The sequence below is a fragment of the Juglans microcarpa x Juglans regia genome, chromosome 2S, assembly GCF_004785595.1.
Source record: "Juglans microcarpa x Juglans regia isolate MS1-56 chromosome 2S, Jm3101_v1.0, whole genome shotgun sequence".
NCBI lineage: Eukaryota > Viridiplantae > Streptophyta > Magnoliopsida > Fagales > Juglandaceae > Juglans > Juglans microcarpa x Juglans regia.
Window position 1 is genome coordinate 28,005,223 of NC_054597.1, and position 72,089 is coordinate 28,077,311.

The following is a 72,089-nucleotide window of genomic DNA, read 5'->3' on the forward strand; positions in this document are numbered from 1 at the left end:
AAATGATGAATGCATGAATGAAAACCTATGTTGTTATATTTTAACCGTATGAAGTAATGCTTACAAGTCTTCGACTCATTTTAGTTTTTATGCATATCCCTTCCCCCTCACAGGGACGAAATGAAAAGTACGCATCAGGACAGACATGGCCATGGGGAAGAGCACGGAAGTCTAGGCATGAGTTTTAATCGTACGAGGGACCCTTTATTGTAAGATTAATGTTTTCCGCTGTAAACCTCTTTTATTATAAAAGCACTTTTTATTTTATAAACGTAGAGTCTTGCACCCTGGGAAGAAAGTAAAAAGTTTTAAATCAAATGGTAATTCCCGTCGTCCTTTATGAAAATATTTTGTAAAAAGTCCCACCACAAGGACTGACGTTACATTCAATCTCAGATGTACAATGCATAATATTCCTTGTTAATATGAGTTGATAATACTGCTGTATAATATGATGGTCTCTAACCCCTACAGATGGGTCAGTATCACCTGAGGAAGCTGTCGACCATGTCGGCCTCGAATGTGAGGAGCTACCATCTGCGGATGAAGGTTGACAACTATTGCTGTAGTGATTATATAGGTCATCAATATCACTTTTTAGCACTCTAATAAACTCTACAGCTTTCACTGTCCTGAGGATGAAATTTACCCAAAATTCTATAACGGCCAACTTATATCAGGGGTCAAGGATCACAGCCACAAATAGCAATTTATTTATCTTCTCAATATTCTCCAAATATTTATCATATTTGGTCTTCATCCTCATAGCCATAGCAGATAACATGTTATCCACTAGAGTCAATACAATTATTTTCCAAGTGGAAGTGAAGCTTTGAGAGCTCGCTGAAAAATGAGTTCGCAGTCGTATATTTGGATCTAGGTTACCGCATGGTTATGTCATAAAAAAATTCTTAAAAATTCAACAAAGTAGCTCACACTAGTCCAATCATGTGCGTCTAGCACACCGATCCCCTGTCCTGCTGGCTCCAACAAAGCATACCTCAAGCCCCCATCCTCGACCTCCATTAGAACGAATGCTTTTTTGTACTTTTGTGCCATATCCAACATCATGTATGTAGAGTTCCATCGAGTCGGAACGTCCAAGTACAACATACTAGAACATTCAATCTTAAGATCTTTTGCTATGGCCTTAAATTTGGCAAGCCTTTGAGGGGAACCCCTCACATATCGTACAATGCTGCAGACTCGGGTAATGGAATCATCAACCTCTTTTAATCCCTCAACAACTATGATGTTGATGATATGAGCACAACATCGAATGTGAATAAACTCGTGGGCCCAAATGACATCATCTCTCACCGTCGTGTTTCACTTAAACCAATCAATTGCTATTTCATTGGAAATGACATTGTCAATTGTAATACACAACACTTTTTGAATTCTCCAGTCCTTTAAATAATCATCCATCTTCACCCCAATGGATACACCTTTATGATCCACAATATCTTTAAAAAACCAATAATTTTTTTATGCAAAATCCACTCACTGTCAATGTAGTGTGCTGTGATACACAAGTAGCAGACATTCTATAAGGACGTCCATGTGTCAGTCGTAAGCGACACACTTTGGCCAATGGTAAAAACATCTTCCTCATCTCCGCCTTGTCTTTCGCATGCCTCTTCATACAATCTCGCATCACCATATATCGTGATGAAATGGGAAATCATGGCTCAACAAAGTTTAGAAACTTTAGAAAGCCTCTTTTCTCGATTGTGGTAAAGGGCATCTCATCAGTAATTATCATTTCTGCAAGCATGTCCGTCAACATCTTTTCACTATATTGAGGGATGACCAATTTCTTAGGCTGTGTACCATTAGTGGATATAGAAGTTTGGTAACTGAGGTTGGTCTGATCAGTGGCCGCCAATCCCTTTGCTATCTTATATCGTTGGCAACCATTTAGATGTGCTATTAACGTAGTGGCGCCTTGCTTCTTCGAATGGCATCCACAAAGTTGCCCACTGTAATGGCATCTTGCCACCAGGTTCGCAATATCACCAGGAATTTTGGTTCAATGCTCCCATGTCCACGACTTCTTTTTAGAAGGCCGTGGTGGTTGATCTTGCTCAATGGGCATCTACTCTTCTTTGTTGAACATATCCTCATCCTTTATATCTACTAGGAGTGAGAGTCGACTACTCGCACAAGATGTAGCTGCTCTAGATGTAGTAGCTCTAGATGTGGCTCTAGGGGTGGAAGTATTGAGGGATGTAGGAGTTGTAGCATTGGCATCCGCCACATCCCCTTTTGGACGATCATCTCGACTAGGTCTAGGATCCATATCACAATCAAAGAAACTGAAAAAATAAATTTGAAACAAAAAATTAGTTTAAAAAATAACTAGGCTATATTAAATATTTAAATTAACGCAAAGATATATGTAGTCTTCCAATGTAGACTCCACTGGAAAATTTATAGAAGAGTAATGCATAGCCCTAGTGCAATAAAAAGAATGTGTTGCATGCTCTCTAAAGTCATAACAGATGTGTTGCATTCACCCAAGAAAGCCATGACTGAAGATAAGGGTTAGAGATGATAACAGGACACTATTGCAGACAGGAATCTCTAGTAAAGACAATATAGATTCTCTGGGTTTTGAATTGGAGCCCAGTATCGTGCAAACTCCTCCACCCTTGTGCTCTAGTGAATTTCATCCTCTTTTGTCATGTGACTCGTCTCAACTTTTAACCAGGTTATTCTTATTTTCTTTTGCAAAACCTTTTGTCAGAGTTGGCATTTGCAAGGCTTGGTCATTTGTTATTATTTTAAAGCATCAATGGTTATTTATTTTTTCTCTAACATTACTTAAATTTTAACCCTTTATTCATCTATGATTCTATAATTTCATGCAAAAAATAATGAAGGGCTTGCTCGTAATGAAGCCACCCCTCATAAGACTCATTTAAGTAGGACCGACAGTGGTAGTGCTCCTTAAGGGCGCCACTAACTGTTGTAATTTTAAGTGCATTGAGATTCTTGGTTTAAGTTCAACTCATCAAATTGTGAATTGTTGGTTTTTTTTTTTTGGTATAATGCATTTTAAGTTCAACTTCATCAAATTCCTCCCATATTGATACAACTGACAAAACTATACTGAGTTCTCAAGCTCTAGTTGCCCTTCCAGCAAAGAGCATGGAGGCACTAACTTTAATTCCCCAGGAATTCCAAATAAGCACTAGCTCGAGTGACCAACACTTTCCAACAAATGAAACTCAACCACCACAAGAACAAATAAACATTATTTTAATCAGGAAGTCTCTTATAGGTAAACAAAAAAAAAATCCTAACCTTTAAAACAAGCAAAAATATAAAACACAGAAAAAAGAAGCAAAAATATATAACACAAAACAAAGAGAAACCAAATTCTTTTGATTGCACAAGTCTCTTATGTGATCCTTAAATGTAGAGCTCATTTCTTGATTCAAATAGCCCATTTACAAATTTACACATTGATTTTTGAATGAGTAACATCACTTACACATTTTATCAAACACATTGCATGCATACAAACACAACTTACAAACACATCATACATTTCATCAAACATATTTCCTTACTACAAATTTTCAAAATCAATACACAAGAATCACAACAAAATACTCATATGTGCATGCTATGAGTAACAGAAGAGACGTGTACATAAAATTAAATTGCTTGATTTAATTTTAGGGCTCGAAACCCCTCACTCTCACCGTAGGTTGAAGCTGAACGGAGACTGAAGCTCGGATTGAAGTCGCGCATTACAGAGGAGCAAAGAGGAACGACGTCAACAAAGAGGGAACGACGCGGCGAGGTTGAGCTTCACTGGTTCAGACTTGAGACGAGAGAGAGAAGGGAGAAGGAAGAAGGAAGAAGGAAGAAGGGAAGGGGGGTCCTGCGTTTTGGACCCTCCGTGTGATGAAACGACGCCGTTTCACATTAAGTGGAACGACATCATTTATTTTTTATTTTTTGAAAAAAATTTGGAGTCGGAGTTAGTAGCTTCTTGGAGCTCTGAACTCTGACTCCGACTCCCAAATCAGAGCTACTTCTAACTCCGACTCCGAATTCTGACAACTCCTACTCTGTTGGAGGTGAAATCTGAGCGGATGTCTGGCGAAATCAGAAATTTCAGAATTTTGCACAGCCTTAGTACCCGAGTACAGGGGGCTGTCCTTGACACCCTACTCCTAAGTTGTTGGTGTTTCCGTCTGTGCTGCTTCAGCGCCTGGGTGTTAGTGTCCTTCCTGACATATTGATTTGACCTTGACGCCTTGATCAAGGGTGGTCAGGGGCGATCCATACCTTCGACTGGTCCCCACACAAGGCGCGTCTTCTACCCCTTCCCACTATCGGCCCTCTAGGTCGGCCTGGCTCGTGCTACCCAAGCAACCTGGGCCAGTTTGTTCAGCCTAGCCCACGTCTAGGAGATTACTGCCCTTACACAAGCATTCCACTGTTTACTAAGAAATACTAGTTTTAAGTTCCTTCAATTGTTCTAGTTAAGTGGTCCACCTGGCACCCAATAAATACTACTTTCAAGTTCGTAAGTCTGCCAATAGGATCTTTGAGCTTGTGGTCGACCTTGCAAGCCAGTTTAAGAAGAGTGATAATCCCTTGCGTGAAGAATTTCTGGTTTTGGCCATGCTTTTGTGGTGACATATTGGGGTGACGGGGGAATTATTTAGGATATCAATTTTTGTATTTGTCATTTTAATTAAACGTAACATTGTTTACCCTTTGTGTAGTGTAAGGGCTTTAAAGGATTTAACAAATTACTCATTAAAAATAGAGTAAAGTAGAAAGTAAAAAAGGCTTGAAGGACAAAAATGTTTTCAAAAATTGGGGAATGAAAGGACAAAGTACAGTGAAACGGGTGATAATTTAGTACGACAGTGCAAACACAATGGTGAACTTATTACTAAAAAAAATATTTTGGAATTGAATTCTAGTAAAGCACAAGGGCTGAATTCCATGATATTCTTTTTAGTAATAACTTCATCATTCAATTCTTTTTAGTAACCATAGAGGATTTGGTCTTTTATTTCTCTTGAACAATGCCAAGCATCCTAATTTGGCTTTGAATTCTTAGGAAGGGAGAAGTGTAACGACCCAGTCCCAAAGGGGGAGAGAGTTACTTTCTGTCACTTAAACTCACATCTCATAGTACATATATAGACTTCCATTTCTCAATTACACATAGATCTAACTGTTTCCGATCAACTAATCCAATATAAATAATCTAAAAATACCACAAAACTTCAAAAATAAACATTAACCTTCCGATAATCATAGCAACTTTCTAAGCTTAATCCACCATGCTTAAATCATCTCACCCATACTCCCAGGTCTTGATCCTCAACTGAAATATTCAAATTATTTGAAAAATATGGTAGAGATAAGGGGTCAATTATCAATAACTTAATAAGCATAGAACATATACTAGCATGTAAACATGAGCCTTTTCATAGAGTTCAAAATGCAAAAACACAACATACTCCCAGGTCTTGATCCTCTACTGAAATATTCAAATTATTTGAAAAATATAGTAGAGATAAGGGGTCAATTATCAATAACTTAGTAAGCAGAGAACATATACTAGTATGTAAACATGAGCCTTTTCATAGAGTTCAAAATGCAGAAACACAACATTTCAGGTTCAATATGGAGATCGCAAAAACGTGTTATAAAAAAATCAGAGCGACGTTTCAAATTGTTCATATTCAAAGAACCTCTAGCATAACATGACTGAACATCTTCATCTTATCTTATCATTTCATATCATATACCATGTTTAGCCCCCGTGGTAGGGTTGTGTTATCCCCGGTGGCCAAATCAGGTAGTATTAGAATGTGAATCTTTCCTTTATTCATTCTCGAAGCCCCGAGTATGCACACAGAAAAGAAAAAGCGGGAAAACTACTTTGTTTCCAAAATAGATGCACTCATATCAGAGATGTTGGTACCAACCATATAACAGGATTAGAGTCAACTTATCAGAACCAAAAACAAGATCATAATAGAATCAGAAAGTCATGCCAAAGGTTTTTCAAATGTCATATAATATCAAATAGAAAACTGAACATTTTCTTATGATTTTCACATAAACAAAATGGATTTAGAGCATCTTCATATAACATGTATGAAATTCACAAATTCCATATTCGCTCTTTTACACATTTCAAAAACAACATGTCAAAATATTTCTCATGTCTACACTAATCATGTCAGAAAACACTCTTTATTTTATATAGATTTCATGAGTAATGCAGAACACATAACTGAAGTTATTTTCACATTTCTTTTCAAAACATATCGTGCACATTTTTCATAAAATCAACATCAGTTCATTTTTTTAATGTAAAGTCTAGTACAGGAACCCCACTTATCTGGACTTTTTAACTTTTCTGAATTTTCTCACAACTGTGCTAAATGAATATCAATCGTTACCTATAAAATAGTCGCGTAACTTGTGTGAATTTCCAATTGTACATATAATTCATAATTAAAGCTGGAGAATGAAAGAATCTATTTTCCTTTAACATAAAAAATCCTCTAAAACTGAAATACCATTTCCTCCAAATACTTTGATTTTCACATAATTTTCTCGAAACAATTACACGATTAAATCCTAAGATCATATTACTCGTAAATTGGTCTTAGAATATTATCTTGCAAACACATGATCTTGATACCAAACTGTACTTATTAAATTCATAATATCCACCCTTGACCTCTTCATCCAATGCATCACCTATAGGTTTTCCATCTTGAATGTGTCTCAATGCCCATCTATCTAGAGATGTATTCATCACCATTATTGACTTTGGTTGTTCGAGCATACTCTGCCTTTCAATTCAACAACACAAAGCTAAGCCAAACTTCTGATGATGGAAAAAAAGGAAAACATCATCAATAAAATGGAAACTTGAAAATTTATATAGTTACACACCTGTAGCTATGTAGCCAAAAGAGCCAGCCACTCCTAATATTGTAGCTAGTTCTCCCTCCTTGATCAACATCTTTGCTAGACAAAAATCAGCTATTCGTGCATTGAAATTGAGATCTAAAAGGATGTTGCTTGACTTCACATCTCGATTAACAATGGGTAGTGAGCAATCATGGTACATATAGGAAAGCCCCTGGGCAGCTCCAACTTCACATCTCTTGAACAATGTTGAGCATCCTCATTTGGCTTTGAATTCCATAGGAAGGGAAAAGCATCACGGTTTCCTCATTCTTCTCTCCATTTTTGACTGGCTGGCTGCACTAGAGCAAAACCTCTTTCTTGGCTTGCATGGTAGAAGGCAGTGTGCCAATACAAGAGAGTCCAAGTCTGAAAACATGACACATTTCTTTCAAGTGACAGGGCTCCTTAACCGCCCCATACAAGGAATCACCTATAGGTTTTCCATCTTGACTGTGTCGCAATGCCTATTCGGCTAGGGATGTGTGTTTATCACCATCATTGGCTTTATATTAATTCTTGTCGTGCAAGCATACTCTACATTTCAATTAAACAACACAAGCTAAGCCAAACTTCTGGTGATGGAAAAAGAGGAAGCATCATCAATAAAGGAAAACTCGGAAATCAACTGACATTGTACCCAGTTCTCCCTCCTTGATCAACATCTTTGCCAGACCAAAATTAGCTATTTGTGCATTGAAATTGAGATCTAAAAGGATGTTGCTTGACTTCACATCTCGATGAACAATGGGAAGTGATCTGTCACGGTGCATATAGGTGAGCCCCTGAAAAATTATTGATTCAACCAAACATTGGGCAATGAGAGGGGTGAGGAATTTTTTGCACTTCTCAAGAGAGATATGGAATATTTGTATGAACAATATGTTACATTTGGTGGTGGGTGTGTAATTGGGTCTAAGTCAACTCCTCGAAGTGAAGGTAGTGCATCAATGGGGAGTAGTAATACCTTTACAATTGATCCATTGGCCTTTTTGAAAAACTTCCATAAAGGGCAGAAATCAGCATTCTCAATGGATTGTAAGTTGGAGATAGAACGGTATTTGTTGCAGATGTTGAGGTTCCTACAAAAAGTTTTGACATTTTAATTTAGTGGAAGGTCAACTCCACCAAATATCTAGCTCTTGCTCTAATGGCGAGAGATATCATGGCCATTCTGTTTACCACTATAATATCTGAGTCTACATTTAGCACAGGAGGTCGTGTCCTGGATCTGTTTAGGAGTTCTTTGGCGCGTAGAACTGTAAAGGCTCTTGTGTGCGCGCAAAACTGGTTGAAGTCCATTCCTATATGCTTGAGTCAAAATTATTCGGTTGATGATGTAGAGAGCTTTAAGTTAGACTCAAGTAATGTATTTAGATATTGTTTTAGTTGTTATATATGTTGATTTTGAAATTTTGTGATACTAACCTTTTATACTTTAACATCTTAATGTAGAATTAACCACTATGGCAAGGTTACTTCATGAAGATGATTGAGGTTTGAGTTAGTTACTTGGCAATAGCACTATGATCGAGGTTGTGATGTTCTTAACCTGTTATTTGTTATATATTTATCATGTTGGATATGTTGTTGCTAGTTGTGTTGCACTATTATTATTGGCTTTAGACCAAAGGGCTAAAGGTCCAAAGGACACATGATACCACAAACGAGTTATATAGGTTTAGTGTTTTGAAAACGAAAATTGCAAGAAGCTTCCAGCCAACTAGTATACATCATCTTATGATTTTCCTATATTGATATATTATGAAGGTTCAAAAATATTTTTCTAAATAAAATCTTTTCATATTTTCTTTTCAGACACAACTTGGAAGTTGGAATGACAATGTGGCACTTGGAACATTTAAAGTATTTTGGTTCATTTGTTGCCTTGTTGGGAAATTATATTTGTTGTTTGAAACATTTAATTAGGTTGGCACTTAGAAAATGTTGAGTTTCTTTTTTTGTCAAAATTGAAACTTATAAAATGGCAGTTGTAGTCGTTGTAAGAAAATATTATTATGATTGCTGTGGATGAAGGATGTTGTCTTGGGAATGATTTTGGATGTGGTTGATAGATGATGGGTGCGGATGTTTATTGTAGTGATTAGTTGGATGTGGATGATGGATGATGAGATTGGATGTTTATTGTAGTTATTAGTCATTTTTAATTTTTTTTGAATTTTTTGAAGCATGTTAGTATGTTAGTTGTTTTTATTTTTTTATATTTTTAGTAAAATTGAAGCAAAAGTGAATTATTTAGTTTATATTGTAATTTTTGAAAAAATTTAAACTTAAATGCTAACACAAAAAATTCCTTTTAAAAAAGTGTGCCAAATATGAAGTTGAAAACAGAAAAAAAAAATCCCAAAATCTGACTCCGCTTCGACAAGTTAAAGTCGGAGTCGGAGTGGAGGATGAACATCTCAGAGTCAGAGGATGGGCATATAGACTCCAACTTGGTTAATGCTGAGCCTTAAACCATAGAGGATCTAGTCTTTTATTTGTCTTAAACAATGCTCAACATCCTCATTTGGCTTTGAATTCCTTAGGAAGGGAAAAACATCTAAGTTGCTGCATTCATCTCTCCATTTCTGACTTGCTAGCTGCATTGGAGCAAAGCCTTGAGAACCTTTTTGATGGATGCTTTGGTAGAAGGTTGTGTGTCAGTACAAAAGAGTCCAAGTCTGAAAACATGACACATTTCATTCAAGTGACAAGGTTCCTTGACCTCCTCATCCAAGGCATCAACTATTGGTTTTCCATCTTGAATGTGTCGCAATGCCCATTGGGCTAGGGATGTATGTTCATCGCCATCATTGGCTTTCCTTCCGGTTGTCAGCTCCAGAAGGATAACTCCAAAGCTATAAACATCGATCTTTTCATTAATTCTTGTCGTGCGAGCATACTCTGCATTTCAATTCAACAACACAAACTAAGCCACACCTCTGGTGATGGAAAAACAGGAAAACATAATCAATAAAAGAAACTTGGAAATCTATATTGTCACACACCTGGAGCTATGTAGCCAAAAGAGCCAGCTGCGGCTGACATTGTAGCCGATTCTCCCTCCTTGACCAACATCTTTGCTAAACCAAAATAAGCTATTTCTGCATTGAAATTGAAATCTAAAAGGATGTTGTTTGACCTCACATCTCGATGAACAATGGTTAGTGAACAGTCATGGTGCATATCTATAAACACTGGATTTCGTTCAAGTATGAGAGGCTCCAAAATTTTTGCTTTCAGTGTGGCATTTTATCACATAAAGGTAAAAGTTGCTTTAAACAAAGAAGTTCCATTCTTGAGGATGATCTGAGACACATGCAGTTTGGGCCTTGGATGCGTGCTCAACATATGAATTCTGCCTTTTTTGACTCTAGAAGATATGGTGGCAGTTTAGATTCCAAACACCAACAAGGGTGGCAGCAGACAGTGGCTAAGGGTGGAGGTGGTGCAGTAGCTAAAAATGGAAGCAGGTTAGCGTGGATGATTCTCAGCCTTCAATTGAGGAGAATGTTAGAAGATATGATTCTAATATGGAAAGAACTGATACAGTTGTGCCAAAACCAGTAGAGAATACAGAATTGCCAAAATCTGTCTCTATTGATTCCTTTAATGTAGGCACTTTCCAAGATGGGGTGAGCTCGAGAGTGGAGGTTGAGAAGGTAAAGTCTGAGGTCCTAATCAAGCCTGAGGTTCCTTAAATAATCTCAAGAGGAATGATGGTGGGGATTCTTGCCTTATGGAAATGGAATCTTTTTTGGGACATGTGGACTGTTTTCCAAAAGAAGATGTTTCTATTTTTGGAAGCAATAGGCCAGAAAAGGAAAGGCAAGTTGACTCAATAATTCTTGGACAACAGGGTGTGATTGCTAAAAAGAAGGGAACCATGTGGAAGAGAAGGGCTAGGGAAGTTAATAGCTAGGGGATTGAGGAGGGTAATGTCATTAAGAGGGATAGGGGCAAAAGAGGGATGATTTCTAAGGTAGATGTTTCTAAGTCAGCAAAGAAGATGAGGCTTGAGCAATGCAATTTTTCTACCAGTTGTCAAATTGAGTTGGTGGAGGCTGCTATGCAGCTCCACCAACAGCAATGATAGGCCTTAGTCGGTACTATAGGGGGCTTGGGAACCCCCGTACAGTTAGAGAACTTCACTTACAAGTGAAGACTAACTGGCCCAGGTTTGTTTTCTTAATGGAAACAAAATGTGGAAGGCACAAGGTGGAAGTGGTAAGGAATAAGGTGGGTTTTGATTGCAGTATTGTGGTTGAGAGTAGGGGACTCAGTGGAGGTCTTGCATTCTTTTGGCATAGTAGTGATGATTTTATTCTGGAGTCCTACTCTCATAATCATATTTCTATGTTGCTAAAACAAGATGAGATTAATCATAAAGTGTTATTACTTGACTTTTATGGCTCCCCTTTAACAGCTCGGAGGGGGAAAGTTGGCGACTAATTATTTCTTAAACCTAAGGATGAGAGGCCTTGGGTTTGTTTTGGTGACTTCAATGAGATTATGCATCAACATGAGAAGTAAGGGGCAACTAGGAGACCGTATCATCAGATGGAAGATTTTCGAGGTAGTGTGGAGGTTTGTGGCTTAAGTGATATGGGGTTTGAAGGAGCTAAATTCACTTGGTGTAATAGTAAGGAGGGATCTCAATTTACAAAGGAAAGATTGGATCGTGCTTTTGGAAACCTGCAATGGACAAATTTGTTCTCTATGTGCTGTGTTACTGCTCTAGTAGCACAAACCTCTAGCCATAGTCATTTGTTGTTGACTTTCAGTAATGGAGGGGGGAGGTGGCCAAATGAAGGGTGTGGAAAAAAAATGATCTTTAGGTATGAGGCCTGCTGGAAGCAGCAGGAGGACTGCCACAAGATTATTTTAGATTGCTGGGTTCATTAGCATGTGCAGTAGGCCCAATTGTTTTTAACTCAGAAAAGTCTTGAGAGATGTAAGGAGGTTTTTATTGAAGTGGAGCAGGACTACTCTCAGAAATAATAGGAAGAAGATCTAGGAAAAGTTAGAGTACCTGTCTAAGATTCAAAACTTGAATATAGGTGCAAGTTTTGAGGCTATCAAGGCATTATAGCAGGATGTTTATAAAATTTTAGAAGAAGACAATGTCAAATGGAAACAAAGGGCAAAACAAGCTTGGCTTAAAGATGGGGATAGAAATTTGAAATACTTTCACAGGTGTGCTAATCAGAGGAAAATAAATGAGATCAAGTGCTTGACTAGGGAAGATGGTAGTATGGTGAGTATATGAGAGAAATTTCTGATTTGTTTTTTCTGTATTACCAGACTTTGTTCACCTCTTTAAATCTTGTTGGGGTAGAGGAGTGCCTGAGAAATGTTGAGAGTAGTGTGGACATGGATATGAACAGGATGCTTGAAGAACAATACACTGCAATTGATGTTAAAGAAGCTGTGTTCCAAATGAATCCTTTGGGCTCTCCTGGCCCAGATGGTTTTCCATCAGAATTTTATCAAGCACATTGGGACATTGTGGGGAGTAAAGTTACTAAAGCTGTTCTGGACGTGTTTAACCAAGGAAGAGATATTAGATGCATCAATGATACCTATATTGTACTGATTCCCCAAGTAAAATGCCCAAAGACAGTTGTGGATTTTAGGCCTATTTCCCTTTGTAATGTGATTTATAAAGTGGTGTCTAAGGTTCTAGCTAACTGGTTGAAGAAGATTTTACCCCACATCATATCCCCCACCCAAAGTGCCTTTGTCCCTGGTAGGCTAATTCTTGATAATTTTATAGTGGCTTTCGAGGCTATGCATTCTATGTCTATCAAAAGGAAAGGATAGTAAGGGCACATGTTAATAAAGCTAGACATGAGCAAAGCATATAATAGAGTAGAGTAGAGCTTTTTGCGAAAAGTGATGATGAAAATGGGCTTTAATGAGAGATGGATAAGCTTGGTCATGGGGTGTATTGAATCTGTTTCCTACTCTATTTTGATTAATGGGACTCCTCAAAGATCTTTTAAGCCATCTCAAGGTATTAGACAAGGGAACCCTTTATCCCCTTATCTTTTTTTCTTGGTGGCTGAAGTACTTAGTAGTTTACTCATCAATGCTGAAGTAGTAAAGAAAATTCATGGCTTTCCTTTGGGAAGGGGCAAGTTTAATATTAATCATTTATTTTTTGCAGATGATAGGTTGCTTTTTTGTAGAGCAAATGCAATGGAGTGGGCCAATCTCAACTATGTGCTTAATCTCTATGAAGGAGCCTTGGGTCAAAAGCTCAACAAGGACAAAACAACAATATTTTTCAGTGCTAATACTCGAAAGGAAACAAAAGACTACATCCTGAGTTTGGTAGGGACTAGATCCACTACATGTTATGAAAAATACCTTGGGTTACCTGCTATCATTGGAAGATCAAGACATAATGCTTTTAAGAGTATCTTGGACAGAGTGAGAAGTAGGGTGAGCAATTGGAAGACTAAATTTTTGTCTCAAGCAGGTAAGGAAATCTTACTCAAAGTAATCATACAAGCCCTTCCTACCTATTGCATGGGTGTGTTTAGGCTGCCCAAATCTTTGCTAAAGGAAATCAATAGAGTCAAGCATCAGTTTTGGTGGGGTCAGCAGCAAAATGAATCTAAAATCCATTGGGTTTCTTGGAGACAAATGGGGAAGGCAAAAGAGGCAGGTGACTTGGGTTTTCGAGATCTTGAAAGTTTTAACTCGGCACTATTGGCTAGCAAGGGTGGAGAATTCTACAATATGCTGATTTTTTAGCAGCTCAGGTTATTAAGGCAAAGTACTTCTCTTCATTTACTTTTTTCCAAGCAAAGTTGGGAACTAGGCCATCTTTTATTTGGAGAAGTATATTGGCTGCTAGAAACCTTGTTGTCAAAGGCTCTATGTGGAGGATAGGAAATGGGCTGGATACTAGAATCTGGAAAGATAGATGGTTACCTCAGCCCACCACTTACATGATCCAGTCCCTATCTAGATTTTGGGAGAGCATACCAAAGTTTCTGATCTCATGAATGGTGAGGCAAAGTGGTGGAATAGGGACCTGGTTATTGAGATTTTTGGGACTGATACAGCTGCTGTTATTCAAAGAATACCTGTGAGCTCTACTGGTGCTAAGGATAAACTTATGTGGTTGGGGACTAAGGATGAGATGTTCACTGTTAAAAGTGCTTACCACTTGCAAAAGAAGCTCAATGAACTGCCTAAGGGACAGTCATCAGGGAGGGTTAAAAACTTCAAAAATTGGACCAGATATTGGAAACCAAGAATTCCTAATGTTGCCAAGGTGTTTGTGTGGAGGGCCTATTTTGAGTCTTCACCTACAAGGGTGAACCTCTTTAAGAAAAAGATTGTGGACTCTCCTTTGTGCCCTATTTGTTGCAAGGAATAAGAATCTGTTGCTCATGTTCTGTGGACTTGTAGCTCAGCCATTGATGTGTGGTGTCAAGAGCCAACTGTATTTAAAAGAGTACTTTGAAAGCAGGGAGTTTCTTGGAGATTTTTGAGGCTCTAAGTTCTTAGTGTGATGACCAACACGTGGAATTATTTACAGTGACAACAAGAAGCATATGGTTTAGGAGAAACAAACTGGTTTTTGAAGGGTCTTTCTTGCATCCTACTCTGTTAATGCAACAGTCTACTCAGTGTTTAACTGATATGGAGGTCCAAGTATCTTCAAAGGTAAACTCTCGAGTGGCATCAAATCAAGGTGTAAACTAGGTCCCCTCTCCTGCTGGATTCATTAAAATAAATTGGGATGCTGCTTTGAGTGAAGTCCATGACAAAATTGGTATTAGCCTGGTAGCTCGGGATCATGAAGATATCCATGACTGGTGGCTTGTCTCCTCTGTTGGTTGAAGCAAAAGGTGCATTTTAGGCTGTTCAGTTTGCAACATAATTAGTGTTGGATTTTGTCATCATAGAGGGTGACTCTCTCCAGGTGGTTCAGGGGCTCAATCACCAAGTTGAAAGGTTGGACAATGTGGGTTTGGTAATTTTAGATGCTAGAATTCTGTTATCTAGAATTCTGTTATAATAATAATAATAATAATAATAATAATAATAATAATAATAATAATAATAATAATAATATCAACTTTATATTATAAAGTACTATTCTTTCATCAATAATTAAAATGATGAAGTTTGCTAAATATTTTTAAGAGAATAAAATCATCTAATTAAATAGAGTTTTTAAAATAATTTAAATCTCATAATATTCTTAAATAAATAAAATCATTTAGATAAAATGATTTTTCTACAAATATAATATTTTTGGGGCTTCTAAAATATAAGAGGCCTACCTTAAAATCGAGATTAGTTAAATAATACTGAAAAGATGCTATTTAAAATATTTCATGGACATTTAAAATATTTCGATGGCTTTAAAATACTGGATTCGCTTTAAAAATCACCCGTTATATTTAAAAACACAACTTCAATATTTAAAATGCATAGACGAGACTCATGACGAATCGAAAAAAAAAGGGGCGGGTTATCACATTTAGAGCCATGATTTCTCATACCTTCACGGTATACTGTGATGCGCGATTGTTTGAAGATGCATGACAAGGAGAAGACAATGATGAAGGAAATATTTGTCTTCAAAGAACCGAGAGTGTCATTTATAACTGATACAGAAACCTCTATATAAAATGTGGGATACATATGTATTACAACCCACTTTATTGATAGTGAGTGGAAGTTGTAGAAGCGGTTTATTGGCTTCAAAGAAATTATTGATCACAAGGGTTCATCCATTGACAAGGAGATGAATGACTGTATAAAGGATTGGGGGATCAAAAAAATGCTTTGTATCACGATTGACAATGCCAGTGCAAATGACACTGTCATTGATTGGTTCAGGTGGAATACGAAGGAAAAGAATGACATCATTCGTGAGAGCCAGTTTATTCATGTTCAATGTTGTGCCCATATCATCAATCTCATAGTTTCTGAGGGGTTCAAAGAGGTTGATGATTTCATTATTAAAGTCTGGAACCTTGTGAGATATGTGAGGGCTTCCTACCAACAACTCCGCTAGTTTAAGGCAATAGCCGAACTTGAGATCACATCTTCCAGTATGTTGCAACTGGATGTTCTGACTCTATGAAACTTTACATACATGATGTTGGATGTAGCACAGATGTACCAAACATCATTCAAGAGGATGGAGGTCGAAGATGGCGGCATGAGGCATGCTTTGATGTAGTCAATTGGGGGAGACGGGGGCTCGATGTACTGGACACAGTTGATTGAGTCAATGTCAAGTATTTTGTTCAAATTTTGAAGTATTTTGTTTTCACCAAGAAATTATAATGAAATTAAAATTAGGATGAAACCAGTTTGGACGGAGGCACGGAAATCTCGCTCTCTTTGAGAAGATTTAAACCCTCTACGGTGTACAAAGTCTCAAATTAACTGGTACAACAGAATTCCTCTTGACTTAACTCATCCAGGATACAATGGCTCAACTGATCTTCGTATAACCCGAACAAACTATGTACAAGTAGTTGAGCCTAGAACGCCACTCAAGGAACACCTTTCTATTATCTGAAAAATTTCTCAAAAAATAGACTTTTTCTTTTATTAAAAGAAAACACAATGTTTCATCTGATAAAGAAAAATAACATCACTCTGCAACCAATGCTACTCTATGTACACCAACCTCAATTTAATATAAAAAGGAAGGTAGACATTAATACCATAGATTCGGAACTAGATAATCAACAGAATAAAGACACCCAAGTGGCAAGTTGAGAGACTCTTCTTGTAGCAAGAAGGTCTATAAGTCAAGGGATTTGTATCTGACTAGCTGTTGATGGGGCAGGGCACGGGAGGCCTTTGTGTCCTCCACACCCGTAAATTTGTGACCTTCACGCCCATTCATTTGTGACCTTCACGCTAGTTATATTTAGTGCACAAGGCATCGACCAGGTGGGGCCTTTCCGTGTTCCATAATCAATCAATCCACTGATCACCAAATCCTCTCCAACTCCGTAAATCAAGCTGCATATCACTGAATCTTCCATTTTAGCTAATTTCGTTATTCTCGGGATAATTCTTTTTATATTAACTTTTATCTTTAGAAACTATTTTCTGGATATTTAGGCTAGATTGTAGTCGCAATTATCTTATTTCCGGATTTTAATTTTGACATCTATTTAATCCCGGCTTGTGGGATGAATATGGGGTCAATGGGTCGAGGTTTTTAGGTTCTGAGTTTTTTTTAGAGAGTCTGAGTTTTAGATTTCAATAATCTAGAGTTTATTATTTTGAGTTTCTTTCAATGAGGCGGATTTGGGGAGCAGGGGCGAGAGCCGCAGGCTTCATCAACTTTCTAACTAATTATTGCTCATTCTGTTGAATCATAATGAGACTGAGAGGTGATTTGTGATTAAAACTCTAGGATTAAGCACCATTAGTTGAGTGAAAGTAGAGATACTTTACCGCAATTAGTGTGATTTTCAAGAAAAATCCTAACGACTTAATTAGTCTCCAATTAGTTAAATTACATAAAGATATGAATTTATTAGTTGGAGATATTTTTGGTATTGTTCGATAGAAAATATTAAATAGTTAAGGAATTTTTATCATCAATTTGTGATAATTGGAATTCTATAACAAGGAAGAATAAATTGTGTGGAATTTTTTGGATGACATCAAATGCTCTAGATCTATTTTTATTATCTTTAAAATCTTAATTTTGATGCTATTTTCTTCAGTTTAACTTAGATAATGCATTCTTCAAATTTTGGTTTTCCAAATAGTAATTAATTTAGTAAATTTTAATACTTAATAGCATAATTATTGCTTGTGGGTTCGATATCCGTTTTCTTTAAAACACTTTACTACTTGTTACGATTCTATGCACTTGTAGATATTTTATGCGAACAAGTTTTTGATGTCGTTGCTGGGAATCAAACCCGGGTCACCCACCTATTTTTGGCGTTGTTGCCGAGGATTAGCTATTTGTTATTGATATTTATACTAGCTAGATTTTTACTACTTTGGATTTTATTTTGATTTAAGAAAAAAAATATAAAGAAAAAAAAAACATAAATATATCTATATTTGGTTTAAATTAGATCTCAGTTTGGTTTTTGTTTTCAGGAATCAAAAGTGCATGCCTCGATATTGAAGGAACCTAACGTCGGATCAATAAAAAGAAGAAAGATGTCGTCGCATCTAAATTTAATATAGCCGACTAGGAGTACAAGATGTTAAGAAACTGTGCTATTACCGCAATTGCGGCCCAATTGGAAAATCTATCCAAACAAATAGGTAAAATGATCATTAATGCTATTCAACCTAATGTTGTTTGTGATCATTGTGCAGGAAATCATTCAAGTGGGGAAACATTTTGCCCAACCAAGTTATGAACATGCCCATTACGTGTCCAACTTCTAACGTCAAAACAGTCCTTATTCAAACACGTTCAATCCTGGATTGAGAAATCACCCTAATTTTTCATGAAACAATAACCAAGTGTCGGTTAGACCACCTCAATAGTTTCCACAGCAAGAGAAGAAGCCAACACATGAAGATTTTTTTTTTTTTTAATCGAAGAGAAAAGGTCACATGTCTGCGAGTGACCCCCTCCCACTTTTATTAAAACCCTCGTTTATGGCGGAGGAATAACGTGTAAATCACAACCCAAGGCCTTTACAAATATCCTATACCAACCCTCCCAGGCAACAAAACTATTAAAATGAAAACGAACCAATCTAGCAAAACCTATATAATACCCAAAACAAAATCAAACCGAACCAATCCCAGAAGAAATACTTTAATTACAGCCATAGATTTGGAATCCTAAGCTTATCCATACGAATAAGTCCTCTCATTTTACTAGGCATTTCATCACCTGCAAGATATCTCTTCGTGTTGCCTCCCTCTCCTTGATGAGCCAAAAAATCCGCCACCTGATTCCCTTCTCTAAATTGGTGGTTTATAGAGACACAAAGGCCGTTTACCTCTTCCTGTAATCGTTCCCAAAAATCCCTTAAGTACCAAACGGTACAAACAACAGAAATGAGCCAACCTACCACCAACTCTGAATCACTTTCAATATAAATATTCTGATATGCCAATTCTTTACAAAGCCAAATGCCACTAATAATGGCCCTCAACTCTGCTACATTATTAGTACCCGGTTCAAATTTTCAGAGAAAGCGGCCTTCATATTACCAGCTAAATCTCGGATGATACCTCCACCACCACCACCTTAGGAACCCGGATTCCCTCTACAAGACCCATCAACATTTAGCTTCAACCAACCTTGAGGAGGCTTTTCCCAGCTCTCTTTGCGAGGAATTTTAACCTTTGGCTTGCTTGTATTCACCTGTAGCTCTTCCAATATTTTCTGATCTAGATAGGGTAGTGCACCTTTCACACCATCTGCAATTTTTGCTAGCCAACATTGCACAGCTAACCAAATCGCTTCTCCCGATTCATGCTTATCTTCCATGCGCGCTTTACAATGCTGAAGCTAGAGTCTCCAAGAAATAACAACAAGCAATAAACCAATTATCGTTCCCTTCTGTGTAGATTTTTTTGAACCACCTGCTGATCTTCACCCTTTAGGGCTCTGCATCCACGCTCTTAATTCCAAACATCGACGCCGCTCTATTCCATACCATACTTGCAATTGACCCCATGCTCAGAACATGATTCAAGGTCTCCTTTGTTTTATTCATGCAACAATTGCACCTTGAGACTATCGGAATTCCTAGATTGCGCACCTTGTCGTCTAGCGGCAGGCAACGAAACAAGGCTTTCCACATACACATGGACACTCTCTTAGGCAGTAGTTTGTGCCACACCCACTCTTCCACAGCCACTGTACCCCTTTAACTCTTATTACCTCTCATGCCGAGGTTGTTGAGAAATTTCTATTAATAGTTTCCAAATGAAAATGCCAGGCCCCACTCTCTACTTTGAACTCGACATCAGAATCTCATTCATTTTTCCTCCCCCAACCAACTCTTCAGAACGTTGGCATCCCATCTCCCTGATACCCAGCAATCTTGGACCTTTAGCTTAGGTTGATAGATCGTGCTAGTGATCTCAGCAAGGGGACCACTGTTCAACCACTTATCAAACCAGAATGAGGCTTTTTCGTCTCTAATCTTTACATATGCATTCTCATACACATTTGGAAAAACCTTTAAGACTGACTTCCAAAATCGAGAGTCTGTGTGAGAAGTAGTAACTAATGCCATGTGACCGGATCTAACACACTTTGCCTTAAAAAAATGAGTCCACAGATTATCTACCGTCAAAAGCCTCCATGCAAACTTCATGTGAAAAGATCTTTGAACTTCATCTAGGTCCCTTACCCGAACACCCCCTTCACTCATTAGTTTGCAAACCTTTGACCAAGCACACCATTTCATTTTTTCCTTACCATTACTCTCCCCCCAAAAGAATGACGAAAGACTGGAATTTATCTTCCTTATCACGACCAATGTAACTACCAGAACCGCGAGCGTATGAGTTGCCATGCATGGTAACACATGTCGAATAAGAATGAGGCGACCTCCTTGAGACAACAACCTCCTCTTCCAACTCGTCACCTTATCTCGAATTTTAGAGACCAATGGATCAAGCATTCTAGCTGCAAGGCATCCCGAACTCAAAGGTGCTCCAAGATATGTCGCCAGAAATTTACCTTCCGCAAATCCTGTAAGACGGAAAAGACCCTTGCCTCTGGCTCTGCTTATCTTGTTTGACAAGAATAGAGCTGATTTTTCCTTGTTTATTAACTAACCAAACCAACTTTCATACACCTCCATCATTTTCATAAGCATCTTCAATGATCTTATTTCTCCATTAGGGAAAACTAGCAAGTCATCTGCATAAATAAGAGATTAACGGTGCTCCCCTCGGATGATAAGAATTCCCAATCCTCCCTTCCTCAAATTTTTTTCTTAAGAGCCGAGAGAGAATTTCTTCCATAAAAATAAATAAATAAGGCGATAGTGGATCACCTTGCCGAAGGCTCCGTTGAGACTTGAAAAATCCCCTATAAGTGTCGTTCATCATTATCGAAAACCATGGAGTCAAAATGCATTCCGCTATTAACTTACGAACACGGCTAGAAAAACCAAAACCCTCCAAAACCCAAAGCAAAAACTGTAGTCAACCCGATCATAAGCCTTAGCCTTATCCACTTTTAATACCACATTTCCCCCTTTACTCTTCTTGTTAATATGTTCATACAGTACATGCAAAAGAATGATATGGTGAACCAAAACAACTCGGCTTCAATCTGAAATCTTATGGCACAAATCGGTTAGCTCTCAAACATGCTTACCGAGAGGACAACAGGAACTCTAACAAGCAACACTGTGACCAATCCGAATGAGCATGTTAAAGCCATAATATTGAGAAGTGAGTGGACATATGACCAGCCAGAGATGGTAAATACCAAGTGAGATGCAAAAGCTGCTAAAAATGTGGAGTCCGAGAAGAAGGAAATAGAGTACGAAATAAAAGAAATCGATTGGGAGGTGACCAACCAGCAAGTTGAAATGACTAAGGAGAATACAGGGGTTGCAAAACCCAAAAAAATCCAGGGAATTCAATTTTGAAACTTATTCTCCTTCAAGTTATGATCCACCAATTCCTTTTCCGCAAAGATTAAAAAAAAAATTGATAATTAGTTATCTAAATTTGATATATTATCAAACAAGCAGAAGTTGGAGGAGCATGAGACTATAAGGTTGACAGAGAGCAGTGCAATTTTAGAAAAGAAGCTGCCGCCTAAGATAAAAGATCTGGGGAGTGTCACGATCCTTTGCATTATAGGAAATTCATATTTTGATAAAACTATATGTGATTTTAGGACAAGTATTAATCTAATACCTCTCTTTATTTTTAGGGAACTAGGTCTTGGAGAAGCAAAGCCGACCACCATCTCTCTACAGTTGGCAGACAGATCTATTAAATACCCAAGAAGACTTATTGAAGACGTACTGTTGAAAGTTGATAAGCTCATCTTCCTGGCCAACTTCAGGGTACTCAATATGGAGGTGGGCGAGGGCAGGTCACTTTTGACGTATTTAAATCTATGAAATTCCCTTCCGAGGAACCATCCAAGCTTGAACCCAAACCGCTTCCATCAAATTTAAGGGACGAAGAGGATGGGGAGATCTCCAAGGGCTACATGGATGCACCTTCAAGGAAAATATTCAATTGGAAGACCAGAAAAAAAAAAATTCAGGGGAGCATTTCTTACCTTCTCTCATTCTTTTCTTTTGTTTTTCTTCCTATTTCCCATTGAGGACAATGTAATATTTAATTTGGGGGGAAAGGATATTATTTTATTTATCTCTTTATAAAAATATATATAATAATAATAATAATGTTGATGATGATAAAAATAGTATGGTTTGATGAATCAAAAACCTATGATAAGAATATGATAAGAATATGATTGAAATTGATTATAATTTTTTGGTAAAATTCTCATTGCTTAAATCTTGATGTTAATTCTTTACTTGATCTTACTTAATTTGATATTTTCTATGTTCAATGAATGCTTCTTATGTTTATTAATTATTTTGAGTACTTAGAGAAATTTTATATGAATTTTGTAAATTTGTATGGTCTCAACATATTGTAGAACTTGTTTGATTACACTCGAGGCAAAATCCTAGACAAAATATTACTGGAGAAATGATTAAGATATTCTTTGGACCGATTGAGCCTTTCAAGTTTACCCATTTATTATCTTTATCCCTAGCCACCCCTTTAAGCTCTATTGAATTATATTTTGGCCTTATATTTTTCTTTCTTGTAAATCTTATATTCTCTACCCTATTTGAGCTTAAACATTGATTTCTTTACTTTCAAGAGAACTATGTTTATACAAAATCACAGACTCATAAGAGCATGAAAGGCAAGAGAGGTAGAAGGTCTACAACTAAAGTTAATTATAGCCATATTATCAAAATCATAAATTTGGGGGTGAGAAAAGTCAACTCGTCTACTATGTGGCCAACAAGAAAAGGCCAACGAGAGTCATGCACAAAGGTATGGAATATTTTCAAAAAAAAAAAAAAAAAATGCCCAACCTGCCAAATAGAGGGGTAAAGAGAGAGATACTTGAAAGTACAATAAAGAGAGGTATGTTGAGAGATTTACAATGATTGAGAAGAGATGTTAGAAGTGAGAATGATGATAGTTTCTGTCCTACATTAGTGGAGAGTGATTTGAAAAGCAAGCCTATGGAGTGTTTAGAGATCCATTATTTATTTACTTGTTTTCATAAAACTATCCAGAGAGCTAATGATGAAGTGAGAATGACGGGTATGCATGAATGTGGAGATGGATAATGCGGTGAAATTAAATTTTGAATTAACTTTTGGACTTGATTGATCTCGAATGACTCCTATGAATTATAGACTTTAGACAATCTTTGAGGCAATAAATTTTATGAATCAAACCAATCCCTGTTTTAATTATCTTTCTTTTCTTTTTTGCTCGAGAGCAACCAAAGCTTAAGTTTGGAGGTATTCGATAAGTGTAATTTTTATGTAATTTTTATTACTTTTTTAATTATAAAAAGTGTTAGTTTCCCTTCAATTCTATTGATTTTATTTTATTTCTATATATTTTTCTTTATTTTCTTGGATTTGAAGGAATGAGAAGATTTAGTACGAAATGAGAGCATTTTGGTACAAAATAAGAGACTATGGATCCAGACTGACGAGAGGCGATGGGATTTGAAGAAAACTGAGGAGACTTAGGCAAGGAGACCTAATGGCGACTAGAATTGGCAACAAGAGTTAAGCGATAAGTGATATATTTTATCTTCTAGGCAAGAAGACTTGGTGCAAGGCTCCAGGCAACTAGGTTGGGCGACTAGTCTAAATGACCAACCTAAACTACATCATGGGTGACAACTAGCGAAGGTGAGCAACTTTACCACTCGGTAGGTTGGCAAGAAGGTGCTATCATCCCAATTGGGAGTCTTTCCTCTAAGTTGGCGAGACGGTTCGATCATCCCAATCAGGAGTCTTACTACTTGATAGGCGAGGAGCGGGTTGTGTGGTCTTTGTGAACTCCACACCAGTTATATTCAGCACACACAGCATCTACCTGGTGGGACCTTTCCGAGTTCCATAGTCAATCAATCCGCTGACTACCAAATGCTCCTGAACTCCTTAAATCAAGTCGCATATCACTGAATCTTCCATTTTAGATAATTCCGTTATTCTTGAGATAATTCCTTTTATGTTAACTCTTATATTTAGAAACTATTTTCCAAATCTTTAAGCTAGATTGTAGACGCAATTATCTTGTTTGTAGATTTGAATTTTGACATCTATTTAATCTTGTCTTGTGGGATGAATAGGGAGTCGAAGGGTCAAAGTTTTTAGGTTCTGAGTTTTTTTAGAGAGACTGAGTTTTAGTTTTAAATAATCCAAAGTTTATTATTTTGAGTTTTCTTCAAGAATGCAGATCTGGGGAGCAGAGGCGAGAGCCCCATGCTTCATCAACTGATTCCAATGAAGAACACTAGTTTTATTTTTTCTTTTCAATTTCATTATGAACTAATTCTATTTCTAGAGTTTTGATGTAGTCTAGCATTGAACACACAATTTATATTCTAAGTTATTTTATTTCAATATTTCCATGATTGAGTGTTTATTCCTTGTTCTTAATGCTTGCGATTTTCTAACTAATTATTGTTCGATCTATTAAATCATAATGAGACCGAGAGGTAATTTTTTATTAAAACTCTAGGATTAAGTACCATTAGTTGAGCGAAAGTATAGATACTTTTCCGCGATTAATGTGATTTTCAAGAAAAATCTAATGGACTTAATGAGTCTCCAATTAGTTAAATTCACATAGAGATATGTAGTTATTAGTTGGAGATATTTTTGGTATTATTTGAAAGGAAATATTGAATAGTTAAGAGATTTTTATTATCAACTTGAGATAATTGGAATTCTATAACAAGGAAGAATAAATTGTGTGAGATTTGCTAGGTGAAATCAAACGCTCTAGATCTATTCTTATTTATTTTTAAAATCTTAATTTTGATGCTATTTTCTTCAATTTAACTTAGATAATCCGTTCTTAAAATTTTAGTTTTTCAAATAGTAATTAATTTAATAAATTTCAATACTCAATAGCATAATTATTCCCTTGGGTTCGATAACTGTTTTCTATAAAATACTTTGCTACTTCTTACGATTTTGTGTACTTGCAGATATTTTATGTGAACACAAGGCTCGGGAGGCCCAGGCCCTAACCAATGCATTGTGGTGAGTCCAGGGACTCGACTTGTAGCACGAAAGTTGGCACGTCAACAGACTTGTGTCCGACTGGCTGTCAATGGGGTAGGGCTCGAGAGGCTCTGGCCATAGCCAATGCATCGTGGCGAGTCCAGAGACTCGACTTGTAGCATGAATGTCGGCAAGTCAAGGAACTTGTGTCCGACTTGCTCAAGGCGGTGCAGCGCTCAGGAGGCTCTAGCCCTAACCAATGCATGTGGCAAGTCTAGAGACTAGGTTGAAGCACAAATGTCGGCAAGTCAAGGGACTTGTGTCTGACTGGCTGTGGGCAAGGCAGGGCTGGGGACGCCCTGGCCCTAGGCAATGTATTGTGACGAGTCCAGAGAGTCGGCTTGTAGCACGAAGGTCGGCAAGTTAAGAGACTTATTTCTGATTGGTTTTGAACGGGGTAGGGCTCAAGAGACCCTGACCCTTGTGAATGAATCATGGCGAGTCTAGAGACTTGGCTTGTTGCATGAAAGTCGACAAGTGAATGGACATGTGTCCGATTGGCTGTCGATCGGGCAGGGCTCAATAAGCCTTGTCGCTAGCCATAACATCGTGGCGAGTTGATAAACTTGTCTTGTAGCATGAAGGTCGACAAGTCAAGGGACTTGTGTTCGACTGGAAGTGGGCGGGATAGGGCTTGAGAGGCCTTGGCCCTAGCGAATGCATTGTGGTGAGTCCAAAGACTCAACTTGTAGCATAAAATTTGGCAAGTCAAGGGACTTGCGATCGACTGGCTGTCAATGGGGCGGGCTTCGGGAGACCCTGGCCCTAGCCAATGCATTGTGGTGAGTACAGGGACTCGACTTGTAGCACGAAGGTCAGCATTGTCAAGAGACTTGTGTGCGGTTGGCTATGGGCAGGGTAGGGCTCGGGAGCCCTGGCCTTAGCCAATGCATTGTGGAGTGTCCAGAGACTCGGTTTTTATGATTGGGGCTTTTAGATAAAGGCAAATGGAGGTGAAATAATACTTGTTTTGTCATTCATAAGTCTTTGGTTACATTGTTGGGCAAGACTGTGGCCCTCACACAAAGTACTTTCTTAAGTGCTCGGCATTCCACGGGTAAGGCAGTTTGCAACCTTCCTAGTCCTTCAGACAATAAGAGCCCGACCTTCCGTTGGCTGCCACCACAAAGGCCCATTCCCATCAAGGACCTAGCTTTCCTTCTTCTTGGATGGTGACCCCTGTCTCCTTTAGGACTAAGTCTTCTACCTTGAAGGCCCGAGGTCGGACTCATTTGTTAAAGTATCGTTCAACTTTCCTCTTGTTGTTCGCTGTTGTACTTGCTACTTATTCTGGTCTTTCTTCCAGGAGGTCTAGGTTTTCTTTTAGTCCTTTGTGTTTGCAGTTTGGGTTGAAGTGTTGAACTCGATGCGTTGGCATTACCACCTCTACTGGAATTACAACTTCGTTCCCGTAGACAAGTGCGAAAGGTGTTTCTCCTGTGGGGGTCTTGATGGACATTCGGTAGGCCTATAATACACTGGGAGGCTCTTCGGCCCATCTCTACTTATGATCCCCAAGCTTCTTCTTCAGAACATTCAGCAATGTCTCATTAGTAACCTCTGTTTGTCCACTGGCTTGCGGTTGCCCCGGGGATGAGTACTTGGCTTTGGTCCTGGGCTCTGTACACCACTCCCGATAATTCGAGCAGTTGAATTACCTACCATTGTCTGATATAAAGCTCTGAGGAATGCCGAACCGATAGACTATGGATCTCCAGAGGTATCTTGTGATGGCCTGGGTCATGATTGTCGCTAGCGCTTCTGCTTCTAACCACTTTGTGAAGTAGTCAACTGCTACTACTACAAATTTCACTCCTCCCTTATCCTTGAGAAATGGGCCGATAAGGTCGAGCCCTCATTGTGTAAAGGGCCAAGGGGACATGATGGATGTCAGTTGTTTTGGCAGACAGTGAGGGATGGGCGCATGTTTTGTGCACTTGGGGCATTTCTTGACGAGGTCCTTTGCATCCCCAAGGGAGTGGGGCCTGTTGTACCCTGCACGCGTGACTCTGGCGGCCACCACCCTTCTACCAAAGTGATTTCTGCATATTCCTTCGTGTATCTAGGATAGGACATACTGAGCTTAGGAGGGGCTCGGAGAAACTTCTTCTATACAAGACTCCTTCAAACAATGTGAAATGTACCACATTGTTCCTAATCTTTTGTGCCTCTTCCTAGTTGCCTTGGACCAAGTCTTCACTGAGGTACTTTATGATATCGATAGCCCACTTTGGCGGTGATGGCTAGATGATGGATACGCTGATCTTGATAGCCGGTGTGTCAACCGTTTGGGCTATAGTATGATCCGAAAGTGGGGCTCTTCCTGGCCCAAGGCAGCCCTTCCAAGCAGTCAGCTTTGTGGTTCTCCCTCTCTGGGACTTACTGGATGTGGAAATACTTAAAACGGTCGTGCATCTCCCCCACTTGCTAAAGGTATTTCTTTAGTTTTTCCCATTTTGTGGTGAACTTCCCCGTTACTTGACTGACTACCACTTGCGAGTTGGCTCTTACCTCGATCTAAGTGGCTCCCAGCGACCTGGCTATCGACATTCCTGCCAGTAGTGCCCTGTAATTGGCCTCGTTGTTGGTAGTTTGGAAGCTAAGTTTGATCGCATAATCATGCTCCTCACCGAGCTCTGTGATGATGTGCACCCTTACACCCCCCAGCCCTGTAGGACGAGCCGTCGACTTAGACCTACTAGGGCTTGCCTTGGGGTGGAATATGCACTTTTTCTGGAAAGTCTAAGAATTTAGCTATGAAAGATGCTAGCACTTGCCCCTTGATTGTCGTGCAAGAGAGGTACTCAATGTCAGTTCAATCGCCCATTTCTTCATCTGGTCAGACACATCGGGTTTTTGTAATATTTTTCTGAGGGGAACATCAATGAGCACCTTCATTAGGTGAGGTTGGAAGTATGGCCTTAGTCTCCTTGAAGACATGACTAATGTGAATGCCAGCATCTCCATTCAAGGGTATCTGGCCTCAGCTGCTCGAAACACATGACTCGTGTAGTAGACAGGTTGTTGCTCCCCTCCCCCACTTCGGCTTAGGACAACAAACACGGTGTTTGGGGTTACTGCCAGGTATGCAGTCAAGCTTTCTCCTGGCTTGTTCTGACTAAGGAGCGGTGGGTGGGCCAAGTACTACTTCAGCTCGGTTAACACCCGGTAGCACTCTGCGTCCCATTTCCTTTCCTTTCTGAGGACCTTGAAGAAAGGAAAGCAGTTGTTGGTTGACCATGCGAAGAACCGGTTCAGGGCCGCTACTCTCCTTGCCTGCCTCTGGACCTCGTGAATTGTTCACAGCAAGGGCGCACTCACTATCGCCTCTACCTTTTCTGAATTGGCCTTGATTCCTCGCTTTGAGATCATAAAGCCTAAGCACTTCCCTGACTCGACGCCGAAGGCACACTTCAGCAGGTTGAGCTTCATCTGGTATCTGCTTAGCACTGTGAAACCTTCCCGACGATCAGCAATAGATTGCTCAGGTTTCCTAGTTTTGACCAAGAGATCATCTACATAGACTTCCATATTCCACCCGATCTGCTCCTTGAACAATTGATTAACTAGCCGTTGGTAAGTCGCGCCTTCATTCTTTCGATTGAACGACATAGCTTTGTAGCAGTAGAGTCCTCCGTTGGTGATGAAGGTTATCTTTTTCTCATTGTCCGGGTTCATCTTGATCTGATTGAACCTCTTGTATGCGTCCATGAAACTGAGTAGGGGGTGCCTAGCCATCGAGTCCACTATCAGGTCTATGCGTTGTTGGGGGAAGCTGTCCTCCGGGCAGGCCTTGTGCAGGTTGGTGAAGTCAACACACATTCTCCACTTCCCACTCGCCTTCTTCACTAGGACCATGTTAGAGAGCCATTCGGGGGAGTGGTTCTCCCTGATGAACCCCGGGCTTAGGAGGCAGTCCACCTCCTCGATGATGGCCACATACTTCTTTGCACTAAAGTTGTGGCGCTTTTGCTTGACATTCTTAGCCTTGGGATCCATACTCAGGCGATCCTCGATGATTGCTTTGTCAATTTCGGACATTTCTTCATGGCTCCAGGCGAACACATCTTGGTGCTCGGCAATGAGTGGTTTTACAGATCTTCTTAGATCGAGGGCTATATTGGCTGCCACATGTACAGTTCACTCGAGTCTATGCGGGTCCACCGACACCAACTTTAGGGGCTAATAAGGCTCTGTCTATCGCAGTGTCTACTTGTCCCTAACCTCCTCATCCAGCTCCGTTAGGGTCGGCAGTGGAGGCGAGTCGGTAGCCTTTCAAACTCCTTCGAGAGCTCGGACCTCTTTGGCCTCCTACTTTAACTCCCGCACAAAGCATTCTCATGTCGTCAGGTTGTTCACAACATGCTCACAACGGATCTCGCCCACTCCCGCGGGAGTTGGGAATTTCATCTTTAGATGGAATGTGTAGGCCATCGCCCTCAGGTTGTTCAGGGTTGGTTGCCCTAGGATTGAGTTGTAGGAGGAGGGTGCTTTCACCACGAGGAAATCCACCATGGTAGCTGTCGTCCTTAGGGCCTTCCTTGCCAAGATGGACAAGGTGATGACTCCAATTCGCTGGACTATGTCTCCAATGAAGCCTTTGAAGGGTGTTGGGGCAGGGCACAGCCAATCGAGGGTGATGCCCATTTGGACGAAGGCTTCCCAAAATAGAATATCGGCAGAACTGCCGTTATCGATCAGGACCCTTCTAGTTGTGTAGGACCCTTCTAGTTGTGTAGTTGGCTATATGCATAGTCACTACCAAGGCGTCGTCATGAGGGTGGAGGATGCCCTCCTCATCCTTCTCATTGAAGGTTATGATCATCCCCTGAGTGGCTCCTAGAGCTCGACATCGCCTTTCTGGCAGTGAACACGTCTTCATACTAAGCCCGTCTGGCATGGTTGTTTGCATCGAGGAGGTGGTCCCTACCTTGGCATACCATCCTGCGATTATGCAGATTTTGCCCAGAGGATCATTCCCTCTAGCCGGGCTTATTTGGCATGAACTTACTCTAGGGCGTCCTTCCGCCCTTTGCCTTACTGGACTTTCACTTCTCTGTTGCTGTGTACGAACATCGGGTCTTCGGGCGTGTTGCTCATCACCCCGTTGGTCTAGCAGTGCATCTAATTCCTCCAACTTCAACTTTCTTGTAAAGCAGTCTTTTGGTCGATGTCTATCGTTGCAGTGGTAGGTGTAGTATTAGGGTGGGCCAAATCTTGTTGTTGTTCTCTCTTTGGGCTCGAGTTTCTTTCGGCCTCCACAGCCATGCTAGAGTATGTGCATGGTCGGACCCGTCTAAGAGCTGGCTGCTCTTCCTTGCGCTTCTTGGGTTCCTTCTTCATGTTACCTTCTCGGCCCATATTGCTGCTCTGCTCAATGGCTCTCTTATCTGCCTGATCCAACTAGGTCTTCTAAAGGGCCATCAGTGCCTGAAGCGTGTCTTTGACGTTGATGAAATCATCGGCTCGATCCATGAACTCCCTTAATGAAGTGGGGATTTTCCGCGTGATTTTGATCATAAATGGGATACAGGGCTAAACCCCCCTACGAGAGCCGCCTGTGTGATCTTTTCATCCTACTCGTCTGTTTTCATGCGCTCCTTGTTGAATCGAGAGAGGTATCAGTTCAAACTTTTGTCATCTTGATTTACTTGACCATCAAGAGATAGGTTGCGGGATGCCTCCTTTTCCTACTTTCCATGAACTGCATCAAGAAGAGATGGGCCAGCTCGGCGAAGCTGTCGATCGTATTGGGCAGTAGGGACTTGAACCTTGTTCTCGTTTTCCCCTTCAAAGTGAGAATGCCCTGCATGCGACTTTTCCTGGGATTCCATGCAAGGTCATATGGGCTTTGCATGTTTTTAAATGTTCTAAGGGGTTCTTGGACTCGTTGTATGTATCTATCTGCATAACTTTGAATCTTGGGTGAAGTGGAACCACCATAACCTCAGTGCTATATGGCAGGTCTATGCTAGTGGGTAGCTAGTCCACAATGGTCATCGTACCCATATGTTTGGCCATCTTAGCATATTTATCCCCGAGTTCACGGAGCTTGAGGTGCATTCTGCGTCACTCTTCTTCAGCTGCCCCTACTTTTAGGGACTCAACGGGACTCAAAGTGGTGGCTATGCTCGTCTCTCTCCAATTCCCCGTTGGTTCTCCATAGGGACGCATTCCCTGTCACCTCCTCCATCAGCTTTTGTATGATTTCACCTTGTTCGATGACTCCTGCTTCCATTGTTTTGGGTTGTTCTTCTTCATGACGTAAGGCTTGAGAGCGTGTCGTTGCTGACATGCAAAGCACACGCTACTATAGGAAAGAAAAAGATCTCTCAAACAGTACTATTGTTGATGTTGTGTTTCATGGCCTGAGCAACTCTACGCTGCTGAGCTCGGTTTGGATTCTGTTGAGATAAAGAATGGGGGGTTGGGGCGTTATGATACCTCCGATGCCTAAGTCAATTGTTGGGATAGGGTGGCCAAGAAAATGAAAGAGAAAAGTATTCAAAATCAGAGAGAGAGAGCCCCTTAGAGGGTGTGAGGGGTATTTATATACTTGGCCAATATAATCTTTTGGCAAAAGGGATTTGAGGAGGTGTTGTCGTACCTGTCAGCCGAGTCATCGGGGTGTTGCCAGCATCCCCACCTGCCACTTTTAGTGTCAACCTTTTGTCAGATGGTAGGACCCCATGCTTGATCGTGACGACCACTGACACCTTAGCCTAGGCCGCACCGTGCGTGGACATGGTCAGGCGAGCCCGCCGTTAGTACCTGAGTGCATGGGCTTGTCGTTGACACATTGCTCTTGAGTTGTCGGCACTTCTGTCTGTGCTACTTTCAGCACTTGGGTGTCAGTGTCCTTCCTGACATCTTGATTTGACCCTGACGCCTTGATCGTGGGAGGTCAGGGGCAATCCATAGCTTTGACTGGTCCCAACACCAGGCACGTCTTCTACCCCTTCCCACTGTTTATTGCCCTCACACAAGCATTCCACTGTTTACTAAGAAATACTACTTTTAAGGTCCTTCAATTGTTTCAGTTAAGTGGTCTGCCTAATACCTAAGAAATACTACTTTTAAGTTGATAAGTCTACCAACAGGATCTTTGAGCATGTGGTTGACCTTGCAAGCTAGTTTAAGAAGAGTGGTAATCCCTTGTGTTAAGAATCTTTGCTTTTGGCCATGCTGTTGGGGTGACAAATTGGGATGATGGGAGAATTATTTAGGATATCAATTTTTGTATTTGTTATTTTAATTAAACGTAACAATGTTTACCCTTTGTAGTGTAAGGGCTTCAAAGGATTTAGAAAAGTACTCATCAAAATAGAGTAAAGCAGACAGTAGAAAAGGCTTGAAGAACAAAAAAGTTTTCAAAAATTGGGGAATGAAATGATGAAGTATAGTGAAACAGGGGACAATTTAGTATGAAAGTGCAAACACAATGGTGAAGTTATTACTAAAAAGAATATTTTGGAATGGAATTCCACTAAAACACAAGGGTTGAATTCCATGATATTCTTATTGGTAATATTCTTTTTACTAACCATATAGGATCTGGTCTTTTATTTCTCTTGAACAATGTTGAGCATCCTAATTTGGTTTTGAATTGCTGAGGGAGGGAAATGTGTAACAACTCAGTCCCAAAGGGGGAGAGAGTTACTTTCTATCACTTAAACTCAAATCTCACAATGCATATATAGACTTCAATTTCTCAATTACACATAGATCTCATTGTTTCCAATCAACTAATCCAATATAAATAATCTAAAAATACCAGAAAACTTCAAAAATAAACATCAACCTCCCGAAATACTAAGTCATCAGAACATGACAAAATTACTGAATAAGATTCTCTAATAATCATAGTAACCTTCTAAGCTTAATCCACCATGCTTAAATCATCTCACCCATACTCCCTAGTGTTCATCCTTAGCTGAAATATATCTTCATCTTATCATATCAATTCATATCATATCGTATTGTATCGTATTATATCATATCATCATATCATATCATATCACCATATTTAACCCCCGTAGTTAGGTTGTGTTATCCCTGGCGACCAAAGCAGACAGTATTAGAATGTAAATTTTTTCCTTATTCATTCTCAAAGCCACGAATATGCATACTGAAAAGAACATGCATAAAAATCATTTTGATTCTAAAGTGGGTGCCAACCATATAAGAAAATCAGAGTCATCTTATCAGAACCAGAAAAATAATAAGAATAGAATCAGAAAGTCATGCCAAAGGTTTTTCAAATGCCATATCATATCAAATATAAAACTGAAAATTTTCTTATCATTTTAACATAATCGAAATGGATTTAGAGCATCTTCATATAACATGTACGAAATTCACAAATTTCATATTCCGCTCTTTCGCACATTTCAGAAACAGCATGTCCAAATATTTCTCATGTCTACACCAGTCATGTCAAAAAATAATTTCTCTTTTATATAGATTTCATGAGTAATGCAGAACACATAACTGAGGTTATTTTCACATTTCTTTTTAAAACATATCATACACATTTTTCATAAAATCAACCTCAGTTCATTTTCTTATGCAAAGTTTAGCATATGAACCCCGCTTACCTAGACTTTTTAATTTTTTCTGAATCTTTTCACAACTGTGCTAAATGAATATCAATCGTTATCTATAAAATAGTTGTGTAACTTGTGTGAATTTCCAATTGTACATATATTTCAAAATTAAAGCCAGAGAATTAAAATCCTTGAACACACAAATCCCATTTCCTCCAAATACTTTGATTTTCACATAATTTTCTCCAAACAATTACATGATTAAATCCTATGATCGATTGCTTGTAAATTGGTCTTAGAATATTATCATGTAAACAGGTGATCTTAATACCAAACTATACATATTAAACTCAAGATATCCACACATGTTCTGTAGACCTCTACAACCCATACGTAAAACAAAATAGCATACTAATTTCCAAAAATAATTAAACCCAAGACTGCCTAAGAAATCAACTTCCTCATAAAATTGGGCTCACTAGAAACTCACAAAATCAAGCCCAGAGCACGTGAACATCCAAACCCAGCAGGCCCTAATACACATAGATCGCCTTGAGGTAGTTAGACACACTAGCACTACTGCTAAGTGTCCTCAGCCAAAACATGAGAGACAAAAAGATTATGCAGCAGAACCTAGTGGAAACCAGGCACCAAGCAAAGGAAATCCAACGACTATCAGAGATTAAATCACGTTAGCCTCCTTCGTGGCATGTGGTGGAGTTTAGAGAGAGAGAGAGAGAGCGGTGACTTAAGCACCCAAATGGGGGAGCTGCTCTATTTTTGGCACGGGAAAACAGAGGCCTCTTGGCATACGATGTGGCTTGCGATGGCTGTAGTGTGGAGCTCCCGACATGAAGTGGTGGCTAGAACCGAGGAAACATGGGAGAGGCTTAAGTGGTGGTGGTGCATGCGCTAGAAGACTGTGATGTGAGAGGCAGTGGTCCTCTGCTTGGGTACTGGTGGCGAAGCTATGGAATGGTCTTTTGAATGCAGGTGTTCTGGATGTGGTGATGTGGGTAAGAAACGTGCAAGCGGAAGGGGTGGTGGTTGTGAAGTGCTTGTTGTTGGTTTCCAACGTGGTTTGTTGATTGGGTGATGAACGATGAGTGGCCTATGACTGAGTGGTAGTTGGCTCCACGATGGTTCTCCGAGTGCACTACGGTCATGGTTGAGATGGATCTGTTCTGAGTTGCACAAAACAAAGGCCTTCAGTTGATCTATTCCAACGAGGGTGGTGTTATCGCTGGATTGTTTTTGCGATCTGCTATATGTGGGATGATTGCTAGTGTGGACTAGAGAGTTTTTGGTGCATGCAGGGGTAGCACTATGGGTGGAGGCTTGCCAGTTGGTGTTAGGCGGTGCTGTGGTGGCGTGGGTCTACGGTGGTGTAAGGTAGAGGCTTAAGTCAGTCGGCCGAGCGAGTTTCATCGTGCAGGAGTAGGGTGGTTCTCGTGGCTGTCGGTTGAGGAGAGTACATAATGAGGTGAAAATAAAATTGAGAGGGAGACCAAGAGGAAGAAACATTGGAGAGAGTAAGAGAGGGAGAGAGAGAGAGAGAGAGAGAGAGAGAGAGAGAGTCTGTTGAGAAGATAATTTGAAGGTGAAGAAAAGAAAATTAAACTGAAAAGGCGTGGGTAAAAATTGGGATTCATGGAAGAGGAATTGGGGGAACAACTAACGGAAGGAGAAGATTTCTGGGGGAAAGAAACCGTCGGGATAAAGCGTGGGTTTGGAGAAGAAGAAACTAAAAGGAGAATGAGTTTTTCCTGAAAGCGACATCCTGTGGGTCTTCTGGGTTGGGATCTTTCTGAGCTTGGGTCGTGGGCTTGGGAATTAAGAAAAGCATCTCAGTTGCCGCATTATTCTCTCCACTTCTGACTAGCTGGTTGCACTATAGCAACACCTTCAAAACCATTTTGATGGATGGCCTGGTAGAAGGCTGCGTGTCAGTACAATAGAGTCAAGTCTGAAAAATTACACATTTCATTTAAGTGACAGGGCTCCTTGACCTCTTCATCCAAGGCATCACCTATAGGTTTTCCATTTTGAATGTGTTGCAATGCCCATTTGTCTAGGGATGTGTATTCATCACATCATTGAATTTCCTCCTGGTTGTCTGCTCCAGAAGGGTAATCCCGAAATTGCAAACATTAATCTTCTCATTAATTCTGGTTGTCCGAACGTACTCTGCATTTCAATTCAAAGTTAAGCCAAACTTCTGGTGATGGAAAAAGAGAAAAAATTATTACTAAAAGGAAACTAGAAAATTTATATAGTTACACACTAGTAGCTATGTAGCCAAAAGAGCCAGCCACTGCTAACATTGTAACTAGTTCGCCCTCCTTGATCAACATCTTTGCTAGACCAAAATCAACTATTTGTGCATTGAAATTCAGATCTAAAAGGATGTTGCTTGACTTCACATCTCAATGAACAATCCTGAGCATCCTCATTTGGCTTTGAATTCTGTAGGAAGGGAAAAGCATCTCAGTTTCCTCACTCTTCTCTCCATTTCTGACTGAGTAGCTGCACTAACGCAAAGCCTTCAGAACCTCTTTCCTAGATGGCATGGTAGAAGGCAGTGTGAAGTACAATAGAGTCCAAGTCTAAAAACATGACACATTTCATTCAAGTGCCAGGGCTCCTTGACCTCCCCATCCAAGGCATCACCTATAGGTTTTCGACGTTGAATGTGTCGCAATGCCCATTCGGCTAGGGATGTGTTTTCATCACCATCCTTGGCTTTCCTTTCAATTGTAAGTTCTAGAAGGATAACCCCAAAGTTGTAAACATCGATCTTTACATTAATTATTGTCTTGCGAGCATACTCTACATTTTAATTCAACAACACAAGCTAAGCCAAACTTTTGGTGATTGAAAAAAAGGAAACATCATCAATAAAAGGAAACTGAGAAATTTATACTGTCACACACCTGAAGCTATGTAGCCAAAAGAGCCAGCCACGATTGATATTGTAGCCAGTTCTCCCTCCTTGATCAACATCTTTGCAAAACTGAAATTAGCTATTTGTGCATTGAAATTGAGATCTAAAAGGATGTTGCTTGACTTCACATCTCAATGAACAATGGGTAATGATCTGTCACAATGCATATAGGAGAGGCCCTAAAAAATTATTGGTTCAACCAAACATTGGGGAATGAGAAAGGGGAAGGACTTGTTGCACTCCTCAAGAAGGATATGGAATATTTGTATGAACAATATGTGGTTTTTCAATTTTATTACCTCCCAAGTGTAGAAGGTGTCTTACTTGTGTATACTGAGAGTCCCAAGGTTGATTTCACAGGGATTAAGGTAGATTCAGTGCTATGCAATTGTTTATTGGAATAACAGGAAGCAAGGAGGTGATATATGGGATGTGCAACTATCTTAGTGTCCCTAGGCAGCTTTGTAAGCCAGATTGTTCATACCATAAGACTCAAGGGGTTGAAAATAGTTTTAGCTTCTTTTCTGAGAATCCTAAATGCGAATGAGTTGGAATGGATGCACACCAAAACAAAGAAAAAACTAAAGAAACCGAATTCTTTGTATTGATAAAGATGAACAAGTTCAAAACTCAAGACCAATATTCTGAATAGCTTTTAAAGGAAAAAAAAAAATAGAAAAATACCTAGGCTTCGGGTTACCTTTACACAGATGGATTCAAGGGGAGTTTTGCATTTACTCTTCAAATGCGATTTCAGTCATGATAAAAGCATTTGGATAATGTATATGATAAAAACTCTAACAACACATTTACTGAATAATCTCAACAAATTTCATATCAAACTGCCAATCAACATACAACTCGGGTTACGGTCTGCATTCCTTAAGCATTCACCGTGCCTTCAGTCAACGATGGACCAAAGAAGACACAGAGAAACTCTAATCCCCGTGTCTATAAGCATGACAAAAATCATGGAGAATACAAATTAGAACTGGGAAGAAACCAAAACTCCCACTCAAAACCCTACTGCCCAAAAGTTCCCCTTGACCTAGTTCACGAAATTACTCTTCCATCGAGTATGAAAACAAGCTCTTAAGCAAATAAAAAGACTGATCCATAATCCAGAGAAAGTAAAAAAAAAAAAAAAGACCTTAAAATTAGAAGCTGAACTTTCCAAATGATTGTTGGACTCTGCCAAAAATCCCAACATCCCCTTCTCGCACGTCCCTTGGTCCCTTTTAAGCTCTCCTTCTTCATCCTCTCAAGTGCTCCTGCTAGTTCTCTCTCCAAGTTGCCAATTCCATGCGGTTCTAGGGTGTAAAGCTTGAGATGCAAAACAGCAAGGGTCACGGGCTTGAGAGGATTCTTTCTTCTCTTTTTGTCTAAGTGTCGAGTGGGTGTGTGAGGTAAGTGGTTAGATTTTGATTCTTTTGCACGTGCATTTCCCATTTTGACCTTGTGATGCCTTTGTTGTAAACTTGTTGTGTAAATAAGCATATGTGCTCATTTCCAGATCAAAACCCTTAATTTTCATGATTAATTTTCATATTATTTCCACTTAATCACAACCCCCAACTAGCTTTTAGCTAGACTCTTACCAAAGGAGCGATAAAAAGATGAACAGCTCTCCCTTCAAAGGTTTTCCCAGCTAAGAACTTGTCAAAAACATAAGTCATTAATTCCATAGTTCAGATTTGTTCCTCATTTCAGAAGTTCATGTAATAAAAAAAAACTTATGCAAAAGAAACCAATAATGTAATTGCACATCCCAAACTGTAAGCAGCGCTGTTCCTAGGTCATTTGAGTTGCACACTATCTTCTACCAGGTTATTTTACAGTAACAGCTATGATAGAGAATGACCCTTGTCCTTAATTCAAACCCACTGATTTGTTGGCTTTCACACTATCACACTTTGAAAGGCTTCCTCATTTCTTTTCTTGTTAAAGTCCCGTTGATAGGCAGCCTTTTCCAAAAGCACTCAGATCTCTGGTTTGTCCCTTTTCTCTTTCCTTTTTCTTCTTCTCCCTTTTTTTTTTCTTTTTTCTTTTTTTTTTTATTTTAATTTTAATTTTTTAATAAAACCATTCAGATGTGATTCATTAAGGTGTGCCTAACTGCACATTTTATAACCCTAGTAGAAGAAGTGTGACTCCTCAGATGTCCTAGTTTGCAAACGAAACAGTTTGGAAGTAAGCAAAGTGTTCATTATTTCCTTTGTCCAAGTGTGACTTTATTATACGATCTTCTCAACAGAGCCACTTCAAAGTTCTTGTGTATCTATGAACTCATGATTCAGACAGTTCTCTTCTAGTCATACCTAATAAGTGTTTCATCCTTGCATTAGAATTGTTCTCCTTGTGACAATTTTTTTTTTTTTGAAACTTCAAATACCACCTCCCAACTAAACCAAAGCATTGTCCTCAATGTGTGCATGAAGAAGAGTTAATGAAAAGATGTTACTTGGGTAGCAGAACTTAACATTTGAAAGATGTAAAACAAGAAAAATGAGTATGTCTTGTAATGCAATTTGGTTAGATCATGAGGCCAATAGCTTTGAAGAAAGAAACTTCAGTAAAAGGGAATGAGCAAAGAAAGGGAAAAAGAAAACAAAAACTAAATAAAGTAATTGACACTTGCAGTCTGTATAGGAACTTAGTCAGTTGACAATTGGTTCCTGTAATGGGATGAATGAAATTTCTGGTGCATATGTCCCTAAGAATGGCTTCAGTCTCTGACCATTCACCTTGAAAGTATTATCATTTTGAGGGTTTGATATTTCTATGGCACCATGAGGAGAATATTATTTTGTTATAGATTTCTTAGCCTATTATTTTGTTTTATATTGCTCATGTTGGATATGTTGTTGCTAGCTGTGTTGCAGTATTATTATTGGCTTTAGACCAAAGGGCTAAAGGTCCAAAGGATACATGAGACCTTAAACGATTTAGATGGGTTTAAAGTTTTGAAAAAGAAAATTGCATGAAGCTTTCGGCCAGCTAGTATACATCAGCTTATGATTTTCCAGTATTGATATATTATGAAGGTCTGAAATTATTTTTCTAACTAAAATCGTTTCATATTTTGTTTCCAGACACAACTTGGAAGTTGGAATGACAGTGTGACACTTGGAACATTTAAAGTATTTTGGTTCATTTGTTGCCTTGTTGGGCAATTATATTTGTTGTTGGAAACATTTAATTCTGTTGGCACTTAGAAAATATTATTATGATTGAATTGGATGATGGGTGTGGTCTTGTGGATGATTTTGGATGTGGTTGATGGATGATGGGTGTGGATATTTATTGTAGTGATAAGTTGGATGTGGATGACGGATGATGAGAGTGGATGTTTATTGTAGTTATTAGTCCTTTTTGATTTTTTTTTTCTTAATTTTTTAGAAGCATGTTTGTATGTTACTTGTTTTTATTTAGTTTTATGTATTGTTATATTTTTAGTAAAATTGAAGCAAAAGTGAATTATTTACTTTAGATTGTAATTTTTGAAAAAATTTAAATTAAAAGCTCGCACAAAAAATTTCTTTTTAAGAACTGCGTCAAATATGAGTTGAAAAAAAAAAAAAAAAAAGCCCAAGATCCGACTCCGCTCCGACAAGTCGGAGTCGGAGTCGGAGGATGGGCATATAGACTCCAACTTGGTCGGTGCTCAGCCCTAAACCATAGAGGATCTAGTGTAACACCCTGGTCTAGCAGGGGTTGGAGAGTTACTACCTATCAGTTAAACTCACATTTTAACAATATAATTATAGACTTCAAATTTCCAATATCATATGAAAATTTCAATTCAAAATAATTTTTTCAATATATATAACAGATTTTCTAAAATGCCAAGTCATCATAACACAATAAAACTTCTTAATAAAAATCTTCAATACTCATAAAGATTTTCTATGCTTAATCCACTGTACCTAAGTCATCTCACCCAATGTTTTATAATCGTGATTCTTAACTGAACCATAAAAAATATCTAAAAAATATTGTGGAGATAAAGAATGAGTTATCAACAACTCAGCAAGTAGAGAACATATACTAGTATGTAAGCATGAACATTTATAGAATTCGGAATGCAGAACAAAACATTTTCCTTCGAAATGCAGAATCAAAATATTTGCTTTCAAATGTGTAATCGAAGCATGTTATCAAAAATATCCGAACAAAACTTTCATAAAACTTTCTTATTCAAAATAAAAATCCTTTGGCATATCAAATTCTGAAACATCATCTATTTGATGTTTAACCCATATCAGAACATCAAATAGATGATGTTTAACCCAGATCAGAACATCAAATATTTCAGAATTTGATATTTCTGAAATATCAAATTCTGAAATATCATATCAGAACATTACATCGGGACAGATACCATGTTTAACCCACGTGGTAAGGTTATAAACTATCATTATTCCTGTGGATGGGCTACATATCATGTTTAATCCCGTGGTAGGGTTATAAACCACCATTATACTCGTGACTGAGTTGTATACCATGCTCCACCCCCGTGGTAGGGTTATAAACCAACATTATACTCAGGGCTAGACCGTAAGCCATGTTTCACCCTTGTGGTAGGGTTATAAACCACCATTATATTCGTGGCTGTATTGTATGCCACTATTATACCCATGGCGGAGCTGTAACAGAAACCGAACAAAACATCATCGGAACCAAACTATATTCAGATACAAAATCAGAATTCAGAATCTCATGCCAAAGTTTTCAGATGCCATATCATATCAAAACCAAGTATTGAAGAATTTCAGATCATTTCACATATTCAAGAATAACAGAAACAAACTTCTTCATTTAATCAAAGCAAAACTTTTTGGATCTCATATTCACTCTTTTTGCATAGTTCAGAAATAGAATACACAAAATTAGCTCATGTCTATACCAGTCATGACAAAAAATATTTTATCTTATATAGATTTATGCATATGTAGAACAAACATCTAAGGTCGTTTTCAAATTTCTTTTAAAAAACAAACGTGCATATTTTCAAACTCAACATTATTTCATTTCTTTTATGCAAAGCTAGTATATGAACCCCGCTTACTTGGACTTCTTTTTTTTGCAGCAATTTTCTACAACTGTGTCGAAATGAATATCAATTTTCACTGATAGAGGAGGCTAGAGACGACAAAAGTGGTGGCCGACTAGATTGACGGTGTACGACGCGGCTAAAGAGCACATGCAACATACGTGGGGGGGGGGTGCTTGGTCCGTGTAGAAAGGTGATGGTAGGGGTTGGCCAGGATTGATGGTGGAGCACAATGGCAGTAACACAGTGCAAAACACTGTGAGAGGCCAACAGAGGGATGGCTCGATAGAGGATTTGAGCAGGAACTTGCTCTGCTTTTGGATAAGCAAAACAGGGTCTGACTTCAACATGGTTCCCGATGGTTGGAATCGGGATGGGGGCTGGCGGCGTGTGGTGGCTCGAGAATTGGAAGGGTTCGCGTCATGTGGTGGTGGGAAGAAAAGAAAATAAAAACTGGTGGTCTTGTTGCATAGTTGAGGCTTAAGGAGAAACGGATGTGACTGGTAGCAAAATTGATGCGACTACTAGCAAAGGAAACCAATAGGTAGTTTGGTAGTGGTGCACGACAACCCTAGATTGGAAAAAAAAAAGAGGTTTTGATGAACATCCAAACTCATTCGTGTATATATATATATATATATATACACACATACCAATTGCTGTAAATCCTAATGGGATAGAGACGTGCATGTATGGGCTACAAGAGTGTTGCGAAGTGGGGGCTGAGGATTTTTTTCTTAAAAAACAAATACAAAACTATTTGAACGTGGAGAGGGGCAACTGAAACTAACTAGAATTTTAATGGGAAAGGGACTCTAGAGTCCATTTGAAAAAAATAACAAACATTTAAAAAACTAAATCATAGGTTGGATTCTTGAAAAAATAAACTAGACTTGTAATCTATATTTAAAAAAAAAATACTCAAAAACTCAACTAGTATTTTCATACACAAGTCCAAACATATTTAGAAACCGGGCTTGTCATGGTCTGAGTGTTACATCTAGTCTTTTATTTCTCTTGAACAATTCTCAACATCCTCATTTGGCTTTGAATTCCTTAGGAAGGGAAAAATATCTCAGTTGTCGTATGCTTCTCTCCCTTTCCAACTAGCTGGCTACATTGGAGCAAAACCTTAAGAACCTTTTTCATGGATGGTCTGGTAGAAGGTTGTGTGCCAGTACAATAGAGTCCAAGTCTGAAAACCTGACACATTTCATTCAAATGGCAAGGTTCTTTGACCTCCTCATGCAAGGCATCAACTATTGGTTTTCTATCTTGAATGTGTCGCAATGCCCATTCGGCTAGGGATGTATGTTCATCACCATCGTTGGCTTTCTTTCCTGTTGTCAGCTCCAGAAGGATAACCCCAAAGCTATAGACATCGATCTTCTCATTAATTTTTGTCGTGCGAGCACACTCTGCATTTCAATTCAGCAATTAAACCAAACTTCTAGTGATGGAAAAAGAGGAAAACATAATCAATAAAAGGAAACTTGGAAATCTATATTGTCACACACCAGGAGCTATGTAGCCAAAAGAGCCAGCCATGACTGACATTGTCACCGGTTCTCCCTCCTTGACCAACATCTTTGCTAGACCAAAATCAGCTATTTTTGCGTTGAAATTGAGATCTAAAAGAATGTTGCTTGACTTCACATCTCGATGAACAATGGGTAGTGAGTAGCCATGGTGCATATAGGAGAGCCCCTGGGCAACTCCAACTGCTATATGCAACCTCTTAGGCCAATCTAAGACAACATGATTGACTGAACTTGAAAAGGTTGTTGGTCTACTTTTCCTATGCAACCAACGATCCAGGCTTTGGTTATCCAGATACTCGTAGACAAGAAGTTTTGAGTTATCATTGGAGATACAACAAAGCAACTTCACTATGTTGGCATGTCGAATTGAACTAAGTACTTTGATTTCTGCCAGAAATTCCTTTTCAAGTTTTTCTTCTAGCTTTATGTTATTCCGAATCTTCTTCACAGCAACAATATCACTTGAAGGATGAACAACAACACGATATACTTGACCTGATCCACCAGAACCAATCAGGTTATTTTCTACCAATCCTGGCAAAATGTTTGATTCTGTGAAACTCAGCTTCTGGAATGAGATGAGCTTCCATGTCAAATGCAATCCATGCTTTCTTTTTTTGTAATTTATGATCACAAAGAATGAAATAAATAAACCTAGAAGAACTGCTACCACCAAACCTATGATCCAAGCAATTAATAGGTAAGAAGTTTTGCTCAACTTCTGGCGGCGCGAAGTGCAGTTCTTGAGGTTAAGGGATCGAGTTGGTCTGTTAGCACAAAGACTTGGATTTTTCAAGAAGCTGTAGGCATATGCATCATTCTCGAATTCACTTGGGATGCTTCCAGATAGATGATTTGAAGACAGATTAAGTGAAATGAGCTTCAAAAGGCCAAGTTTTGATGGAATTGGGCCAGACAACTGGTTTTCTGACAAGTCCAATTTAGTAAGGCCTGGTAAGGAACCAAGTTCCTCTGGAATTTGTCCAGAGATTGCATTTTGGCTGAGGTCTAGAGTATTCAACGATTTCCATGAATTTATATCTGATGGAAGGGAGCCTGAAAGTCTGTTTCGATCAAGCAAAAGAATTGTCAAACGAGAAAGATCTCGAGGAATCGTGCCGTTGAAGTGGTTATTACTAGCCATGAGAACCAACAAATTCCTCCAATAAGACGCTCCCTGTGGAATTTCACCTGAAAACTTGTTGTTATTCATCTCCAATCGTGAAAGATTCCATGCCAATCTCTCAGGTAGCTCGCCTGTAAAAGAATTATCACTTAGCATCAACTTTTTTAGATTTGATGATGTCCAAAGACCACTTGGAATTTTCCCAAAAAAGTTATTTCTGTATATCTTGACTAGTTCCAAACTGCTGCAATTTCCAAGTGACTTGGGCAACTCTCCAACAAGCTGGTTTTCAAAACCTACCACTTCCACTAACTTCCTATTGTCACACAAGTGTTTTGGTAACTGGCCTGTAAACCTGTTGGTTGAAACCCAAAGCCTTTCCAACATAGAATACCTCCCTAGTTCTGGAGGCAAACATCCTAAAAAATTGTTGTTAAATAACTTGAGATCTACCAGCCTCGGAAGAAGACCAATGCTATATGGGATTTTTCCAGATAATTGATTGAGAAACAAAGCCAGACCCGTCAAATTTTGAAGCTTTCCAAAATCATCGGGAATTGTCCCTATCAAATTATTTTCTGAGAGATCGATGATAGAGAGGTTCAAAGCCTCGACCACCCGAGGAATCTCTCTGGACAACTTGTTTTTGTAAAGGTAAACAATCTTTAGATTCTTTGGCATAAACAAACTATCAGGGATCTTACCGGTCAAGTTATTTTGTGACAAATCCAAATGCTCTAGAGCTGCCATTTCTCCAATCGTGTTTGGGATTTCCTTGATCAAATTTGTCCCAGCCATCCATAAAAACTTCAGCTTCTTCATCTTTCCGAACTCCGAAGGCAACGTTGACACTATCTTAGAATTATAGGCCAATCCTAGTTCCTCTAGATTGGACAGGTTTCCAATCTCTGGCGGGAAAGAACCAGTAAATGGACACTGGACAAGCATGAGTTTCCTCAATTCCGTCAACTGCCCGATAGATGCGGAGATGTTACCATTGAAGTTGTTGCCTTCAAGGCTGAGCTCTCGCAGCTGAGACATGTGGTGAATGTCATCGGGGATTGCACCATAAAAGTAGTTCTGCGAGAGGTCAAGAATTTCCAGCTTCGAACAGTTGTAAAGAGCTCTCGGGAACTCCGTTGAGTGGAAACTGTTGTTATAAACATCAAATGTTGTGAGGTTCTTGAGATTGCAAATAAAGGGTGGGACTGTTCCACTGATGTTGTAATCTCTGAAGGATAATCCAATGATAGAGTTATTGGAGCAAGTGATCTCAGGCCAGGAACAATGGGAGGTCGAGTTTGTTGGAATCCAGTGTCTGAGAGATTCTGGGTTCCCCCAGAGTTGTTTCAGGTTTAGTAGGATTCCATGTTCTTGAGCCTGAGAATTTGCATGGCTGAGAAAGAGGAAAAATGTGACGTAGAAAGAGAAATGAATGAATATTTTAGCAGCTTTCGTCATTGGAGGAGGTTGAGTTCTTTTGGCTCTGGCTTTTGCTCTAGTCTGAACTCAACTCAACAATGAGTTAAGAAATAGATGAAAACTCATAAAGATGAAAAAAAATACACATCAAATGGTGGGACGTTCAAACATTGGAAAATTAAAGAATGTCACATCTAAAAATTTTCCACACAAAGGGAAATCTCGTTGAGCAATTATTGCAAGTTTAGTCCAGCATCTTTAATTATCGTGGGGCTGGTATTTTCCATCTTTGCCAAGTAAATAAGAACCAAAACATGGGATTCTTAAAGAAAAAGAATAAAAAAAATTGTTTTTGAAGCAAGATTAGTAGATTTACTCATATGTTTAGAACAAAGAGCTAGTTTTTGTGTCATTATAGACTTTGCAACTCATAAGAGTGTTTAACATGATTAGTACGTGCTTAAAGGGCAATGATAGCCACGCCATCCGTATAATTTTTCTACAACTTTTTAATAAAATAATATTTTAAAAAAAATTTTAAATACATTAAATCAAAATTAAGACTAAAATAAATATTTAAAAAATATTATTTTATTAAAAAATTATAGAAAAATTAGAAAAGAGTAGTTAGAATATGATTTCTACTTAAATATGGCAAGTACAACCAAACCCCACTCGTGAACATGGTGGTAGACTTTGACTTGCTTTGGAAGGTTCAGTTTGTTGGTTGTACAGACACTCTTCCACCACCACTCATGCAAGCAGTCAAGCATTGATTGACTACAATTGGTTTATTTTTACAATTTTTTTTAATTTATCTTATTTAATTATTATAAATTTTTTAAAATATATATATAAAATAAAATAAATAAATTCAATTTTTTAAAATTTAAAAATAAAAATATATATTTTAATACTATTTTATTTAATTTTAATTTTTTAATTTTAATTTATTTTATCACATCCCATTTTATTTCTACATTGTATCTCATCTCTTTAGTCAAGGGCCATGCTTTCTACAAACGCCTGAAATGGGTTGGAATCAGAAAAATCAAGATATAATTAGTATACAAAAATAAAGTACAATAATGTAGGGGTGGTAGGGCCAGAGAATGGGACCTGACAGTTTCCATCAATAAAAGTGTAAATTTACTTTTTTATTATTATTTTGTAAATTTATTTACGATTAAAATTGTGTTTGAATGTTGAAATGAGTTGAATTGAGTTGAGTTGAGATGATAAAATATTGTTAGAATATTATTTTTTAATATTATTATTATTTTAAAATTTAAAAAAGTTAAATTATTTATTATATTTTATATTAAAATTTAAAAAAATTATAATAATAGATTGAGATAAATTAAGAAGAATTAAGGATCAAAACGAAAGCTAAGTATAAAATTACATTTTCCACCAATAAGATAAAGTACATCAATAATGTATTTGCCTGTTTCCCGACGCAAACATGACATTATAAAAACATGACGTTCGTCCTAAGTAGGAGTCCATCAGTAAAGACCCCAAGATAAGATCGCCGATTTGACATGTTTAGTTTTTCTTATTTTTTAAGTTTTTTTAAACATTATTCAAAATAATATTAATTTTCTTTATGTCTAAAATTCTAAAATTTTTATTTGATTATTATTCAAACAAAATATATATTCAAACGACTTTCAGTTTTATTATCTGTTTTTACAAATCTCAATACAAAAATGATTTAAAAAGAAATTATTCAAAATTCTCTCTTCTTTCACAGAACTTATTAATATTATATCTAAGAAATTTCTCAAATATTCTCTATTTTTCTTTTCTCAAAATCAAGTAAACCAAACGTGACAAAACCCTTCCAAACCAATGAGGAAAATGTAGTATTATGAGTGAAAAAATTGCAGGAGAAGCATACAACTGCTTGATCTAGTTGAATATTAACCACCTAATCTGCAGTGTGTTTGTTTATTCTCAAACATGGCCAAAACCATCGCAAGAAACTAGAAAGAAACAGTTCCCAACAACCATGGCTACAGCAAGCCAGAAAGAAGCATGGCCTAAAGCCTCGCAAGAAAGAATGGCAAAGATTCGTCTGAAACTCGGACATATTTTCTTGACTTGACTTGCCTTGATTTGATTTTCCGAGAAGAAAACAAAGACCTGACTCGAATGAAGTGCTACACCGTGTGTTGCACGAGATGGGTATTCGATAAGAGCAACAGGTTTTTTATATAAATATATATATATATTTAAATATATTTTTTTAAAAAAATTCATAATATTATTAAAAAATATTTCTTTAATCACTAAATAAAAAAAAATTAAAAAAAATATTACCAAGATCCAATAATTGATAAGAGTAGATTTAAAAGTGGTTTAGATTTAGAGATGAGTTAAAATAGATTGAAATGAGTTAAGATAGTTTGTGAATAGTAGAATAAAAGTTAAATTATTTATTATATTTTATATGAGAATTTAGAAAAATTATTTTAGAATTTGAAAAAGTTAAATTGTTTATTATATTTTATGTGAGAATTTGAAAAAATTATAATAATGAGATGAAATAGATTAAGATGAGTTGAGGTAGATTTTAAATGCAAACGAGGCCGTAACTCGAATTAACATACAGGTAAAGCTGTTTTCAACCACTTAACAACAACCAATGCAAATATGACAGCTCAGCCATATACAAATTAAAATCATGAGATCACCACATGGGATTTTTACCTAGAATTAAAAATCTAGAAATATCTTTTTTGTTTTTCCTCTTCTACCTGACTGTGCCTCTTGCCTTCCACCACCCGTTGCTAGCACCAGCAGTTCGACGCCAACAATGTAGCCACTGAGTCCGAGCTTGCCACCTAGTTTGGCAATACCAATCAACAGAATGACTTAATTGAATCTGATCCTTATTTGGATTCCACCAACTGTATTGAGGCTTGGAAAAGTACCTGCCTCGTTGCTAAGAATTTGAAAAAAGAGAAGCAATGCTCTGTTCTCTGTTTGAAGGATGCTCTTTGTGGTGAAAAAGTGGGTCTTGGTGTGAATGTTGTAGATTTGACTAGATTTTCTCTTATAGTTTTATTGCTTTGGTGGATTTTTATGGGGTCTACTGTCTGCAATCAATGATAGAGCTGTATGATATAGCGATAATAGAGGAAAATTATTATGGTGGAAATGTGAACCTCACTCATAGGGGAGTCTGCATCGTTGGGACCTAGCAAGCCTTTTCCCTTCCATGGGTTTTTTTACTATATGTTGCAGACTCAATGTTAGTCTCATGGTGGGCTACGTCGTAAGAAGATATTGGAGGCTATTTTCTTTCCTTGAACAGCATGACGGGCAAGAAGATATTCTCATTAACATAACCTTTAGATATGATGTTAGAAAAGGATAATGATAGGATTATTATCCTACTACTACTCATCCACTACTCTTTTTGTATTTGATTTTTTTTTAACTTAATGATTAAGGAAGTGTGTATTAGTAAAATTATATAATTTTTTAATTTTTTCTTAGTGATTAAGGATACTAAAAAAATCAGTTCTTCTACATATAACCGGCCCTGTAGAAGCGCCATGTAACCGAGTTGCCACGTCAGCTTCTAACAGTAATTTAAAAAAATGAAACGAGAAGAAAACAAGTGTTCGACTGAAGAAGAACCAACATATCATCATCTGAACCAACGACTGAAGAAGTACCGGCATCTGAAGAAGAGCAACTAAAGAAAGAAGAAATGACTAAACTGAAACCTAGAGTGAAAGAAAGAATGTAGGACTAACCCATTTCTGCAAAGTATTTGGAGTGGCTGATAAACGCCCAAATCCATTTCTGTAGAGGATTTCAAGTGACTGAAAAACACCCAAACCGATGCTCAGCTGAAGAACGTGGGGTACCAACTGACTGCAAAGCATTTTAATTTTTGGAGGAGAATCTTTTTAATTGCTGTAACACTCTTATCCAAAATGATGGCAAATGGAGTGTCATTTATAAAAAGTAGTGATGGGCTAGAGAGGGATTTGAATAAGTTGGAAGCTGGTGGTGAGGTATCAAATATTGCTACATGGACTTTAAAAATGGATTAGGAACAATCATATATGTGAAGATTAAGCATCGATTTTTTTTTTTTTAATCTTGGGCAAATCTCAATAGAATATAAGAATAAAAAAAAGCTAATGGAGGTTTGAAAAAAAAAAATTGGAGGTCAAGGAAGTAGCTGAACACTGAAGTAAGTGGGAATGGAAGCTATACAAGAATGTTGTTGTGCGTTTGAAATCGAAATCGCCTTTCGTTTTGGTGCGTGAGCTGCCTTCTGTTTCATTTTGGTCTGTGAGAATAAGATTGGGGCATGGTGAATGAACAGAGGTCGCTCACTTCAGGAAGGAGAAATTAAGGTTAGGGAGAAGTGGACGCACGGAGAATGGAGAAGGGAGAAGCCTCTCGATTTCATTCAGTCAAAACGGTGTGTTTTGAAAAACTAAATGAAACACATTGTTTCACTCAGTCCCACCTCCCCCATTTGGTCTCTCGATCTTCATCTCTCTTTTAAATGAAACACACCGTTTCATTAAAATGATGTGGCGATTACACACCAGTTGAGCGGGCTGGTTGCATTCAGAATTTTTCTAAAAAAATACTTAAAAGAAAATGATCAAAAAATAAAATAACTTGAAATGCACTTGGATAGGAGATGGGTAGTAGTTAGAAAAACACTTAAAAACAACCTTGATGAGTTAGCACGAGATGCACCTAATGTCTGCCCCACCATGTCAGGGGTGAAGTCAAAAAACCTAACTCACGTCAGGGTTATTTTTGGAAGTCAAAAAACCTAAACTCATATTTGTGGTGTTTTTGAAAGAAACATAAAAAATTCTAAAAATTGTAGAGAGAGCTTATGACTTTGTAGAAATCAAAAGGTATTAAAGATGTAACCAATACGATTGAGTCTCATTTTAAACATATATTATAACTAAATCGGTATATATCACTTTTGAAAATTGAATAATTGATATCGAACCGATTCATTATTGAAACCGGCACTTTTGGTTCAGTCAGATTTTAAACATATATTATAGCCACTGCTTTCAAGAGAAAAAGTAGTAAATAATAGTGAAAAAGTAGTAAGTAGTTTATGACTAGTAGTGAATATTTTTAAATAATAATGAAGTAGTCCGACCTCCAGTTTAGCTCTCTATCCAAACCAGATTGAGAGCCAAACCAGGCCTCAAACTACTTCACTTACCAAATACAGTCTTCTTTTCAGGTAGAATAAACTTTATTATTTCATAATAGGACATTACAACTTTGACCTGATATACGCATAATACAAGCCGATTACTGTTTTTAAGGCTCCCAATACATAAATTTCTTTGTGACTGACATGGTCTAGTCTATTACTGTAACTCTCTACATCAAAATCGTCTGTGAGACAACATTCTTTCCGAAGATAAATTTAACAAACCCCACATTTTGTCCTAAGACAGAATTAAACAACCTCACACTCTATCTAAGAAGGAGTAGAGGACACACTCTATGAACAAAATCCAAGAGATTATGTGGTTTTGTTTTTCTAAACCTAAAACAAAGGAATTAATAAAAACGTAAAAGATATATGAAAAAATAACAAATTATAATTTGGAAAGCTGTAGATCTGCATTTTCAACCTTAGAGGAAATAAAAAAAATGCAAACTCAAATACTGTGGTGGCACGTGAGGGACACACGCCACCTTGGAAGTATGGAGGAATGTCAGGTCTGAAGAAACTGATGGTCTTGGTCCCAAAAAAGATGAGTGTGGCGGCAATGGAGCTCCCATTGCGGTGGTGCATGGATGTCATGCGTGCATTTAGGGTCGCGCGTGTGGCTCACATGCCACTCCATTCGACGAGATTCTTTATCCATCTGAAGGATCGGTGCCTTGGGAATCTTGCGATGAGGAGCATGGTGGTTGCCTGGCTCCGGAGAACAACAGATCTGCATTTTACCCTATTGTGAACGAAAAAAATAAACAAAACCAAAAAATAAAATAAAAACTAGAGGGAAGAGGGAGGAGAGATAAGGGAGGAATGGTGGAGGGAGGGAAGAGCCAAAACTCCACCCTCTCCTTTGGTATGAGCATTTTTAAGGGGGCAGTTGTGTACCAAATACAGTCTTAATGGTAATAACTTCACCATTGAATTCTTTTTAGTAACCATAGTAGGGTTGAACAAAAATAAAAAAATTGGACTCCGACTTTGACTCCGCTCCGGCTCCACTCTGACAAGTCGGAGTCGGAGTCAGAGTCAAAGTTTTTTCCCCTGGGAAGTCGCAGTTGGAGTCAAAGGTGTTGGTGGACCGACTCCGACTCCGACTCTGACTTTTCCCTTTGACTCCAACTCCGCCTCCGCCTCCGATATTGTACATAGTTTATAAAAATATGTGTTTTTCTATATATTAATCATATAAATTTTATAAAACTATATGTTATATAGTTAGTTAAACTCAAAAATATACTAGCATGAGCTAATTATTATAAAATAATATATTTATAGTATAATATGTATATACTAAATTGATTAATAATAGTTTAGTATATATAAATATCATACTATTACAATATTACTACCATGTAACACTAAATTACTAATGTATAAATATAATAACATGTAATACTAATGTATAATAATATGTAATACTAATGGATAAATACTAATGTATAAATTTATAATAACATGTAATATTAATATATAATAACTAATGTATAATAACATGTATACTAATGTATAACCACTAATATAATAACATTAAACATAGAATACTAAGTCTAGTACATAATTAAGTTAGAAACTAATATAATAATATGTAATACTTTAGTAGAATAACATGTAATTAAATACTATAGTATAAGTCTATAATACTAATAGCCTATTAAATACTATAGGAATAACTTATAAGTTAGAAATTAGTATAAAATATTATATTGAGTTTGAAAAGGCAGTGGTTATATCCCAACGCAACACCTAGAGGGGGTGAATAGATGTAAACTAATTTTGATTGTCTATTAAAAAATATTGTTCAACAGACAATTAATCAATGGAACAAATCACACAAATAATCAACAAAAATAAGCAAGGGTTACCGCTCGAGCTCCATGTTGAGCAAGGGTTGAGCGAACTCTCTGTCTAGGTTACTGCTCGAGCTTTAAGTTGAGCGCATGTCAAGCAAACTCTTTGTATGAGTTTCGCTCGAGCTTGATGTTGAGCGCCTGTTGAGCGAACTCTCTGTATGAGTTCTACTCTAGCGTCACGTAGAGCGCATGTCGAGCCAACTTTCTGTATAAGTTCTGCTCGAGTCATGTTGTGGTCACTTCGACCCCCTTTCACTTTAACCCACTTCAACACTTGTAAAACGGTGCCATTTTACGTGGTGACTTAAACCCACGATTCCCTTTCTCCCCACCTTCCCTAACTCTTCCAAAGCCCTCTTCAATTCTAACCCTAGGCACTACTCCCCTCCACCCCAGCACGACCTCTCTCTCAAAATCCCACCGGCGACCGCCCGAGTCCATGACCTCTCTCTTAGAGTCCCACCACACAGTCTCTCTCTCTCTCTCTCTCTCTCTCTTCTAGTAAGCCCATATCTCTCTATTCTTAGTTCTCCCTTAGACGTTTATCTCTCCATCCCTCTCTTCTTTTGTTTTTTGATTTTCTCATAAAAGTTTACAAGGTCTTGAGGCTAAAGAAGGCTACAAAACTGCAAGAACTAAAGAAGGATAAAAAATTTAGGGGAGTGTCATCCCGATATCAAGGTGACTAGTACTGATTTGATTTCAACATGTAAATGAATCTATTTCGTGAATTTATTTCGTGGTGCTTTGTGAATCTGTGTAGATGGGTAGGTGCCTAGGTGTTTGAATTAAAATTAATTATTAATCTATGAATCTGTGTAGTATTTGAAGAAAAAACATTTACGTGGGATTTCACTACAAAGGAATTAGTTTGCTAGGTCACAGACTGCTTTAGCTTAGGTAGTTGAAAATTATATATAACATCTTCCATTTTTTTTCCTCTCAACTATTGTAATGAATAAGTTTAATTAGATATTTGGTTCTATTTAACAAATCAAATAGTTGCCCACCAATAAGTTTGTGTATGTGTATTTTATAATCTATTTGGCATGTAGAGTTTATGTTTTTTGGACTCTTTTTATGGGTATGATTTGGGGCTATGTTAGTATGATTTAATTACATTTGGGGCTGTGTTTTTGTATGATTTCAGTAGGTCCAATTTATGTAGGTTTAGTTTGTGAACATGTGGCCTGTCTTAATCATAGTATTTTGTTTGTGTGTTGTGTTCTACTTCTTAAACCATGAATATAGAAGGCACAAACACTTCTACATCCACATCTGCATCTTGTCCTGGCATTCCAGTACCACAACAGCCTATCGATGTTCCCATAATCGAAGAGTCTAGTGGATCAATATACTCTTCGGTAGGCCCTCCTAGTACCTTCCATTCTTACCCTCACCCTCCACCTTGTAGTAGAAACCCCAATAATGGGTTTAAGGTATGAGACCACTTCATATGACTTTTCGGTGATCCCGAATAACCTATAGCTACTTGTAACCATTGTGGGAGGCAATGAAAATGCCATCCCAAAAGGTAAGGCACTTCGGCCAAGAGAGCACACGTCAAACTTTGTCCAAAAAACCGTATGAGTAAATTGGAAAAGGGTAAAAAATTCTTGATCCTGGAAGCAAGAAGTGAAGGAGGAGAATGGGAGAAGAGTTTAAGGATGACTAAGTATAATGAGAAAAAAAAACTAGGACTTCCCTTGCTAGGATGGTAATAGTGGATGAGTTACCCTTTAGGGTTGTTGAGGGCGAAGGGTTTTGAGAACACAATACATCCCTTGATCCTAAGTTTCTTATTCCTTCTAGATTTACCGTAATGAAGGATTGTATGAGACTATTCTTGAGAGAGAATGATAGCTTGAGGAAAATATTTTTGTCAACCAAACAAAGAGTGTGCCTGACCACCGACACTTGGACTTCTATCTAAAATATTAATTACATATGTGTCACCATTCACTTTATTGATAGTAGTTGGAAGTAGCATAAGCGGATCATTACATTTGTTTGGATTAGCAATCACAAGGGGCAACAATTGCGAGGGAGTTGAAGGAGTGTATGTTTGACTGGGGCATTGACAAAATCCTCACAATTAGGGTAGACAATGCTACCTCTAACGACTTCGCTATTGATTGGTTGAGAATAAGGGAAATAGGAAGTGAGGAGTGTGTTGCGGATCACGAGTTTATTCACATGAGGTGTAAGTCAGATATTTTAAACCTTATTGTGAGTGAAGGTTTTAAATCATAAGGGTTCGTAATTTGATTAAGAATGTGAAGTTGTCTCCCCAAAAGCTTGCCACTTTCAAGTCTTGTGTTGATAGGTCAAAAGTTTCATGTTCTAGTTTCTTGGGTATTGACGTGCCCATTAGATTGAACTCGACTTATCTTCTGTTGGACATAGTTGAGAAGTATCAAAGAACCTCTCAACTTCTACTTGATGAGGATCCCTACTCACAAGTTTATTTGTCTGAGGATGGGTCTGGGAAAAAGGGTCTAGGAACTCCTAGGGCTAATGATTAGGAAACCATAAGAAACTTTACGAAGTTTCTTAATGTATTTTATAATGTCACCTTGCATATTTCTGGTACACTATATGTCACATCAAATATGTACTTGCAAGAGCTTATTAATATTCATACAAACTTGAACACTTTTTGTGACAATAGTAATCGATGCTTAAGTTCAATGGCTTTTAGAATGAAGACAAAGTGTGATAAATATTAGGTTGATTTTCAAAAGATAAATCGGTTGTTGTTTATTGCTGTCATTCTTAGTCCATGGTATAAATTGATTACTCAAACATATTGGTTCAGACAAACATTGAGCGATGAGAGAAGTGAGGAATTTGTTGCACTCCACAAGAGGGATATGAAATATTTGTATAAACAATATATTATATTTGGTGGTGGGTGTGTAACTAGATCTAAGTCAACTCCTTGTAGTGAAGGTAGTGCATCAATGAGGAGTAGTAGTACATGTACAATTGATCCCTTGCCCTTTTTGAAAAACTTCCATTAAGAGCGGAAATCAGCATCCTTGATGGATTGTAAGTCGGAGCTAGAACTGTATTTGTTGAAGGATGTTGAGGTTCCTATTGAGAGTTTCGACATTTTAATTTGGTGGAAGGTCAAATCCACCAAATATCCAGTTCTTGCTCTAATGGCAAAATATACTTGGCCATTCCGATCACCACCGTAACATTTGAGTTGGCATTTAGCACAGGAGACCGTGTCTTGTATCCTTTTAGGAGTTCTTTGGCTCCTAGAACTATAAAGGCTCTTGTGTGTATGCAAAACTGGTTGAAGTCCACTCCTATATGCTTGAGTCAAAATTATTTGGATAACATTGATGATGTGGAGAGCTATAAGTTAGACTCAAGGTAATGTATTCAGAGAAATTTTTTAGTTGTTATATATGTTGATTTTGACTTTTTGTGGTACTAACCTCATATACTTTAATATCTTAATGAAAATTAACCACCAGTGTGGTGAGCTTACTTTGTGAAGATGATTGACGTTTGAGGTACTTACTTGGCAATAACACCACGATTGAGGTTGTGATGTTTTTAGCCTATTATTTTGTTATATATTGCTCATATTGGATATGTTGTTGCTAGCTGTGCTGCACAATTATTATTGGCTTTAGACAAAAGGGCTAAAGGTCTATAGGACACATGAGACCTCAAACGAGTTAGATAGGTTTAATTTTGTGAAAAAGAAAATTGCATGAAGTTTTCGGCCAGCTAGTATATATTAGCTTATGATTTTTCTACATTGATATATTATGTAGGTCTAAAAATATTTTTCTAGCTAAAATCTTTTCATGTTTTTTTCAGACACAACTTGGAAGTTGGAATAGCAGTGTCCCTTGGAACATTTAAAGTAATTTAGTTCATTTGTTGCCTTGTTGGGAAATTATATTTGTTGTTGGAAACATTTAATTTTGCTGGTACTTAGAAAATGTTGGGTTTCTTTTTTTGTCAGAATTGGAACTCAGAAAATGACAGTTGTAGTTGTTGTAAGAAAATATTATTATGATTGATGTGGATGATGGGTGTGGTCTTGTGGGTGATTTTAGATGTGGTTGACGGATGATGTGTGGATGTTTATTGTAATGATTAGTTGGATGTGGACGATGGATGATGAGAGTGGATGATTATTGTAATGACTAGTCATTTTTAATTTTTAATTTTTATTTTTTTGAAGCATGTTACTTGTTTTTATTTAGTTTTATTTTTTGTTATGCTGTTAGTAAAATTGAAGCAAAAGTGAATTATTTACATTAGATTGTAATTTTTGAAACAAATAAAATTTAAAAGCTCACACAAAAAAATAAAAATCTTTTCTAAAATGTGTACTAAATATGAAGTTGAAAACAGCAAAAAAAAGCCCAAAATCCAACTCCTCTATGACAAGTCGTAGTTGGAGTTAAAGAGGAGGATGAACATCTTGAAGTCGGAGTCAGAGGATGGGCATACCGAGTCTGACTTGGTCGATGCTTAGCCCTAAACCATAGATGATTTAATCTTTTATTTCTCTTGAACAATGCTCAACATCCTCATTCAGCTTTGAATTCCTTAGGAAGGGAAAAACATCTCAGTTGTTGCATTCTTCTATCTGTTACAGACTGGCTAACTGCATTGGAGCAAAACCTTAAGAACCTTTTTCATGGATGGTCTGTTAGAAGGCTGTGTGTCAGTACAATAGAGTGCAAGTCTAAAAACATGATACATTTCATTCAAGTGACAAGGTTCCTTGACCTCCTTATCCAAGGCATCAACTATTAGTTTTCCATCTTGAATGTGTCGCAATGCCCATTCGGCTAGGGGTGCGTGTTCATCACCATCATTGGCTTTTCTTGCGGTTGTCAGTTCCAGAAGGATAACCTCGAAGCTATAAACATCTATCTTCTCATTAATTCTTGTCGTGCGAGCATACTCTGCATTTCAATTCAACAACACAAGTTAAGCCAAACTTTTGGCGAAAAGAGCTATGTAGCCAAAAGAGCCAGCCACGATTGACATTATAGTCGATTCTCCCTCCTTGATCAACATGTTTGCTAGACCAAAATCAGCTATGTGTGCATTGAAAGTAAGATCTAAAAGGATGTTGCTTGATTTCACATCTCAATGAACAATGGGTAGTGAGCAGTCATGGTGCATATAGGAGAGCCCCTGGGCAGCTCCACTGCTATATGCAACCTCTTGGGCCAATCTAAGACAACATGATTAACTGAACTTGAAAAGGTTGTTGCTCTATTGCTCCTATTCAACCGGCGATCAAGGCTACAGTCATCCAAATACTCGTAGGCAAGAAGTTTGGACTTTTCACTAGGGATACAATAGAGCAACTTCACTATGTTGGCATGTCTAATTGAACTAAGTATTTTGACTTCTACCAGAAATTCTTTCTCAAGCTTTTCTTCTAGCTTTCTATTATTCCAAATCTTCTTCTTATCAACAATATCACATGAATGATGAACAACAACAAGATATACTTGACCTGATCCACAAGAACCAATTAGGTTATTTTCTGTCAATCCTGACAAAATGTCTGATTCTGTGAAATTCAGCTTCTGGAATGAGGTGAGCTTCCATGTCAAATGCAATCCATGCTTTCCGTTTTTGTAATTTATGATCACAAGAATGAAATAATTAAACCTAGAAGAATTGTTACCACCAAACCTATAATCCAAGCAATTAATTGGTAAGAAGTTTTGTTCAACTTTTGGCTGCGCGAGTTACAGTTCTTGTTCTTGAGGTTAAGGGATCGAGATAGTCTTTTAGCACAAAGACTAGATTGTTCAAGAAGCTGTAGGCATATGCATCATTCTCGAACTGACTTGGGATGCTTCTAGTCAGATGATTTGAAGACAGATTGAGGTGAAGTGAGCTTAAAGAGGCCAAGTTTTGATGGAATTAGGCCAGACAACTGGTTTTTTGACAAGTCCAATTCAGTAAGGCATAGTAAGGAACCAAGTTCCTTTGGAATTTGTCCAAAGATTGCATTTCAGTTGAGGTTTAGAGTATCCAACGATTTCCATGAATTAATATCTAAAGAAAGGGAGCCCGAAAGTTGGTTTCGATCAAGCAAAAGAATTGTCAAACGAGAAAGCTCTCGAGGAACATGCCATTGAAGTGGTTATTACTAGCCATGAAAACCGACAAATTTCTCAAGTAAGACACTCCTTGTGGAATTTTACCCTAACACCTATTGTTTTTCATCTCCAATCATGAAAGCTTCCTTGCCAATCCCTCAGGAAGCTCGCCTGTAAAAGAATTATCACTTAGTGTTAACACTTTCATATTCGATGATGTCCAAAGACCACTTGGAATATTCCTAGAAAACCCATTTTTGTATATCTGAACAAATTCTAAACTGCTGCAATTTCCAAGTGAGTTGGGCAACTATCCAATGAGCTGGTTTTCAAAAGCTGCCACTCCCACCAACTTCCCATTGTCACACAAGTGTTCTGGCAATTGGCCTGTAAGCTTGTTTGTTGAAACCTGAAACTCTTCTAGCATAGAATACCTCCCAAATTGTGGAGGCAAAGTCCCTGAAAAATTATTGTTAAATAATTTGAGATTTATCAGCTTCGGAAGACGACCAATGCTATTTGGGTTTTTTCCAGATAGTTGATTGAAAAACAAAGCCAGACTCGTCAAATCTTTGAGCTTTCCAAAATCATCGGGAATTGTCCCTATCAAATTATTTTCTTAGAGATCAATGACATCGTGGTTCAAAGTCTCAACCACTCGAGGAATCTCCTCAAACAAATTGTTTTGTGAAGGAAAACAATCTTTAGATTCTTTGGCATAAACAAACTGTCAGGGATCTTCCCAGTCAGGTTATTTTGTGAAAATCCAATTGCTCCAAAGCTGTTATTTCTCCGATCGTGTTTGGGATTTCCCCGATCAAATTCGCCTCGGCCATCCATGAAAACTTCAGTTTCTTCAACTTTCCAAGCACCGAAAGCAACGTTGGCACTATCTTAGAATTACTGGCCAATCCTAGTTCCTCAAGATTGGACAGGTTTCCAATTTCTAGCGGGAAAGAACCAGTAAATAGACAATAGATAAGCATGAGTTTTCTCAGTTCTGTTAACCGCTCGATAGATGCTGAGATGTTACCGTTGAAGTTGTTGCCTCCGAGGCTGAGCTCTCAAAGCCGAGACATGCGGTGAATATCATCGGGGATTGCACCATAAAAGTAGTTCTGTGAGATGTCAAGAATTTCCAGCTTGGAACAATAGTAGGGAGCTCTTGAGAACTCCATTGTGTGGAAATTTTTATTATAAACATCAAATATTGTGAGGTTCTTGAGGTTGCAAATGAAGGGTGAGACTGTTCCATTGATGTTATAATCTCAGAAGGATAATCTGATGATAGAGCCATTGGAGCAAGTGATCTCAGGCCAGGACCAATGGGAGGAGGAGTTTGTTGGAATCCAATGTTTGAGACATTCTGGGTTTCCCTAGAGTTTTTTTAGGTTTAGTAAGATTCCTTATTCTTGAGCACTGAGCTGGGAGTTTGCATGGCTAAGAAAGTGGAAAAAGGTACTAAAGTAGAAAGAGAAATGGATAAATATTAGAGTAGTTTTCTTCATTACATGAGGTTGAGTTCTATTGCTTCTGGCTTTGGTTCGAACCCAAATCTCAACACAGACCTAATAAATAGATGAAAATTCGAGAAAGATAAGAAAAAACACACCTGATAGTACCATCTACTAATTTTCAAGCTTCGAATCAAGGAAAATTTAGAGATGGTAACATCAGATAATTTTCCATGGAAAATTCAAAGATGGTAACATCTGCTAATTTGTTGACCAATAATTGCAAGTTTAGTCCAACATCATTGCTGAGATGATACGGTTATGTGGGCTTGGAACTTTCCATACCTATTACGTAAATAAGAACCAAAACAGGGGATTCTTAAAGAAAACAATCGTTTTTAAAACAAGATTAGTAGATTTACTCATATGTTTAGAACCAAGAGGATAGTTTCCTAAGAACTATCCACCTCCCTATTTTTTTTGTCATTTTTGACATTGCAACCCATAAAAGAATGTTTAACATGATTGGAACATGCTTCAAATCCTTGTTTTCATATAAGAACTCAATTTTGTAGTATATTTCTTCTTCTATTCACTTGAAAGGAACACGATTAAGCCGTTAATGATTTTTAAATATAGCAGCCAAATCTTATTTAGCATGAATTATGTTTACATGTCAAATGGAGCAGTTAAAATAAGCAAAATGATTTGTGCAAGTTTAGGTCGTAAAAATTCCGTACAAATCCTTCAAAACAGAAGTTGTAGAGAGGTCAATAATTTTTGCACCATGAAAGTAGTTTTGTGAGAGCTCAAAAATTTCCTACTTGGAACAATTGTAGAGAGCTCTTGGGAGCTCCGTTGAGTGGAAACTGTTATTATAGACATCAAATATTATAAGGTTCTTGAGATTCCAAATGAAGGGTGAGACTGTGAGTTTGCATGGTTGAGAAAGAGGGAAAAGGTATTGATGTAGAAAGAAATGGATAAACGTTAGAAGTTTTCTTCATTATAGGAGGTTGAGTTACTTTGGGTCTGGCTCCGATATGAACTTTGATCTCAACAATGAGCTAAATCCATTGTAAATCCAAATTGTAAATCCAGATTCTGGATTTTAAATCCATTATCCCGATCAGGTGTATCCAAATTTTGCAACTCAGGTTTCATGCTAGAATTTGGTTTTTTGGGTTCTGAGCTGGGTAGGAAAAAAATCCAATCTAAATAAACAGTACTATTTTTTATTATATTTTGTATAGAAATTTAAAAAATATTATAATAATAAGATAAGATTAAATTATATCATATCATTTCTATATCCAAATGGCCTCAAGGAAAATTCAAGGAATCTTACATCTGCAAAGTTTCCACAGAAAGCTTCAAACTTGACCCAATGTGAATAAGGGAAAAAAGAGGAAGAAGCAGTATTCCAACCCCACTCGTGGAAGATATGGTAGTAGACTTATATGGTAGTAGACTTTGACTCGCTTTGGATGATGTTGAGTTTGTTGTTTGTATCCGCACTTTCCCAGGAACTTCACGACTACGATATCCAGTGGATCCAACACCTTCATTCATTGGATAGCGTCATATCTGTTTTTACAATTATTCTCAATTGATCTCAATTCATCTCAACTAATTATTAAATTTTTTAAAATTCTTTATACAAAATAAAATAAGTAATTTAATTTTTTTTAAATTTTAAAACAAAAATAATATTAAAAAATATATTTTAACAATATTTTATTTAACTTTTAATTTTTATTCTAACTAGGGGTGTAACCGGTCAGGTCCAGTCCAGTTTTGAACAAAATTTAGAACCGAACTGGTATGTACCCATTTTGTATTTTTCAAAACCGATTACGTATCGATTACCCTCCTAAACCGGTACTTTCGGTTTTACCAGTTTCCAGTCTGATCCAATTCAATTTTCCAATTAGACAATGCAATCCATATACACAAACTGTCAAACACAAACACACACACACACACACTGACACACACACACACACACACACAGAGACATACATATACACAAACACACACAGACACACACAAACACATACAAATTCAAAAGAGTTAATCTATATACACAAACTATCAAACACAGACGCACACACTGACACACATACAGACATATACATATACACAAACACACACAGACACACAAACACACAAACACATAAGTTCAAAAAAGTTAATCCATATACACAAACTACCAAACACACACACAGACATATACATATATACAAACACACACAAACACTAGCCATTAGCAACTTGCAGACTCAAGTTCATGCATATTAAGAGGGGAGAAATAACATTAATAATGGTAGATCATTAGCACAGAAGCTTCCCAACCTAAATAAACTGCATCAACAATGACAATTAACTTGAAGCAATAGGATTAAGCACTTCAAAAAACTAATCTACAAAAACAACCAACCCAATGGCTTCCCATATATATGCTACTAATACTTCAATCAAAACATCAATGACCAAACATTATTCATAATAAAGAAGATTAAAAATATTATAAATGGCACAAACCGAACACTGACTTGAGAGAGGGGTAGCGCAGCGTTGAGAACTTGAGAGAGGGGTCGACGACGAGATGTGCAATGGAGACTCAGAGAGTGAGGCAAAGAGACAGAGACGAGAGGCAAAGAGACAGAGACGAGACTCGAAAGGGTACAGACTGAGAGGCACAGTCGCAAAGAGGCGGAGAGTGAGGAAGAGAGGGGCACCGACAGAGGGACTGAAGGATGCGACGAAGGCTGTTACGTGCGGCACAGTTCCACTTAACAAAGGCTTTGGAGGGGCTGGGTTGCTAGTCCCTTAGAGGGGGGGGGGCTGTGCTAGGGTTTCTGAGGGAGGGGTGGGAAACTGAAATGTATTCTTAAATCTCAAAGTAAAGTGATTTTTGAGGGAGAGTGGTTTGGGGGGAACGAAATCTGAGGGGGGGGGGGGGGGGGGGGGGGGGGGAAACGACACCGTTTCTTATAGTGATTTAATTCCATATAATACTATATATATAGTTATATATATTTTGTTATAGTGATTTAACCTATTAAAAAAATTGTTATAGACTTATAGTGATTTATATAGGGATTTACTTATTTATATGTAATACTATAGTATATTAGTATAGTATTAGTTATACTGATTTAATATAACATATTAGTATCACTATAACTATAGTCTGTATTAGACTATTAGTATTAGTAATTTAGTATATATATATATTAGTATTAGTTATATATTAGTGAAGCTATATAATATATTAGACTATATAATAGTATTAATATTATACTATTAGTATAGTTATATATTAGTATTAGTTATAAACTTATAGTGATTTAATATAACTATATTAGTATAAGTATAACTATAGTCTATATTAGACTATTAATAATAGAATAACTATATATTAGTATTAGTTATAGCTATATAATATAGTAGACTATATAATAGTGTTCTAGTATAGCTATTAGCTATATATTAGTATTAGTTATAGTGATTTAGTATAGCTATATTATTATAATTATAACTATAGTCTATATTAGACTATTATTATTAGAATAACTATATCATTATTTTATAGGTGATTACTTAGTATAGTGATTTATATACTAATAGTAATAGTAATATAGTTTTAGACTTAAAGTATATTACTAATAGTAATATAATATTAGACTATTAGTATTAGGTCATAAAATGTAATAATATTGAGAATTTATTAGGCCAACAAAATTTAGTAATAATATTTGAGTGATTTTCTTTCTTTTTTGGTTCTTACTTTTTATGATAAAATTTTATTAATAATTTAATAAATATATTATGTTTAAAGTATATTATCAGTTAAATTTTCATCTTTAATATTAAATTTTTATTTTATAAATTATAATAACATTATCTTATTTATAATTATATTAATAACATATGATCAAACAAATTACAAATGTTCATATTTATGATTAACATTTTATGTTATAATTTAATAATTTTTAATATGAAATTATTTCATATATTATATATAAAAATTTCATATATAATTATATATTATATATAAAACTTATATATATAAAATATTTTGTATAAAACTTATATATATATAATATTAATTTATATATTTTTTTCCCAACCAGGCTGGTCCCAGAAACCATGGAACTGAGACTAAACCAGGTCCGGTTGGTTTTCCGGTTACAAGAACCGGTCCCGGACCGAACTGATTCAAAACTGGGCCAACCGGTTTGGTCCGGCCCGGACCGATTTTTCAATTTTTCGATTTAAATTTACACCCCTAATTCTAGCTAATCTCATCTCATCTACGAAAACATACCATAATATTCAAGGCGGATGCTTTCTACAGGCCGCAACCCTCGTGATATAGGTTGGAATTAGAAAAATAAAGATATGATTATTACACAAAGATAAAGATACTGTTATGGACGTATTTCATACCACCAACAGTACGGAGGTCCTGTGGTCGCAGAATAGGTAGCGGTCCATGTCCTGCATAAACTCCGATGCTTAAGTCAGTAACAATATAAATGTCAAAGTGTGTAATAAGAATCTACCTTTATTCGTTACCTTTACCGATCTATTTATAGAAAAATGTGGTATAAGAGCCATTCACCTTGGTCCATGGCCTCTTCTGCTTATATCCCATTATCCCTTATTAACCGAAAAAGATCTCTCATTATATTGGGATCCACTCAGTTCTGGTCTCTCCTCGAGCTACAGGCCTTTTGTCTGAGGGAACCTTCGATGAAGGCTTTCAAGAAGCCTTCTGGAATATATGGATGGGTCTGGCCTTCAGAGATAGGCTCCAAGCCTAGGGGCCTAAATGTCACCTCCAGATACATGATCTATTTGCCTCTTTCTTGATTCCATCATGGCATTATGAAAATATGACGTTTGTCACGGGTAGTAGCCCATCAGTTGAGACCCATATACAAAAGGCTTTTTTGAAATTTTTTTGCTTTTTTTAAAAATATTATTCGAAATCAAATTAAATATCTTTAAATCTGAAAAATATTTCATTTTAATACTTTATTTAATCATTATCTAATTATTATCCATACATAAAATCAACACAAAAATTATTATTAAAAAATTTATATTCAAATAAATTTTCAATTTTATTATTTATTTTCACAAACTTTAATATTGAACTGATTTAAATGTTACTTCTAAAAACTTTCTCAAATGTTCTCTATTTTGTTTTTGTTTTTTTTTATATTATTATCAAAATAAAGCAAACCAAATATGTCCAAACCCCTTCCAAACCAATGAGGAAAATGTCATATTATGTATGAAAAATTATAGGAGGAGCATACTGCTGCTTGACTTACAGAAGTCTTAACCACCTAATTTCGGCTAACTCTGTGGTGGAAATCCACCAGTACCGGTAGCCAAATCGGGCAATCGCGTGGTTGCTAAATTCAAAAACTAGTTTTTTATTATATAAATATAATTATTTTTTTTAAAAAACATTTAATTAAAATCATTTTGTAAAAAAATCAACTTGCCACGTTACAATCTCTTGTTGGTCAATGTGATTTCTGTTAAATAGCAATGGATGGAGAAATTTACGAGGGTCCTATCTCCAATAAACGCATACCACATGACGTTACGACTAAATATATATCACACAAGTATCTGCATCAAAGTAGGTGTAGGGGTCAAATTAACACCTTATAATTTAGCTTTAAGATAAGGTCGAAAATCAAGTTAAGGGATAGTCATAAATAGATAGGATAAGCTGACTCAGACTCCTATAGGAAAAAGACTCTACATAGACTCTCCACAAGCTTTCTACACACAAGATCTCTCCATAAAAGCTCCCTATCCCAAACTCTACTATAACTGAAATGATCTTTTCTAAATTTTCCTATTATATTGTGAGATGTGTGAGACTATGAGAAATTGTAAAACTATCCATTATAGTGGATTTTGCCCCCAAACAACTTGTGAATATAGGCATTATACCGGACCATGTAAATCTATGTGTCTCTCTTTATTACTTTTATTCGATTATTTATTATTTATTTATATTATGGATGAATGTGAAGAGTATCGTATTGAAGCCTGAATAATCTCGTAGCATGGAGATAATTCTTTCTTCCCTTTCGGTTTGTTGTGTAAATTAAGACATTAACACTTGGTCATAGCACGAAGGTGTCTAGTCAGTGGAGGAACTAGAAATTCTATTTTGGGGGGCCATATTGATCTATGCAATGACGACAATGCTTACATTCATGCCTATGTGTATGTGTATATATATATATATTATACAATTTATTGTTTATAATTATAAGAAAATACATTATAGACGTAATTTAATTTCATATTCCTCAATTTATAATAAATAATTTTTGGATAGTTTATTTGTAGCTCATATTTCCAAGTTTTTAAATTTCGGTTTTGGGTTTTTTTTTTCCTTATGTATGCATACTTATTTTTATATTTTGTATGCAAAAATCATGAATTTAAAAAAATAGAGACACCATTTTGTTCATACTTTTAAGAAGATCCAAGAATTTTATATGGGATTAGAAGAAGATTTTCATATTTTTAAAAGATTTTAACAAAACAAAAACGCTTTTAGGATCAATATTATTTTTTATCAAAATTTATTTGAATTTAAATAATAATAATTATGTTTTTTTGGGAGGTTAGGGTGGCCATGTCCCCCTCTGATGGAACGTTCAACCTTCAAACCGAGGAAAATTCAAAGAACGTAACACATCTGCAAATTTCCCAAGGAAAGGGAATTCGTTGACCAATAATTCCAAGTTTAGTCCAGCGTCTTTGGCACTTTGCTGAGATGATACGTTCTGTGGGGTTGGAATTTTCCATTCCTGCCAAGTAAATAAGAATCAAATAAGAAGATTTTTCATTTTGGATATAGAAATCATCTCATTTCATTTCATTATTATAATTTTTATAATTTTTTACATAAAATATAATAAAAAATTTAATTTTTTTAAATTATAAAATAATAATAATATTAAAAAATAATATTTTAAAAATATTTTATTCAATTAATAAAAAACTATCTCAACTCATCTCACTTTCTAAACCAAAAAAAATTGTTTTCAAAACAGGATTAGTAGATTCAATCATATTCATATGTTTAGTTTCCTATGATCGAACTATCTATCCCCGTCTTGTGTCGTTATTGACCTTGCAACCCATAAGGGAGTGTTTAATATGATATAAATCGTTATTCGTTGCATCCGCCCTTTCCCATGAACTTCGCAATTAGGATAATGGACTCTCACGAATTATCTACTTTTGTCGGATCTACTTAAAATATTTTTCAAATATAAAAACCTCCCAATCTAGAACTGAGTTTACTATCAATTTAGGCAAATCATCCAAAAAATTTATATTTTTAAAACAATAAAACCAAAGTTTAAAAAATTATGTTATTTCTTAGTTTCTAAATAATTTTCCAAAAATGTACCGTTTTGTTAAGGTATAAAATAAATAATAAAATCTATATCTTTCCATCAGTTTAAATTTTGTAGATAAGTGGTGATTTCACATATTACCAGTATAGAAGTACTAAGTTTGAACCTTGACTCTACATTTTACCTCATTTAATTAAATATTTCACATATTAGACTTACTCATTAAGGAGGAGTGTTAAGATATAAAATAAATAATAAAATGTAAATATTTCCGTCAGCTCAAGATTTTTAGACAAGTGGTGATTTTACATTTTAATTTCTTTTCTTAAAATATTGATTAATAGGATTTTTTTTTGTATTTTTTGTTTTCAAGAATTTATAGGTGTAGTTTTATCTTTTTAAGGGGAAAACGAGTTCAACTGAAATTCTTTAGTAGTTTTTTTTTGTTTGAAATGAAACATCACTGCTTCTATTCATCAATTATTGACAATACACAGCTTGTCCTGGAGTATTAAACCTACATAGCCTTCTGGACTATCTTCTATCCACACTACCTCCTCATTTACATTGCATGCGAATTTAGCTAAAAAATGTGCTACCTTATTAGCTTCTCTATACGCGTGTGTGTCTGACCACAACGGGTTATGTACTAACAAATGTCTACTAACTGCTATAAGTTGGCCACTCCACTCCCAATTCTCATCTTCACAGTTAATAGCCTTAATAACCCCCATAGCATCCCCTTCAAAAATAGCCTCCCCAATATTAAGTTCTAAACACAGCTTCAAAGCTCTCCACAAAGCAATTGTTTATGAAACAACAGGAGAATTAACATGTGTATTTGTGATGCAAAAAGAAACAAGAACTTGCCCTGCTGCATCTCTTATAATTACTCTTGCTCCCATCTTCAAGTTTTCCTTTCCATAAGCTACATCCCAGTTCACTTTCACCACTCCTTTCATTGGTGCCTTCCATTTTGCAAACTCTCTTCCTCCTCTGATACTAGTTGTTTTGCTACTACTTGTTGTTCTGCTGCTACCTTGAGCACTCTGATACTCCTCTATGTTGTATCTGGCTTGGGTGAAGATGACATTTGGACTAGAAAAACCATTCTCAAACACAAATTTTTTTCTCCTCATCCATATATTTTGAAGCACAATAGCTGCTAGACCATGCTCTTCTTCATTCAACCTCTCTACCATTTTCCTCCATACTCTCCCCACTTCCTCTTCGCTTTGACACCCATTTCTGCACTGGACTTTCCTTCTCAGCCCAAACATCCACAGCAGTAGGACAACTCCATAAGGCATGGCATGAGATCTCTTTCTTCTCTCTCACAGATGAGGCATGTAGACTTGTCTATCACCCTACGTTTAAACATATTACTTTTTGTTGGTAAGCAATTATTTATTGCTTTCCAAACAAACATTTTGATCACCTTAGGGATATTCAACCTCCATAAGTCTCTCCATCCTTCCCCTCTTACAGACCCAAACGAAGACTCCCCACTCCTCCATCTCTTCCTCTCCATCTCAAAATGGTATGCAGATTTTACACTAAACAACCCTTTCTTTGATGAAGCCCAAATCTGTTTATCATCCAAGCTAGTTGGGCTTATAGGTATACTACATATAATACCAGCCTCTTCTTCATTGACACCTCCTTCACTAAGTCCTCCTTCCATCTACCACACTCCTTTTCAAAATACCACTAATTTTCTGTCATTCATCCCAACAAGCCACTCCTACTCCCCTTAACTCACCTCTTTCTTCAGCCCCATTAATGAGGTTACTTAACCTTTCAACACATAATATAAATAAGTAGGGGGAAAGGGGATCCCCTTGCCTTAGCCCTCTTGTTGGTCTTATCACCTTTCACGACTCACCATTAATAATCATAGCATAGGTAATAGTGGTAACACACTCCATTATTAGTTTAACCCATTTGGCTCCAAACCCCAACTTCTCCATTACCCTTTTCAGAAAAGACCACTCCACCCTATCATATGCTTTGGAGATGTCTAACTTTAGAGCCATACCTCCCTCCCTTCCCTTAAGCCTAGTTTCCATGGTGTGCAAGGTCTTATAAGCTGCAATTATATTGTCTTCTATCAACCTTCCCGGTACAAAAGCACTTTGATGCTTGGATATAACAGTATTCAGCACCTTCTTTAGTCTATTTGCAATGGTTTTAGCTATCAATTTATACAATACATTGCATAGGCTTACTGGTCTATAATCCCCCACCTTTCTCTGCTCTTCAACCTTTGGAATTAAAGCCGCATATGTGAAATTCAAGGATTCCATAAGCTTGCCTCCATTTAAGACTCTCAAAGATGCCTCACAAACCTCCTCACCCACTGTGCTCCAAAAGGTTTGGTAAAAGCATGCACTGAACACATTGGGGCCAAGAGACTTGTCTGACCCCATATGTTTTAAAGCAGCCTCCACCTCTTCTCTAGTAAAACTTTTCTCCAGTTCCTCCACCATACTACTTGTTACCCTTGCCCCCATTGAATGCACACACTCCTCAATCACTTTTCAGGAAGGTTCACCTAATTTATACACTTAAGCAAAATGTCCTCTAAAGGCCTCAACAATCTCCTCTTGATCTTCTTTCACCTTAGATTGAGTATCTACAACAAATAATATTTGGTTTTTCTTTTTTCCTTTGACTGGCACAGGCGTAAAAAAAACTTTGTATTTTTATCACCTAAACAGTACCAGTTTCTTTTTGCCTTTTGCTTCCACCTTATATCCTCTTGCTCCAGCAGCTTCCCCACTTCCAATTGTAGCTTGTGTATCTTAGCAGCATTATGAAGCCTTTCCATCTCTTGTAGCCTTTCAATCCTTTCAATAAGCAACTCTATATTTCCATTCATTTCCTTGTCTTTCTTCCTGAACCCATTTGCCAGCCTTCCACTACACACTCTTAGAAGTCTCTGCACATTCCTCGTAGGATCAAGAGTCATCTGTTTTTCAGACCAAACCTTTGCCACTAGCCTCTCACATTCCTCCTCCTTCAGCCAGCTTGCCTCAAATTTGAACATAAGCTTCCTTCTCTTCCTCAAGTTCTTTACCCTTGTGATAGTTAGCAGCACATGTTTGTGATCAGAACATCTAGCAACCAAACTCTCCACCTAGACATCTTGGAACATAGCCCTCCACTCACCATTCACTACAAATCTATCAAGCCGTTCTTTAGTGAAAGTATGATCAGAGTGACCATTACTCCACGTGAAAGGATTCCCCACACACCCAACATCAAACAGACCATTCATCTCCAATGCTTTTCTAAACTGAATCATCTGACTTTCAGATCTCAATCTCCCTCCAACTTTCTCATTTTGAGTCAGGATTTCATTGAATTTCCTTACGATACACCAAGCAAACCCCTCTAATGGCGTAATTCTTGATAATAGCTCCCACGAATTCTTCCTTTTCCCAGCCTCCAGATAACCATAAAATCTAGTAAACCCCCAGGTTCTATCATCCTCTTCATGGAGTATTGCACTCATATGCCATTGAGAGTAGCTAATTATCTCCACCTCTTTTTTATCTTTTCAGAACAGCACTAATCCCCATTTCATTCCCACAGGATCCACAACAAAACATCCCTTCATCCTCAATCTATTTTTTAACCCTTCTACTCTACTGGCCTTTATCAAAGTTTCTATTAGGAACACAATTTTGGGAGACTTATCCTTAACCCAAATTGTTAAGGTCCTGAACTGTCCGAGAATTCCTAAGCCCTCGACAATTCTAACATAACAGATTCATATCTGCTGACGAGGCTGCGACACAGTCTCCGCTAATACATCCTCCAACATATGCCCTTCCATTGCCAATTCTGTTCTGCCCTTCTTTTCTCTTCCACCACAAACCCTCTCCACCTCCATCCTACCATCAAAGCTTCTTTTTAAATTTGAGATAGGATTAGGATTCTCACCTAATGTTCCTTTTCCACAAGCCCTTTTCTTCCATCCCCTCCCCTTTTGTTTGATCACCTACTTTGAAGTTCCAGAATTTAGGGCTGAAAAACCGACCTATCAATTCGGTTTTGGGCCCAAACCGAAACCGACTGATAGGGCGTTTAGAGGGGGCAAACTGGCTGAAACCATC

The 72,089-nt window shown here is 37.4% G+C and overlaps 1 protein-coding gene, 1 long non-coding RNA gene and 1 pseudogene across 2 annotated transcripts; 1 reads left to right on the forward strand and 2 right to left on the reverse strand.

The window, feature by feature from the left end:
- Positions 1-7,568: 7,568 nt before the first annotated feature.
- Positions 7,569-45,945, reverse strand: LOC121253529 (receptor-like protein kinase 5). Its single transcript, XM_041153531.1, has 3 exons — positions 43,335-45,945; positions 9,596-9,873; positions 7,569-7,751 (listed from the first exon to the last, which is right to left on the reverse strand). Exons 1-3 carry the CDS (start codon positions 45,943-45,945, stop codon positions 7,569-7,571), a joined length of 3,072 nt encoding a protein of 1,023 aa, XP_041009465.1.
- On the forward strand, positions 36,313-43,014 carry LOC121251765. The gene is made up of 2 exons (XR_005938104.1): positions 36,313-36,342; positions 42,928-43,014. It is a non-coding gene; the product is annotated as an uncharacterized LOC121251765 (long non-coding RNA).
- Positions 45,946-57,633: 11,688 nt separating the features above from the next.
- LOC121253530 lies at positions 57,634-62,125 on the reverse strand (annotated as a pseudogene).
- Positions 62,126-72,089: the final 9,964 nt, after the last annotated feature.

What these genes read in the sequence shown, in the direction of transcription:
- LOC121253529 (XM_041153531.1), bottom strand. Translation starts at nt 45,945, where the DNA reads ATGACGAAAGCTGCTAAAATATTCATTCATTTCTCTTTCTACGTCACA. An exon ending in TTTTGGCTACATAGCTCCTG is followed by an intron (nt 9,874 to 43,334) that starts GTGTGTGACAAT and finishes ATTGAAATGCAG; the next exon opens with AGTATGCTCGCACGACAAGA. An exon ending in CCAAAGCATCCATCAAAAAG is followed by an intron (nt 7,752 to 9,595) that starts GTTCTCAAGGCT and finishes ATAATTTTTCAG; the next exon opens with GGGCTCACCTATATGCACCG.